The sequence below is a fragment of the Diabrotica undecimpunctata genome, chromosome 6 (genome assembly GCF_040954645.1).
Source record: "Diabrotica undecimpunctata isolate CICGRU chromosome 6, icDiaUnde3, whole genome shotgun sequence".
Lineage (NCBI taxonomy): Eukaryota > Metazoa > Arthropoda > Insecta > Coleoptera > Chrysomelidae > Diabrotica > Diabrotica undecimpunctata.
The window spans coordinates 111,431,370-111,492,317 of NC_092808.1; the positions used below are offsets into that span (position 1 = coordinate 111,431,370).

At 33.3% G+C, this 60,948-nt stretch overlaps 1 protein-coding gene across 1 annotated transcript; it reads right to left on the reverse strand.

Moving 5' to 3' along the window:
• Nucleotides 1-11,672: 11,672 nt before the first annotated feature.
• Nucleotides 11,673-60,081, reverse strand: LOC140443727 (uncharacterized). Its single transcript, XM_072535116.1, has 3 exons — nucleotides 60,060-60,081; nucleotides 53,187-53,480; nucleotides 11,673-14,167 (listed from the first exon to the last, which is right to left on the reverse strand). Exons 2-3 carry the CDS (start codon nucleotides 53,419-53,421, stop codon nucleotides 11,844-11,846), a joined length of 2,559 nt encoding a protein of 852 aa, XP_072391217.1. The 5' UTR covers nucleotides 53,422-53,480; nucleotides 60,060-60,081; the 3' UTR covers nucleotides 11,673-11,843.
• Between the last annotated feature and the right edge of the window lie 867 nt (nucleotides 60,082-60,948).

Below are 60,948 nucleotides of genomic sequence, written 5' to 3' on the forward strand. Positions count from 1 at the left end.
TTGTCTTCAAAGAAGGAATACAGATGCTGGTTGTCGTAGAGAAGCAAGAAATGTTCGCGTTGAACAGCAAATATTGGATGCTGTAATAAATGACCCCACAATAAGTACACGCAGGTTAGGATTAAGAACGAATATTTCCCTTCAAAGTGTTTTAAGAGTTCTGCATGAAGAGCAATTACATCCTTACCACTATCTACAAGTGCAGGAATTGTTACCTGACGATATGCCACTTAGAGTTGATTTTTGTGAAGTATTGCAAAATAAAGTTCAAACTGCACCAAATTTTTTAAGCAACATTCTGTTTACAGACGAGGCCACATTTACAAGACAAGATATGTTCAATTCTAGAAATATGCACTTCTGGACTGAAGAAAATCCAAGGGCTACAATGGAAATTCACTTCCAACACACGTTCAAGATAAACGATTGGGCAGCTACTTTAGGAAATAGTTTCATAGGATACCACATCTTTCCCGGAAATTTAAATGGTAACATGTATTACAATTTTCTAGACAATATTTTACATGATATTTTGGAAGATATTCCATTACAAATACGAAGAAACATGTTTTTCATGCATGATGGTGCTACACCACATTACACAAGAATTTGTAGAATTCTTCATGAATGGCCCGCACAGGATCTAGAGGGCCATTTAATTGTACCACGGGTACTTATCAGTCGATCAGGAAACGTTTAATTGAGGAACTCAATAGTTGTTCTAGAGTTGTGAGACGAACACCCATCCTGTTGGAAATAAACCTCCTGAAAATACCAGGAAGGCGTCGAACTACCGGAATGATCTCATTCTGTAAAAAATGTAAATATTTCGGCCAGTTTAGGTTTCCATCGATAAAAAATGGACCAACAATATGGTCGCCAACATCCCAGTCCAAACATTTAACTTAACAATTAACGGATGCTGCGTTCGCACTGCAACACTGAGGTGCTTATTTTTCCGAGAATAATACCTTGCACCGGATGGATTGTGTTTTTTATGTAATGAAAATGAAGATTCGTCAAAAAATAAAATATTTTTTAAAAAGTGTACATTTTCATTGTGTTTATGTAACATAAATTCACAAAACTTCATCCGCCTAAAGTTATCTTCTGGAAACAGTTCTTGTGTTGGTTGTATCTTAAAACAGTGGTATCCATTCCTTTCTAGAACTCGCTGGACAGTTCGAGCATTCACGTTAACTTCTCTAGCAATTTGTACACTATTGCGGGGTTCAGTAGCTTCCACAAAAGCACAAATATCAATATCCTTGTTTTGACGCACCTCATCGACACGTCTAACACGTGGTTCATTACCTTCATGACCCTTTTTACAACTGTTTACACATCCCGAAGTTTGAAAATGTTTAATGGTATTTTTAACTGTTGTAACACTTGGTGGGGGTCTATTTTCAAAAGCAACAATAAATAAATCAATTACTTCCCGTATCGAATAACCCTGACAGTATCATGTTACAAGTTGCACTTTTTCTTGGACGGTATACAAAGTAATAGGCATTTTATTAATTATTTGTTTATTCTTTCAGAACTAGGTTTGAAATTTTTTATGTCAATGTGACAATTACGACAATTCGTACCTACTGTGAAATAAATATAGAGGTGGATAACATCGACGTGTAACATGTCACAACGATTGCCATTGTGTTGTATGGTCGATAAAACAATGCCGTGTACTGTATAAACTTAATTAGAGGGGCCTATAAAAATATTCGAGATTTCAACATCAGCACTCTTCAAAGCTGATACTCGATGTGTGTCTGTTCGGAACTGTCATTAATCCGCAGGATCTCAATGAAGCTACTCACCAATGTGAGTTTTCATATGTCGTTTTAAACCAGAATTATGTGAAAATTTTCTGGAGCATATTTTGCATGTGAAAGGTTTTTCCCCAGTATGCACTCTCATATGCGATTCTAAATATAGTTTCATTAAAAACTGTTTGGTGCAAATTTGACATTCAAATGGTTTTTCACCAGTATGCACTCTCATATGCAATTTTAAAACTTGTTTCGTTGAAAACTGTTTGGTGCAAATTTCACATTCAAATGGTTTTTCACCAGTATGCCCTGTCATATGTACTTTTAAATTAACCTTCGTTGAAAATTGTTTGGAGCAAATTTCACATTCAAATGGTTTTTCATCTGTATGCAATTTCATATGTATTGTTAAATAGCGCTTTATTGAAAATTGTTTGGTGCAAATTTCACATTCGAATGGTTTTTCACCAGTATGTCCTGTCTTATGTACTTTTAAAGACCCTTTCGTTGAAAATTGTTTGAAGCAAATTTCACATTTCAAGAATTTTTCATCTGTATGCAATTTCATATGTATTTTTAAATAACCCTTTCTTGAAAACTGTTTGGTGCAAATTTCACATTCAAATGGTCTTTCACCAGTATGTACTGTCATATGCGATTCCAAAGTTAGTTTCCTTGAAAACTGTTTGGTGCAAATTTCACATTCAAATGGTTTTTCACCAGTATGCCCTGTCATATGTATTTTTAAATTACCCTTCGTTGTACATTGTTTGGAGCAAATTTCACATTTCAAGGATTTTTCATCTGTATGTAATTTCATATGTATTGTTAGATAACTCTTTCTTGAAAATTGTTTGGAGCAAACTTCACATTTAAAGGATTCTTCATCTGTATGCAATTTCATATGTATTGTTAAATACTTCTTTCTTAGAAATTGTTTGGTGCAAATTTTACATTCAAATGGTTTTTCACCAGTATGAACTCTCATATGCGATTCTAAATATAGTTTCGTTGAAAACTGTTTGGTGCAAATTTCACATGCAAAAGGTTTTTCCCCAGTGTGTATCCTCATATGTAGTTCTAAACGATCATTGTTTGAGAATGATTTCTTGCAAATAATACACATAAAACGTTGTCCTGCAGTGTTCACATTGGTAGTGGAAGTTATATATTGGTTGAAATTACTGGCACTTCTATCATGATTTGTTAATAGGCTGCTGGGATCAGCTTTCATAACTTTACAAGAGAAACCTAAAATTATAATGGTCTGTTAAATCAATAAAATGCAACCAAATGAGAAATAATGTTTAATTGGAGAAGTCAACTCTAGGCTAAGTTAAAGAAATATGTTTGTGTAAATCGTACAAATTGTAATAATAAAAAAATTTGGTATTCATGTTTTATATACTACTCCAAGAAATTAAAGCACTAATTATTATTTTTAGAAAATTATTGCCAAATCAACTGCACAGAATTTACTATATTTTGAAAGACCCATGTGTAACATTTCTTTTAACGATAAAAGATAATGGCACTGACGTGTTTGCTGTTCTAATTGTTTGTATGTTTTACTTAAAAGTATATTAACCCAAGATGGTAAAGGGACGCAAGTTCTGGATGCGCAGTGATAAAATTTGCCAGCTTTCTGGGTGGGAACTATTTTATGGGGAATACCATTACAGGTTAGAAAAAATAGGATAGGGTCTTGGAATCTTGAAAGTATTACAGGTAAGAGTGTGGAGTTAGTAGATATGCTAAAAAGAAGGAGAATACAAATTGCTTCCATTCGAGAGACGAAGTGGAAACTACAAAGGGCGAAAGAACTACGTGAAGGATACAAATTGTGGTATGTAGGGAAAAGAAACAATAGGAATGGAGTTGATATAATAGCTGATAATGAAATGAAAGATAACGTAATGTCAGTAAAAATTTGTACTTTTGAATGGTTCCATTAAAATGGAAATATTTGAATTTTATTTTAATTTAATTTTTTAAAGTCCCATAATTCGTTTCCTAACAAACTGTCACCTTTACTACTTGTACTAGATGTAGCTAATGTATCCTAACTTGTATATAAACAGATTTTATATGTATGTGATCGTAAACATATTATAACAAACTTTGTACCAGTGTCAATGGCATATAGTTGCCGAGACACTTTAATTTAAATAAATTTAAAAAAATATTTTGATTTTTCTTTGTGTTAATTTTATTTTATTTGTTAAATGTCATTTTATTTTTATAAGTTTTCATAAGTGTACATGTATGCATATTACCATATACCGCAAGATTATTGCTCGCGTCTCGATTTTCAAGTCACGCTAAATATTATTTCAGACCCGAGCAAAACATCATAGCGAGCGATAAGAAGTATTCACTAGTATTCAGAAGTAAAAAATTGCTGAAACGAAATGTCCATAATCATATCATTAAGTGCAATTAATGAGTTCTTATAATGTATCGAGACTATGACCAAAGCGGTTGAAAAATTGTGGTTCTTGGTGGATTAGGTACATACTATGTTTAATGTGATTTTTAACGATATTTAGATCAGAAAAGCAGTAGGTTAAAAAAAGATTTAAATAAAAGACAATTCGAATCAAGAACGAATTGCTGCATTTTCAATTGTCTTAAATTCCTTTTCTTCAACGTACTTTCTTAACTCGTTCGCTACCAAGTGTCCCATATAAGAGCCACTCACAATTTTCTGCTGGACTGCCGTCTCAAATATGAGCCATTAGCAATACATATTACTATTTTATTCGATTTCCGTTGTACCCGTCTACTGTAAAGGTTCATATTTTTCAGTGGTCTATAGTAAGGTCTGGCTCGTGATTGTGTCGAATGGTCTCTCAGTTACTAACCAATTTCATTTGTAACTGCCGACGAACGACACGTGTTTTGCTGCTCTGCTGTGTTTTGCTATTTTAACACATTTTATTGATTTAAATCGCTGTTTTGGTGTTTATATGCAAGTAAGTATTTTATTTTATTACTGACTCCTTATTGTCTTAATAGTAGTAAACGGCTAATTACCTACGTAAAATGTGTAAAAGTGAGGTTATATTTTAGAAAGTACTGTGTTGCGTTATAACTGTGTGTTGTATGTGTTTATATGTATTTGTAAGTCAAAACTGTTTCCTAAAATTTCAATATTGAAAATGGTTTATATTGTTTCTTTACAAATAATTGTATATACAGGTTATGTCATAACTAACTACATATAGACTCAATATACTACTTACATTATGTTAATAAATACCGGAAGCTTACTCGGATTCAGGAAGTAGTTATGCACCTTCATTACCAAATAGCTCAAGTGCTGAAGACCTCAACTCATCTGATAAAAGTGTAAATAATGAAGATGCTGCTGAAGATGTTGAGGAGGAAGTCGAGAGAAATCCTGATGGTGGTCCAAATGAAAACGATGACGAGTGGGTAGATATCGACAGTGAACCCACATTTGTTTAAATTTACAGAGCAAGCTGGTATACAAATTAATATCCCAACCACAAGTACTGCAGAAGAAATATTTGCATTAATATTTGACCAATCATTGAAGGAACAAATATGCGAGTGGATAAATTTACGTGCCGAAATATTCAGGCGTAATTTGACAATGAAACAATTTACACAAGTCGATACTAATGAGCTGTGTACATTTCTTGGTTTATGCATACTAATTATTGGTAACATAAGTATGCCCAGCATTAAAAATTATTGGAGTAAAAATGTTTTATACTTTCATCCACTTTTTGGAAATACAATGTCTAGAAATCGCTTCGAATCTATCCTTAGATGTATGTGTTTATACAAAGAAGCTGGTGACAAAACTTCTTCTTCTTCTTCTTCTCGTGCCACTCCTAGCGGAGATTGGAAATCATCATGGTCACTGCGACTTTGTTAGCAGCGCGCCTAAAAAGTTCAATCGAACTACACCCGAACCATTCACGTAGATTACGAAGCCATGATATTTTTCTTCTTCCCACACTTCTTTTGCCCTTAATTTTGCCCTGCATGATATTTCTTAAAAGTTCGTACTTTTCACCTCTCACAATGTGCCCCAAGTATTCCATCTTTCTAGTTTTTATCTCGTTTAGAATTTCGCATCTTTTGTCTAAAGTTTGGAGTACTTGCGTGTTAGTGACGCGGTCCATCCATGATATTCTGAGAATGCGCCTATAGCACCACATCTCGAAAGCTTCGATGTTTTTTGTGGTCAACTGTTTTAGTGTCCAAGCCTCTACTCCATACAACAGGGTAGAAAAGACATAACACCGCAGCATTCGTATTCGTAACTTTATATTGATATCACGATTGCAAAAGAGTTTGCGCATTCTATTAAAGACTGATCTAGCGATTTCTATTCTACATCTAATCTCTTTTGTTTGATCAGTATCGTCTGTGATCCAAGCACCTAGATATTTATAACAGGACACACGCTCAATCGTTGTATTGTCTATTACAAGATTAGCTCTGATGTTCTTTGATTTCGTGATTACCATAAATTTAGTTTTTTTCAAATTAATTTTCAAGCCGTAACTGTTACAGTATATATTGAGACTTTAAACGAGATGTTGTAGTTCTACTAGCGTTCCCGTTAGGAGAACCGTATCGTCAGCATACCTTATATTGTTGATCGTCTCACCATTTATTATCAGACCAAGATCTTCTTCCTCGAGTGCTTGTTCACAAATAGCTTCACTATACAGATTAAATAAAAGTGGCGACAAGATGCATCCCTGCCGGACTCCTCGACGGATTTGAATTTCTTCTGTTAGCCTACCCTCAACCTTCACATTTGCTGTTTGATTCCAATATAGGTTGCATATAATTCGAATATCTCGGCTGTCTATATTTTTCTTTATTAGAATTTGTCTTAGTGGTTCATGTTGTACTTTGTCAAAGGCCTTTTCGAAATCAATAAAGCAGGTGTAAATTTCTTGGTTCATGTCTAAGCATCTCTGTGAGAGAACGTTCATTGCAAACAGAGCCTCCCTTGTACCCAGCCCTTTTCTGAATCCCATCTGAGTGTTACTGATGTCTACGTCTAATTTCCTATAGATCCTATTATGGATTATTTTCAGGAACAGTTTTAGAGCATGACTCATCAAGGCTATCGTACGATATTCGCTGCATTCCCTTGTATTTGCCTTTTTTGGCAGTAGTATAAAGGTCGAACGGAGCCATTCCCTAGGTATTATTCCAGTTCTATATATTGTGTTAAATAGATCTAGGAGTATTTTAATAGATTCATCGTCCATAAGTTTGAGCAGTTCTACGGGAATTTCATCAGGACCGGGGGCCTTACCACTTTTCGCTTGTTTGATTGCATAATCTATTTCTTCTCTGATTATATCAGGCCCTGTATCATCTGTATATTCGTTTGAGATTTCTTGTCTATCTTTGTCATCAAAAAGTTGTGATATGTATTCTGTCCATCGATTCATTTTTTGTTGTAAATCTGTTATGAGTAAACCATATGTATCTTTGATCTGTCCTGTCTGTGTTGTTCTTCTCCTTCCTGTCATTTCTTTAATCTTTTTGTGTACATTAAAAAAGTCATATTTGCGCTCCAGTTGTTCCAACTCCTGGCATTGCTCACTTAGCCATCTTTCTCTAGCTTCTCTTATTTTCTTTTTTATCAGTTTATCTGTTTCTTTGTATCTTATCGGATTATTTGTTTTGTGTACCCTTCTTTCACACATCAACTGTAGTATTTCCTCATTCATCCATTCTTTATGTTTCCTTTCTTTCGGTGTTAAATTTTCTCTCCCTGCCAGCATTACGGCATGTTTAATATTCTCCCATTTTTGGTCTATGTTATCAGTATTTCTATTCAGTTTCTCTATATTTTGTAAATTTTCTTTGATGTTCACTATTGTTTTCTCTTTTATATGTTGTTCACTCAGTCTTCTCACGTCAATTTGTTTCTGTATGTGTTTTTGAATGATCTTTAGTTTTATTCTTAATGTGACTACTACAGGATTGTGATCCGAGCCTATATCTGCTCCTGGGTAGGTTTTAGCTGAGAGTATAGAGTTGCGGATCTAATCTCTCACTGGATGAAGCATTATTACTTTGGCGTGGGAGACTTCTATTTCGTTAGTATATTCCAAATAAAAGTGCCAAATACGGAATTAAATTATACGAACTCTGCACTCCAGATGGATTTGTGTTAGAAATTCTAATTTATTCGGGCAAAGGGACAGTTTCTCAAGAAACTAGTCACGCTCAATCGGTAGTAACGAAACTAGCAGCACGTTATCTAGGAAAAGGACATACGTTGTTCCTTGATAACTATTACAGCAGTGTAAGTCTGGCTGAATATTTATATCAACAAAACGCACATTGTTAGAACGTTACGGAAAGATCGTAAGGGGAATCCCAAATCAGTTAGAACTACTAAATTAAGAAAAGGACAAAGTGTGTTTCGAAAAAAGAAAAATGTACTTATGATAAATTAAAAAGATAAGCGTGACGTGTTACTAATATCGGCAAAACATAACACTGCTTTTGGTAAAATCACTAATAAGGGAGGTGTTGAACTAGAGAAACCCAATGTCATACTAAACTATAACAAAAATATGTCGGGCATAGATCGACGTGACCAAATAGGGCCGTACTACACAACGCCCCGGAAAACAGTCCGTTGGTACCTGAAAGTGTTTTTCCACTTATTGGATGTTTGCATTTGGAATAGCACGTACCTATATAATAAGTGCAAAGAAAAAAAATACTTAATTGAAGTTTAGAGAATTGCTTGTATTTCAATATTTAAAAGCAAACACAAACACCCGTGCTCCATCATTAAAAAACCGACATATATGGAAAAGCCACATTATCCAAAGAAGGTGGAGAAGAGGAAAATATGTGTTTGCTCTTCAAAAAAGAAGAGAACTCAAACGTACTTTGTTTGTGCAGACTTTAAGGACAAATATGGAGAAACTGTTGGACTTTGTGTAGACTCTTGTTTTTGTGAATATAACAAATAGAAGATCCAATTTATTTTTAACATTATGTATGCTCGTTTTGTAACAACAGAAATTAAAAATAAAAAAAAAATCAGTCGAAATTATTATTCTTGGAGTGAATTCTCGGACAAGACTTTTGGTTTTTTTAATTGTTTGAATAATAAATAAGACTTTTGCTTATGAACATTCATTCTGTGCGATGGGTATTATTTGTTGCTGGTGAATTTGTGAGGTAAGAATATCAAAGTATTGAGATATTTACTATGAATGTTCATATTTTAAGGTTATGTTATGGTATGATTAAAACTTTATTTTCTTAGTGTATAACAAGGTATTTTGTTGTTTTTATCAGGGCTATTTCAAAATAAATCAATAAATCATTGAATTCATTTACGAAGTTGAAAAATATTTAAATTAATGTTTCATTCTTTCTTCGTTGCCAGTGATTCTATCCTGTTAAATACTAAAGATATTATTTTTCTTGTAGTTTAAGTTGTAATATAACATTCTGTGGAAACCTTTTCTATCAAATATACCTACGAGGCGTGTTTTTTAAGTAAGTACCGTTTTGGAATTAAAAAAAGACGTGCAAAGATATGGCAATAATTTTATTTTTACATGAAAGCCTGTACCAATTTACTTTTCTACATAATTTCCGTGAATAGTGAGGCACTTGTCATAACGTGGCACCAGTTTTTGAATATCCTCCTAATAAAATTCTGCCGCCTGACTTGTTAACCACTGCATCACAAATGTTTTGACTTCGTTATCGTCTTGAAGACGCTGACCGCCCAGGTGTTTCTTCAAGTGCTGGAACAAATGGTAGTCGCTGGGCGCCAGATCAGGGCTGTATGGAGGATGATCTAGAGTTTCCCATTTAAATGATTTGATGAGATCTTTGGTCTGATTAGCCACATGTGGACGGGCATTGTCATGCAGCAAAACGATACCCTTACTCAACTTGCCACGTCTTTTGTTCTGGATTGCACGATGCAGATTTTTCAATGTCTCACAATAAAACGCTGCATTGATTGTCTCATTACGAGGCAGAAACTCCACTAGTAATACTCCTTTTCTGTCCCAAAAAACTGTGCACATGATTTTCCGGGCAGAAATTGTTTGCTTAAACTTCACTCTTTTGGGTGATGATGAATGTCGCCATTCCATGGATTGTTGTTTCGATTCTGGTGTGACGTAGGCCACCCACGTTTCGTCACCAGTAACAATTTGGTCTAAAAAATCTTCACCTTCACTGTGGTACCGCTCAAGGAAAGACAATGCACTGCCTAAACGTTGGGTTTTGTGCAAATCCGTCAACATTTTTGGAACCCAACGTGAACACAATTTCCGGTAATTCAAGTTCTCGGTAACAATGCGATACAAAACACTACAAGAATACTGATGAAAGCAGTCGGACAATGATGAAATTGTAAAGCGTCTGTTTTCTCTCACCGTTTCGTCCACTTTCTGCACCAAATTTTCATTAACGACCGAAGGACGCCCACTCCGTTCTTCATCATGCACATTTGTGCGGCCATCTTTAAATGCTCTTACCCATTTGCTTACCATTCCATCACTCATAATGTTTTGTCCGTAAACTTCAACGATCTCACGATGAATATCGATCGGTTTTACGCCTTTAGCACTAAGAAATCGTACAACAGCCCGTACTTCACAATCAGTATTGATATATCAGATGTATGATGACTCACGATTGCTGGAGGCATCTTAAACACTGGAGTAAACAAGTATACAATGAAGAATCAGACTGTAATGGCGTCAGTGCGTAGACAAGAGATGTGGGTAACCAGCGCTCATGCGCGGAACGCCGACCGTTTCGCTGCGGCGGCGGAATCGCAAAACGGTACTTACTTAAAAAACATGCCTCGTATTTAAACTACGAGCAAACAAAAATATTAAGTCTTTTAGGTGATAAAATCACCTAAAAAGATTAAAACATTAATATAACTATTTTTTAACTTCGTAAAAACAACAACAAAACATCTTGAAATACACTAAAAAATAATTCAAGTTTTAATCAAACCATAACATAACCTTAAAATATAAACAATTATAGTAAATATCTTAATCCTTTGATATTATTACCTCACAAATTCACGAACGACAAATAATACCAATCGCACAGAATGAATGTTCCTAAGCAAAAGTCTTATTTATTCTTCAAACAATTAAAAAACCAATATATCCAACTTCTTATGGGAGAAATACAGACAAATTGTGAAATGTTTGGAAAGGTTTTTAAAAACCTTACTCATTGTGACGTCAGAGCTTAGTTAGTCCATTTGCCAAATACGTGTATCTCTGTCTAGTACCTCCTTTTCTGCCATCTACGCACTTCGTTTCTCTTTGCTATCTTGGGCTAGTGTATAATGTAACGAAATAAAAATTAAAATGTAGTTATGAAATGTGATGTATGCTCGTACCTCTCCCGTATAGGGAATAAGTTTTAACTAATTCGTGTTATAAAATAATTTTCTGGGTAAATTATTTATCAGTCCACTTATGACACAAACACAAACTTACGTAATCGAAAACTGATATCGCAGCAAAATTATGTCTCTAAAACCCTGATTAATTTGGTAGATATCAATTTAACATTTTGCGTTTAAATGGAATCGGTGTTATATTTAGTCTTTATCGGTGCCAGATGTAATAAATGCCAAATCGTTGTAATAAGTAATAGAGTTAGAGTAGAAACAAACGTAGCCTTTAAAATGTGTTGAATTTGTCTTCGGAAGACTAAGTCAAAAGGAGTTCTACCATCAAGCCCGCCTGGATGTCTCCACACACTAGTTCCAACATCACGAGTCAAAGCTAGTCTGGGTGAATATGTTCTTTTAAGCCATGAAAATTTTTGTTTGCTACATATCAATATATTAATTGGATAAGTAAATTGGGTAAGTCACAAGCAATTTAAACTTTTATTATAAAGCCAACGGCAAGTAAATATAAACTTAATTAGAGGGACCTATGAAAAATATTTGAGAGAGTTCAACTATACGGCACTCTTCAAAGCTGATACTCGATGTGTGTCTATTGGGAACTGTCATTAATCCGGCTGATCTCAATGGAGCTACTCACTAGTGTGAGTTTGCATATGTGCATTTAAACCAGAATAATATGAAAATTTTCTGGAGCATATTTTGCATGTGAAAGGTTTTTCACCAGTATGCACTCTCATATGCGATTTTAAAAGTGGCTTCGTTGAAAACTGTTTGGTGCAATTTTCACATTTAAATGGTCTTTCTCCAGTATGCAGTGTCATATGCGATTTTAAAGCGTGTTTCGATGAAAGCTGTTTGGTGCAAATTTCACATCCAAATGGTTTTTCACCAGTATGTACTGTCATATTTTGTTTTAACTTACTCTTGGTTAAAAACAGTTTGGTGGAAATTTCACATTCAAACGGTTTGTTATCACTATGCACTGTCATATGTGATGTTAAATTATCCTTTTTTGAAAATTGTTTGTTGCAAATTTCACATTTAAACGCTTTTTCGCCAATATGCACTCTCATATGGGATTTTAAATATAGTTTCATTGAAAATTGTTTGGTGCAAATTTCACATTCAAATGGTTTTTCACCGGTATGCACTCTCATATGCGTTTTTAGAAGTCCTTTCGTTGAAAATTTTTTGGAGCAAATTTCACATTCAAATGGTTTTTCACCAGTATGCCATATCATATGACACTTTAAAAGTCGGTTCGTTGAAAATTGTTTGGTGCAAATGTCACATCCAAATGGTCTTTCATCGGTATGCACTGCCATATGTCTTTTTAAATATTCATTTATTATAAATTGTTTGGAGCAAATTCCACATTCAAATGTTTTTTCAGCAGTATGCAATTTCATATGCATTGTTAAATTACTCTTTGTTGAAAATTGTTTGTTACAAATTCCACATGTAAATGGTTTCTTATCAGTATGCAGTTTCATATGCATTGTTAAATAACTCTTTGTTGAACATTGTTTGTTGCAAATATCACATTCAAATGGTTTTTCACCAGTGTGCATTCTCACATGCGATTTTAAAACTTGTTTTGTTGAAAACTGTTTTCTGCAAATTTCACATTTAAATAGTTTTTGGCCAGTATGCACTCTCATATGCGATTTTAAATATATTTTCATTGAAAACTGTTTGGTGCAAATTTCACATTCAAATGGTTTTTCACCAGTATGGACTCTGATATGCGATTTTAAAAGTAATTTCGTTGAATATTGTTTGGTGCAAATTTCACATTCAAATGGTTTTTCACCAGTATGCACTCTCATATGCTCTGTTAAAACTTGTTTCGTTGAAAGCCGTTTGGTGCAAATTTCACATTCAAATGGTTTTTCATCAGCATGCACTCTCATATGTTTTTTTAAATATTTTTTTGTTGAAAAGTGTTTGGTGCAAATTTCACATTCAAATGGTTTTTCACCAGTATGCACTCTCATATGCGATTTTAAAAGTAATTTACTTGAATATTGTTTGGTGCAAATTTCACATTCAAATGGTTTTTCACCAGTATGCACTCTCATATGCGCTGTTAAAACTTGTTTCGTTGAAAGCCGTTTGGTGCAAATTTCACATTCAAATGGTTTTTCACCAGTATGCACTCTCATATGCGATTTTAAAGCTTGTTTCGTTGAAAACTGTTTGGTGCAAATTCCACATTCAAATGGGTTTTCATCAGTATGCAATGTCATATGTGCTTTTAAATTACTCTTCGTTGCAAATTGTTTGGTGCAAATTTCACATTTAAAGGGTTCTTCATCATTATGCAATTTCATATGTACTGCTAAATTACTCTTTGTTAAAAATTGTTTGTTGCAAATTTCGCATTTAAATGATTTTTCACCAGTATGCAATTTCATATGTATTGTTAAATAACTCTTTGTTGAAAAACGTTTGGTGCAAACTCCACATCTAAATGATTTTTCATCAGTAGGCAATGGTTTTCCATCAGTATGCAATTTCATATGTATTGGTAGATAATTCCTTGTTGAAAATTTTTTGGCGCAAATTTCACATTTAAATGGTTTTTCACCAGTATGCATTCTCATATGCGCTGTTAAAACTTGTTTCGTTGAAAGCCGTTTGGTGCAAATTTCACATTCAAATGGTTTTTCATCAGCATGCACTCTCATATGTTTTTTTAAATATTGTTTTGTTGAAAAGTGTTTGGTGCAAATTTCACATGCAAAAGGTTTTTCCCCAGTGTGTATCCTCATATGTAGTTCTAAACAAGAATTGTTTAAGAACGTTTTCTTGCAAATGATACATATAAAACGTTGTCCTCCAGCGTTCACATTGGTAGTGGAAGTTATATATTGGTTGAAATTACTGTCACTTCTATCATGATTTGTTAATAGGATACTGGCATCAGCTTTCATATCTTTACAACAGAAACCTAAAATTATAATCGTCTGTTAAATCAATAACATGCAACGAAATGAGAAATAATGTTTAATTGGAGAAGTCAAATCTAGGCTAAGTTAAAGCAATATGTTTGTGTAGGTCGTACAAATTGTAATAATAAAAAATTAGGTATTCATGTTTTATATACTGCTCCAAGAAATTAACGCACTAATTATTATTTTTAGAAAATTATTGCCAATTTAAATAAACTGTACAGTATTTTACTATATTTTGAAAAACCTCTATGTCTTCAATATTCCTATTAACGACAAATGACACTGGCACTGACAAGTTTTTGATCTTGAATTTTTAACTTACTATTATATTAACGATAAATCGATTTTAAGTCAGTTTAAGGTTTGATTTTTACACGTTTCGGAATTCTTTTCTTAAAGTCTTAAGATGCAATAAGAATCCTGAAATCTAACACCTGATGAATGTTCTCAAGCGGTTGTATTATACAAAGAAGGTTGGAGATATTGCTGAATAGATTCAGTTTGTTCCATAAATGAGTATCGAAACGTGGTTAAAAAATACAGGGTTGGAAAGTTTCGTACTTGGATTTGAGGTTCGAATCGGTTTGTAAATGCCCCTTTGTCCGCTTCTTGTCGGTCGACGATGATAGGTATAATAAAGTTGAAGTTGTGGAGTAAAAGTGTTGATTTATTGACAGCTACTGGTAATTACACAATATGATGTTCGTTAGGTAACTACTTATGATTGACTGTACTCAAATGAACTCAAATCCCCAATTTATAATCTCACAAATATTTCATACCTAAACATCGAGGTTAATGCTTCCTATCGTACCATACCAACAAACTTTGCTTACACTACAATTTAATCTACGCCTTAATTGCGACACTTAGGAAGTTCAATTAGAAAATATATTATTCAGCAATTTATTTAGTTGTAGGTAAATGAACTAATTATTCAAATATTATACGATATGGTTTTACAATGTCACTTATACACGGTGAAACTATAATAGATAAGATAAGATAAGAAGTTAAAAATAATGTGAGATTACAAATTAAGGGGTTAATTTGTGATTGAACAGGGTAACTGGTGAGAATACCAGAAGAGCTGGTCATGGCAGAAACTTGTCACAACCCCTGCTCACAGTCGTTTGCTAAGGCTTTCAGTCTTCTAAGACAACGATTTGTAAAAACCCATCAGTTGTAATCTGAGCTTCAACACATCAGTGTAAATTTGCATCCTCGTATTGCTGCTGGAAAATCAGCATTAAGCAGAGATAATCGTAAAGCACAGTTAACTTTTGGCAGAGATCCTGTGAAATGGGAAGAAGCAGATTGGGTACAAGTTCTGTGGATAGATAAGTTACAATTTTGATTGGATACGAGTGACCAACTCTATTTTAATTCATGGTTTTAGAAGACCAAATGATAATATGCATAATAAACATAACAAATACCATTTTATTTAGCGGAGGTTCGCTTGTAGTGTGGAAAGGCATGCCATCAACAGCTCGCATGGATTTGGTATTAAATAATGGCAATATTACTGCTGAGCGTTACATATTAGATATTTTTCAGGATCATGTAGTGCCTTTTGCACCTTGTAGTAGGCAAATTTTTTGTCAATGCACGATAATGCTAGATTGAATACATCACGAGTAGGTTGAGACTATCTCTTAGAAGTTGGCACTGAACCAATCGGCTAGCCAACACGTAGTCTTTACCTTAACCCCATAGAACATGTGTGAGTTATTCTTGAGAGGCAATTGAACTTAATTTTTTGGCAACAGAATGACAACATTTAAAACATGCTATGATAACAATATCAATGTTTTATCTTTTCTACTTTTTGTAAAAATAAAGTTTTACCTTTAAATTTTTTTGTAGATACCGATATGTAAAAACCGGTTTGTATAGAAATTTTTAGTTATTATTCCTCAGTCTAATTGTATTTAATGTAAGAAAATGTCTCGAGTTCGAAGACATCAAAATTACCACCATGTAAGCGATTTTGACAGGGGCAGAATTATTGCGTATAGAGATATGGGTTTGATGTATCGCGAAATAGGCCGTCGCGTTAATTGTACGGCAATGACGGTTATGCGTGTCTGTCGTGTGTGGACAAACGAAGGTAGAGGAACACGAAGAAGACCTACTGGTCAACCGAGGCGTACCACAGAGCGTCAAGATAGGCGCTTTAGATTACTTGCTCTGCGAGACCGTTTTGCTACTACGCGTCAAATTACTGACCAACGGTTTGGAGTCGTAGGTAGACCTGTTAGTATGCGTACACTATATCGTCGCATTCGAGCCTTTGAACTGGTTTCATTCCGCCCACGACTAGTGTTTCCTTTGACTGCGGATCACTGAATCAAGATCCTTTTTAGGAATGCATGATGGTCGTAGGATGTTAAGACGCCGCCGTGGAGAGCGACGAGATATCGGGTTTGCTGTTGAGAGACATGTACACAGGACAGTTGGAGTAATGGTTTGGGGGGCTATTGCCTATGGTAGCCGATCACCACTTGTGTTTATTTGAGGCAATATGACAGCTGCGCGTTATATTGATGACATCTTACAAACCACTTTACTGCCTTATCTCGACAGCCGTCGAGACGTCCTTTTTCAGCAAGACAACGCGCCTCCCCATATTGCTCGTCAAACTATGGACTTTCTCCAAGAAGCTGGCGTTAATGTTTAGCCGTTGCCACCCCGTGCTCTGGATTTAAATCCTATCGAACATGTATGGGATATGATGGGAAGGAGACTGTCCACTTTGCACCATCCTCCACAGACTCTGGCACAGTTAATACATGAAATTCAAGTTGCTTGGAACGAGGTGCCACAAGCAGACATCGATTATCTCATTTTGTCAATGCCTAGACTTATACAGGAGTATATTTAGCTACGGGGTCGCCAAACACGTTATTATTTTTTTTTTTTTTTATTATTTGTTAATAAAAATTCTTGACAACGTTATCGTTTCATTCTTGATGTAAATCTATCATTTTGCCAAAAAATTAAGTTCAAGAAATTACTTCTTCTGGGTGTAACACTTCTAATGTCACTGAGTATACAATATTAGGGTTAAAACGATCAGTAATTTTTTTTAAATAACGTTTCTAATTTTTAAAGATAAGCTTCTATCCTGGTGTTGTATTTTACTTTTTTCTCTATAGTGAAATGCTGAGGCGGGCGTCACAGAACTAGCGCCAAAAAACGGCGTCGTTACGGGTAGCGTCATAGAATAGCGGTTCTTGACATCGATTCACTACTCTCAATTAATTCGTATATAGTCATCATATATTTACTCTAAGCAGGTTTAATTTAAAACCTGGATGAAAAATTACTAACAAAACATAAACGTTAAATGAGAAGGTTCTGAAACTACTTTCTTGTGGCATGGTTAAGTTAAACATTATGTTTTTTATGGGATTAAGCCACAATTATTGGTTGTGATTGTGGTGAAAATCACATTTTTAATTAACTAATATTTGACGTTTGGATTTCTACTCCGAAAATCGTTCTCAAAAAAGGTTATTTGTACAAATTATGTAAAATTGTGTACAAGCAAAGATTTTGTTTATGGTTATTGGATTTTCGAAATTCGATTTCGATTTCCGAAGTGGAAATCGAAACGTCAAATATTAGTTAATTAAAAATGTGATTTTCACCACAATCACAACCAATACTTGTGGTTTAATCCCATAAAAAACATAATATTTAAATTAAATGAGAAGTAAAAAATTAAAAAAATATATTTCACTAAAAGATTCGATTCGTAACGATTGTCAAAATTTAAATTTCATAAATGTCATCAAATTAATAACAACATTGATGCATGTTTAAATTTTTATAATAATTCTCGTTTTAATATAATTACATTTACTATCAAATGGTATTTATTTATATTTCATTATTAATCATCATCATAATTGGGGCTACAGCCCTATAAAATAGACTCGACCTTCCCAAGTCTATTACGCCAGTCAGTTCTATCCATTGCCAACTCTTGCCAGTTTGCTGCGCCTATTTGTCTACCATCCTCATCTACACCATCCCTCCATCAGAGTTTTGGCCTACTCCTACTTCTACCTCCCACAGGTTGTGACATAAGGATTCTTCTAGGAGGGTTGTTCTGCTGTGATCTTGCCAGATGTCCTGCCCATCTTAGTCTTCCTATTTTTATAAAGGATGTCTTTACCATCAAATATATGTTTATATCTGAGATATATCTCGTAGTTGTACCTCCTTCTCCAAACACCATTTTCACAGATGCCACCGAATATTCTTCTCAGGATCCTTCGTTCAAATAGAAGCAAGAGATTTTCATCTGCCTTGGAATTGGTCCATGCCTCCGACCCATATGTCAACACTGGTTGTATAAGGGTTTTGTATATGGTTATTTTTGTTTTTTGGCTTAAGTTTCTGCTTCTCATATGTCTACTCAGTCCAAAATAGCATTTGTTTGCTAGGATTATTCTTCGCTTGATTTCTTCCGTCATGACGTTCTCCTTGGTGATCAGGGAGCCTAAGTATGTAAATTTGTCCACCACTTCAAAGGTAGAATTATCAACCGTGAATTGGTGGCCGATGTTTCTGGCTCTATTGTTGGGTGTTGATGCCATTATCTTAGTTTTATCTTCATTTACTTGCAGGCCCATATTTTTTGAGGCGTTTGACAAGGTGGTATACATTTCTTCTAGCTTGCGTGTTGTGCGAGCAACTAGGTCAACATCATCTGCATATGCCGAAATTTTGGGATGATTTATTAAAAATGTTTCCTCTGTTGTCTATTTGGGAATCTCTGACCGCCTTTTGCAAAGATATGTTGAAAAGGAGACACGCCAGCGCATCCCAACATGCGTTTAAAATGCCTGTGATTGTTCGCCCTGTATTTCGACTTTGCAAACAACTTTACGCATTGTAGCCTTAACCAATCGTATCAGTTTATCGGGGATGTGGAATTCATCATTCAAAATGGACACCTATGGCAACAGAATTTTTCTTTAGAATCAATGGTGATATTTTTAGACATTATCATACTCATATCTCACCCAGCACAAAGACGCTAGCTTTATTTATTTGGATTTCTTTTGTTACAGATCGTATACTATCACAAACCAATCAATCTCGAGGAGCTAGAATGGTAAAATCGTTCTGCAACCAAAGTCTCATTGCAAGAATATCGAGACAGAATCTCCTGTGGATCAAAAGCTACATACAAAACCGGTCTAATGTAGTGTAAATAGAAAACAAGATATTATCAATGCAGACGAAAACCCACATGAAAATACCTCAAATCTACCAGTTTCACCTCTAGAGCTAAGTGTACCTAATGATACGAGTATAATATTTACAATGAATAGTTTTCCTGTGGTTGAAAGTTCTCTAAATTTCTTAGTCCAAGAAGATGGTTCTTTGCAATTGGAAATGAATACCCCTGGACTTGTTGGTGACAAAAGTTATACTTCAGATTCAAGTAAACAAATTTTGGAAAACATCGATACCGATTTAAATAAAAGAACCAACACTGATGCAAATGTTGCAACTATACATCATGATCCGACCAATGCTAGTAGTTCGATTGTAATTTCTGCAGAAAATGATGACTGAGTGATGCTTCCAATTCAAGTGAACAAATCTTGAAAAACATTGGTACAGATGATCCTATTAATTCTGATAGTTCCATGGAAATTTCTTCAGAAAATATAAGAAAACGAGCAAGAAAAGGTAAACCAAGAAAGGGAGAGTGGATCCAAAAGTCAAAGATAAGAGAATGAGAGGACAAAATTACTTGGGAAGAGAAGGAAATTCGTTTACTATTGGGAGAGAAGCAAGAAAATCGAAAAGACAAAAAATATTTGCTCAGTTTTGGGGTATGAATTGGGATGAAAAAAAAAAGTTTGTTGCTCAGTCTGTCTATATTGTTAGCGTCAAGGAGAGAAAAGGTAAAAACAAGAAAAAATTCAGAAGACAGACTACTTATGAATACTACCTAAAACTTAGTACAGCTGAAGAAAAGTACAAAGTTTGTAAGAAACTTTTTTTAAATAAAAATAAAATTAAAAAGACAGTCAAGATTTCATTTCACGTACAAATCGTCTATGTATCTGTTGATACGTATTTCGCTTTAATAAAGCTCATCAGAACAGTTATTCATAGGCGTTCTCAACGTGAAAATTAATCTTTTCTGTCTTTGGGAAGCAACGATAAAATGGCTTCGAAACGGACGCAATAGCGACATCTGATATTAAATCCGTAAAATAGTTTCGAAACACAATTCAGACCATTTTTTTAAATACTTTGGCAATTGGAGAGAGATGTATATTTGACTGGGTAAGAAAGTACAAAAACTCTTTGAATAGTACAAGGGAGTCCGAAACAGAAGAGGAAGAAGCTTCTCCTTTGGATTCTTCACAAGCCAATGAAGAAAAAAAAATGTTCAGGCTCAACCTAAAGCTGGCTCAAATAAAGCTGAGGATTCTAGAAAATGTATTAATTTTTTGGATGCTCTTCCCAAAGTAGAGTCGCATTATTGTCGAAAATCCACAAAAAAGTTATATTTGGAACCAATGTGGTCTTCAAATGCAGTTCTTTATCGTGAATATAAAACATACTGCAATGAAATGAATCAAAAACCGGCTTCATCTTTCACTTTTGATGATGTTTTTGAGAGCAAAAATTTATCATTGTTAAGCCCTGGAAAAGATCAATGTGATCTTTGCTCCGCTTACAAATTAGGAAATGAAAGTGAAGAAAATTATATGATACACCAAAATAACAAGACACTAGCTGAGAATGAAAAAAATGCAGATAAATTATCTGACAAAAGTAAAATTTTATTAACAATGGACTTACAAGCAGTACTTTTATGTCTCGTATTAAAGGCATCAGCACTCTATTACAGAACCAAGCTAAAAGTCCACAATTTTACAATATTCGATATAAAATCGTCTGAAGGATATTGTTTTTTGTGTGAAGAAAGTGAAGGAGAACTAAATGCTGACGAATTCTGTTCTATAATATTTCATTTAATCTGTACAAAACTTGATTTGTCACCACCCGTGAACGAAATAATTATTTTTATTGACGGTTGTACTTACCAGAATATGAATTCAATTTTGGCAAATACATTCTTGCTTGCGTCTGTCAAAACAAGACTAAAAAAAATTTTAGAGTAGGGCCATACACAAATGGAATGTGATGCTATTCATGCTACTATTGAAAGAAAATTGTATCCTTCGTGGATTAGTGGTAAGAACTCGACACAGACGTCGCAGACGATTAGAGTTCAAAACCCACAATGTGGTTTTCTTTTAATTAATCGCCCGTGGTGTAGTGAGTCGTACGAAGGTATAGTAAATATTTGATCCGGGTTCAAATCCTACCTCTGGAAGACTTTTGTCGATCGGATAGCCAAGCGGGCTGGGCGGCTGGCTTCTCCTTCGCTTCAATGCGAGAGATGTCAGTTCAAATCCCCGGCTCGGTGAACAGAAAACAAAAAGGCTAACGCAGTAGTTTAAAATTCTAAAATGAATCTGCGGCTTAGTCTAGAATATGCTGGTATCTGATCGGCCTATGGTGGAGCAGTACGGCAAGAGATAAAGGCTTGCGGCTAGGTGATACTCCTCCATAGATCCCTACCGGAAGGGCGTGGAACGCCTAAATACCGGGTATATATATTGAAAGAAAATTACAGAACCGAGAAATTTATTCTCCAAGTAATTACATAGAAATATGTAGAACTGCCCGAATTAAACCGAAACCATATAATGTTGAATGACTTGAGTATACTTTTTTCAAGAAATTTAGTAGTTTGAACTATGTCTCGTCTCTGAGACCGGGTAACAAAGCAGGCGATCCTGTGGTGACAGACATAAAATGTATTCCATATTGCCCAAATGGGGAGCTAAAGGTAAAGACAAGCTATGAAGATGAGTATTCTAATATTCCACGCAAAATTAAAGTGCCTCTTGTAGAAGACTTGGAACGAATCACACCTTTATATCGAAACAAACCGAAGATTACAGCTATAAAATTTAGTCACGTGCAAGAAATAAAACATGTAACAATAAAACACTGAAAACTTTGTTTTCAAAACTTTAAGGCAATTAGCCGAAACAGCTGTAGTGATAAGAATTTAAAATAAATTTTGTGGAAGTTTTGAAAACAAAGTTTTCAGTGTTTTATTGTTACATAAAATGAATTTCCATCAAGTAACGGTCGAATCCATCAATTATTAATAAAACATGTCCTTCCAAAAGAGGTGCACAATTTCTATGATTCATTACCACACGAGAAAAATAAATTCTTTTCTAAAGCTATAGAACACAATCATTATATTTTATTAGTTTTATTTTGTACTGAAACTTTGTAATAATTTCTTAATAAATGTATTTAATGTGATGTTGAGGCTAGAGACCGACCGATTAATCTGCTTCGGCATCGGCTTCGGCCAATATTTAAACCTTCGGCCAAAATTCGGCTTCGGCCAAAACAAAGCCGAAGGTTTCGCCGAAGGTGGAATAATAAAATGCTCTGTCAGTATACTATACGATAGAAATGAAATAATCTCTGAACAATATGCTTCGGCGAGCCTTTGATAATTTGAATAGTATTTACACCCTATTTTATACCCTTAACTAAAATGTTTTACAAACTTTCAGGTCAGGTAGTAGGTAGGATATAAATTTTAACAATAGGCCAATATGTCTCAAAGATCATCATTTGAATATTTCTCACGTAGTAAAATTCTGATAATAATAATTTTATTGTATTTGTTAAAACTCATGATTCCTGGTGTTTTGACTAGATACCTAAATGGCAAAACATCGACCATCGACTATAAATGTTTCGACTTTGTTTTTTTATTTTTATTTATTTTTATTATCGCTTTTATTACCAAATAATGTATAAATGTTTGACTTTTTTATCTCATAATTTCATATTTTTGTTATCACATATCAGGTAATAAAAATATAATGCACATTATTTAAATTATTAACATATAATAGGAATAGGTATATTTTTAGTCACCTTCGGCTTCGGCCGAAGGTATCCTACAGGCCGAACTTCGGCATCGGCTTCGGCTTCGGCCAAAAAAATCACATTCGGTCGGTCTCTAGTTGAGGCTGGCTTCTTTAATTTTGATATATGAAAATATCGTAAGTCAGGTAACAATAACAATTTCATTGTATTAGTCTAAAAACTAATATGGTACCCAACAGATCAAAACCAATATTGGTCAAAATAACCAGTTTTTTGTTCCTTCTGTATAATTTGTAAAAACCTACTTACGACTTTTTCATTCTAGGCCATCGATATGCAGGGAAGACGAAGCCGCAGCAGTCAAAGTCAAACAATAACCCCCAAACCCAAATTTTAACAATGAAAACTAAAACTAACACAAATGCAAACAGAGGTGAGCAGAAAAATGCAGAAATGACGCCAACAGCGCAGTTTCCTGTGATTTCGGACCATGAAGTCAATGCAGCCGTTTTGCAGGCTAAGCAACAAAATATCATGCATAATATTCAAAATTTGGAAGGGAAAAATAATGAGAATGAATGGGTGTCTGTGGCCCCCCCCCCCGCTAATCGTTGTAGGATGTTTGTGGTTGGACTTGGATCTGAATATATCAACATTCAGACGGTTCCTAAATCAGCATCTCTGCATGTTTCAAGATTGGCTCCTAACATTAAACCCGAAGACTTAAGAAACAGTCTTAGAGATAAGTTTCCAGAAGTGACCTGCGAGTCTGTTGAGTCGAAATACCCAGACATTTATTCCTCAATGAAGGTCGCTGTTAACCAAGATAATTTCAGAAAGGTTTGGAATAGAGAAGTGTGGCCTAGTAGTGCAGTAGTTTCCCGTTTTTACTAAGAGGAGAGTGCCGACAGAAACATAAATGGACCCTCTCAATCAACACAAATAGTAAGTCATATAAACATTAATACACCAAAGAATCTGATGTCAATATACTATCAAAATGTATGTGGTTTAAGAACCAAAACCAATACAATATATGCTGAAGCTCTAACTGAAAACTATGACATAATTGCCCTTACTGAGTCATGGCTGAATGAAGGTATTTTTGACTCTGAACTTTTCGACAATAGTGTTTAGGAAAGATAGGTCAAACTATAGGCTGCGAGGTGGAGGAGTACTTTTAGCAATCAAAAATGAACTACTTTATGAAATGTTACCTGTGATAGTGATTGTATAATACTTTTAAGATACATTTAAAAAACTGTACCCCTTATGTTTCTTTTGTGTATTTTATACCTAAAGCTGATATTGAAATGTATGAAAATTATTTTAGTTTGTTTGAGAATATTTTATTATCAAAAAACTCAAATGTGATGTTACTAGGAGATTTCAATTTACCCCATTTTAATGATAACAGCAATTTCGTAATATTAACAACTTGAAACAAATAAATAATATTCCTAATTGTATGAATAGATTTTGCTTTGACTAATAATGTTTGTACTGTGGCAAGGTCTGACTGTCCATTAGTGGCTGAAGATTCTTATCACTACACTCTCATCTTCAGTATCAGAGTAAGTGAAATAGCTGATTTACCAGGCAACAAAAAAGTATCTACATACAACTATGCTCAAGGTAACTACTGGCATCGTTATCATTTAATTTTTCAGTTTAACTGGTCCTCATTATTCTTATATAAGGATATTAAAAATGCTTTTAATGTTTTTTATAGTCAAATGTACACCTTTTTAAATTGTTCTATTCCTAAAGCCAAAAATTGTTTCTGCATCGTTTGTGTTTAAATAAAACCCTGAGGGAGCCCAAAGAGTGTTGAATTTCTTTTAAGAACTGCTATTAAACACCAAACCAAATATGAACATAACTTATACAAATGTTCACTTGAAAACCATTCACTTGCTGACCCAAACAAATTCTGGACTTTCTTTAAGTCAAAATATAAGAATAGTGGAATTCCCATAGAAATGACATTAAACAGCTCCAAGTTTAATACACCTTTTGATATTGCGAGTGCCTTTGATAAAAATTTTGCATCAGTGTATGATACATCTGACTGCACACATTGTCCTTCTCAAAGCACTGAGTGGGGTTCTTTTATCTTTAAATATATCACAGAATTAGATGTTGTAAACAGTATTAAAAAACTTAAACCAAAAAAATCTACAGGCCCTGATGAAATACCACCCTATATCTATAAGGGAATGGCTGAACCCTTGGCTAAACCTCTGGCGTTTTTATTTAATATGTAGATTGAACAGGAATATTTTCCAGATATTTTAAGAGTGGCAACAATTTCTCCAATACAAAAAAAAGATAAAAAAATGAGATTGAAAACTACAGGCCTATCAGCCTGTTAAATAGTATGTTAACAGTAAAATCAGCAAATTCCAGCATGGTTTTGTAAGAGACAAATCAACAGTAACTAATTTCTGTGTTCTCTCTGAACATATTGCTAAGGCTATTGAGGCAGGGGAACAGTTGGACGTTCTGTATACTGATTGCGAAAAAGCATTTGATAAAGTAAATCACTGTATTCTTTTAAATAAACTGGTACAGTTTGGTTTCTCAAGAAAAGTTTTTAATTTATTAAAATCTTATTTGTCAGATAGAAAGAATACAGTAAAAGTAGGTAATTGCTTTTCTCACCAATATGTGTCATTCTCAGGAGTCCCACAGGGGAGCAAACTAGGACCATTGCTCTTATTTTAATTATTAACGACTTGCCAGATTGTATTAAATCTTGTAACAGCTTAATGTATGCTGATGATTTTAAACTTTTTAAAACAATCTCTAATAAGAAAGATGCAGTGAAATTGCAAGTTGTCTAAGATCAGTTACCCAATGGTTTAATGATTCAAAAATGACTCTTATTGTTAAAAAGTGTGCAGTAGTTTCATATATGCGAAAACTCAATAGTATTATTAAAGATTATTATATTAATGATGATCGAGTTGAAAGAGTGAGTGTTATGAAGGATCTTGGAGTTAAATTCCAAATCAACATGAAGTTCAATATACACTTTTATGAAATACAGAGCTTATCATGCTTTGGGTTTTGTCAGTAGAAATAGCAAAAATTTCAGAATAAGCCCAATTATAAAACTCTGTAATGCCCTGGTGAGACCACATCTGGAATATGCTTCAATCACCTGGTCTCCTACTGCATTTTCAAACTCAGAAATGATTGAAAAAGTGCAAAAACGATTTTTAAGATTTTTATATGTAAGGAAAAATAAGAAATATCCATATGTGGTCTCATACAGGGTAATGTTAGACTCATTTCAGTTGCATTCACTTGCCACCAGAAGAAACAGTCAGGCCATTATGTTCCTATACTTGATTATTAACAGTATTTTAACAGTTTAACTGTTAACAGTTTATTTAATTTAGAGTACCCAAGAGTAGGTTAAGGATAACTAACCTATATCTATTCTTTACAAATTACTATGGAAACATATCACCAATAAACAATATGTTGAAAATTTGTAATGAAGTATTTAATAGACTGACTCATGTGGATATATGTAATGTAAAAAGCTGTGAACTTAAGACATTGCTTGCTCATCAGCACTAGGTTTAAGGGGTTTACTGTATTTTTTTCTTATTGTATTATTAATTTTCGTGTCTTTCATTCATTTATTGTATTTTTTTGTCTTAAACACTTTACATGTAATTACTATTAGTCTATAGTGTTTGTAAGGTATCTAAATAAATAAATGAATAAATAAATGAAATAATTTTGAAAATAGTCTAATGAGTTTAATGAAAAGTCGTGAGAAAATGAAATTTTTGGTTGAATACACTTTGAAATTTTTTAAAAATGTTTCGTAAATTTTTGTGCAGGTAAACAGTATAATAAAAAGTTACATGACAGTTTTCGTAGTGTTAGAACAAAACTATTTTTATTTTAAAGTCAAATTTGAACAAAATTCAAATAAAATTTTATTTACATGTAATAAAAAAGATAAATACTTTGAATATTGTTCAATGTATGTAGAAAAAACAAAAAAAAAAGTCAGTTTGTAAATCAATGACGTCAAAATTTGATTAAGTGTGGATGCATAAGTTAAATAAATAGCTCAGTTCTTACTCCTTTCCCACGACTATGTCTTTCATGATGGTTTTAAGCCGACGGCCACATCTTAGTGTATGCAGTCGCCCTCTTAAGGAGTGTTTTGAGTGTATAGTGTAAAGCTTGTCTCGCTATATTTGACAGAGATTTCCATAACATGTGACCTATCCACCTCAATTTCCACTTTTTTGTTGTAATTTCTATTTTTTACTTGTTTGTTATTCGCCATAGTTCTTCGTTTGTGATTTTGTTTTACCAAAATACTCCAATATTATTCGTAGACATCTATTCACAAATGAATGCATTTTTTTAGGAGTATAGTTCCATGTTTCAGCTCCATATACAGGACTGATTTCATGTTTGTCTGGAAAAGGCGTCAAGGACAAAACTGGTTGAAAAATTGTGGAATTTAGCAGAAAACTTTGTTTAAGGTTAATTTTTTCATTTTTCAATTGTCTTTAACTCCTTATCTTTAAAATATTTAAATATTTTGTTAATTGAACGTTTATAACAAACAATAATAAGTAATCAAGTAATCAGAAATTGGTCTCATTGTAAATAAAGTTATAACAAACTGTAGGAAAAGACTTGGCAATAATGTTAAGAATTTTCTAAAGATGTGGATCTATGTCTTGTACTTCCTTTTTCTATCATCTACTCACCTCGGTTCTCTTCGCTATCTTGGACTACTTAGTGTATAATGTAATGAAACAAGGAGTTTTAATATGTATGATTATGAAAGTCAAAGCTAGGCTAGCTGAATGGAATATATGTTCTTTTAGGTCATGGAAATCATAACAATAAAAAATTAGGCAAGTGTTTAGTATAAACTAATTGTATAAGTCAAAGTATTCACAGGCATTTAATTTTAAATTTAAACTTTTATTATAGAGCCATCATCAAATAAATATAAACTGAATTACAGGAGTGTATGAAAAATATTCAAGAGGGTTCTTTTCAGCTAATAATTTAACAATTTAACAGAACATATGTTAATTTTAAGGCAAAGTTTGCCAGGTCAGTTAGTAATACCATAATAAAAAGTATTACAACATATGGGTGTTATTTGATTTTATTTTCAATTTAAATTTTCCTTATGCTACCTGAAAACGTAGAGAGTCAACCACCTTTAAGTAATGATGTAGGTATTTTTTTTTAGATGGAATGCCCTGTGTATTTTCATAGTAATAAAAAGAAAATGCCCTACTCTCTAATTTTTACTTGTAAATAAATTTACTCAACATATTTGATCTCATATTTTTTATCACAATTTCTAATTTAAGTTATATTTTTAAGATGATAAGTAGTAAGAGTATAAGTCAAATAATTGTGTTTTCCAGAAAGTATACTTATGATCTTTATACTTCATAATATAACCAGAGGGTGAAAAATCCTTAGAACCAACAAAAACTGACATACTCTTACTACATATCACATCACCTTAGATTTAAGATCTTTATCCCTGTCGAAAATGCCTAGTATTATTAGAGAATGAAAAGGAATATTTTTATTAGAGGGCAAGATAATAGGGATGCTTTATTTACTTACTATCATCTTGTTCTATTTCAGCTTTTATAGGACATTTCTTAACGTCTAAATAATCAACTGTATCATTACTACTTTCCATGGTAGGTTCTTCCTTAATTTCAATCTTAAAGGTATCCTGTAGAACTTCATTATCTATTTTTCCGTTGCAAGTAGTCTCACCAACTTCTTGTTTTACTTCAGTTTTATTAAACATGATTATGTATGTTTCAGTAATATCAAAGAATGGCAAAAGTATAGAGATTATGGGTTATGGTATTCTATTCTTTAAATGATAACCGATTTAACGTTTTATTTTTTGCGATGATCTTATAAACGAAACTTATTTTAATTTAGGTAACAAATACAACTTTATAGGTTACTTTTTATATTTACAAAAATATTTAATGTCATTTGTCAAAATAAAATGTTCCTGATTGATCTACTTTGACATAAGATAGTATGTCGTATGAATCAGTGAACTAAACGAACTACTCTTTTCTTATGGGTTGAATTTACCGAAAGTACAAGCTGATTATAGCCGCAAATGTCAAACATGGAACAAAAATATTCGGTATAGCAGTGTTGCATCGAGTTAGAATCTACAGTGTTGGCATGTTTTTATAATGTAGATGCTGTATACCTCAAATATAAAAAGATAAAGCTTTAGAAAAGTACATTTTGTTTATATTATATTATGAATTCTGCAATTTTTGATTTATATAAAACAAGAATGAGTAAATATTTGTTTATTTGAAGATTAATTGCAACTAATTAATAGAAATTTTTTTAAGCAATTACCCTTTGATAGATTAGGGGATAGATTTGGCAATCGTCAAATCAACAGTTGCCAGATTACAACAGATGTTTACAAATTAATCTCGAAAGAGACAAATATTTACTCGTTATTGCTTCATATAAATTAAAAATTGCAGAATTCATAAAATAGCATAATCAAAATGTACTTTTTAAAAGCTTTATCTCTTTATATTTGAAGCATACAACATATGCATTATAAAAACATGCCAACACTGCCAAACCGAAATATTTTTGACATTTGCGGCGAGATCGAAAAATCGAGATCTACATCCACGTACTGAACTAAACTTCCCAGCTCTACATCGGATATGCTGTGCTCATCGAGCAAAAAGACAAAAGAGGGAATCTAATCCTTATGAAAAGGCGACCAAAAAAGTGGCCTCTGATGGCGGACATATCCGGAAATGCGAATGCGCCAAATTTAAATTTTCCGACACTTATTAACAGTAGCTATAAAATAGTTTTCAGAATGTGTCTTAGACGAAAAAATTTTAATTAAATATTAACGATAACAGTCTAAAATGTGAAACAATTATTAAAAAACTTCAATATAAATAAGATTTCATGTGACAGTTGGGACACATAATAACATAACCCAACTAAATTTGATTTCTTAAACAAGGAAAGACTCTCTTTCCTTGTTTAATTTGGCCTCTCAAGATGGCACTTCCTGTCTAACAATATTTTTGCCCCCACTACCTTTACATTCCCTCTTTTGTCTTTTTGCTCGATGGCTGTGCTTTACAAAATAAGAGGTGGGAAGTGGCGCTCTAATTTAAATACATATTAGTATTTTTCATATAAAAATGCGCGCTGCATGTCATTCAAGATTTACGACGTCAGAACCCCACAGCGTTACCAAAACATCAGAATAGTTAGTAAGTGAGGAATTTTTAAAATGTCAACTATTTGTCAAACTATTATATTAACCACATATTAACAGTAAATACACTTAGTTTTAAGATTACTGCAACACACTAAAATTCATAAGAAAACATTTCAATACAATATTATACATTCTAAATTTTAAATTTACTACTTTTAGAGCATTAATAGTAAAAATGTCCCGCCATTATTTCTTGTTCAAAATAATCTATCTTATGAAAGCTTATCAGCTTTGTACAGACTATTTAGTTGTTTTGGCATAGCACAATCACAATACACAATAATAATTAGTTTTTAAAGCTATTAATCTAAATTTAATATGTATTTATAAATATAATCTATTAATGTATAATATAATATGATCAAATTGTGTAAGAAATCAAAACATAAACAAAATTCTAATTCTAAAACAGCGGCAACCCTTTAAAACAATTTTGCCACATGCTGAACTGTCAAAAAATTTTAGGTATTCCTGTATCAGTTGCGTACAATTGTCTAATATATTTAATTAAATTTATTATTTTGTGGAATAATAGATAAAGAGTTATTTCATAAAATTTATATTATTAATAATAGCAAATGTTTTTGGTTATTTAATCAATATAATTCTAAAATTCCCAATATAATGATGATTATATTTTACTGATTATTATACCATGTTGACGCCTATGAAGATCGAGCAGTTCCGTATGGGTTTCGTATTATTAGCTGTGTTAGGAAAATTTGAACGCTTAAGGTTGACGTTCTGGAAATTTTAAATACAAGTTACGTCACTTTATATAAATTGTGACGTGCACGAATTTTTATATGAAAAATACTATACACAATTTATCCATGCTGCCCACCTTGAAAGGGCAAGGTTTCAAACAAGTATTTTTTTTTACTAAATATTAAATAAGAACCCTTAAAAATATTGTCAATGTTTATTCACTTGAACATCACTTGGAAGGGGATATAGATTTACGACAGTTCGTTTCAAAGTCCCTTGACAGTTCGAACGGTAACCACTCGGACCACACCATCTGGGCCAGAATTAGACTCCAACTTCAACAAGTCCCATAGACCAGTTTAATGGAGGCAAACACAGAACTTTGATTAGAACGAGAACGCCAATTTGTATTGACTGATTCTGCTTCCACTTTTGTCGTTACTGCAGCTCAGAAACGTACTCCAGCGACTAGCGTTGCCAGAAGTGCTGCCAAAGTTGCTGAAGTCGTTGAAATGATGAGAGTCTATTTGGCGGTATACGAGTGACATCAATTTCTGGCACGGATTCCATCGATCTTCCAATTAAAAAGTGAGCAGGAGAGAAAGGCCAGAGGGATCAGAAGACATAGGACTTAGAGGCCGGGAGTTAAGGATTCCTTCAACCTGAGCAAGTATTGTAGGGAAGCCTTCATAAGTTAGTTTAGATTCTGACATTACACGTACTAGATGTGCCTTCATAGATTTTATTCCAGCCTCCCACAGGCCTCCGAAATGAGGCGAATGGGTAGGTATAAATCGCCAATGTATATCATTATTTGCACAAATATCAGATATATGAGCATGATTAGTTTTGAGAAATTTACCTAACTCTTGTAACTTATTTTTAGAACCAACAAAATTTGTACCATTATCAGACATAATTTGTGCGGATTTTTCTCGCCTAGCAATAAATCGCTTTAATGCGTCTAAAAATGACAGCTCTTAAGTCCGTAACAAGCTCCAAATGAATGGCCTTTACAGCTAGACATACAAATAGACAAACATATGCCTTGTATGAGGATGAGTTTCGCCCTCGTTTAATTTTAAGGACAAATGGGCAAGCATAGTCAACTACTGTCACAGGGAAGGGAAGCGTTGGAGTAACACGTGCGGCTGGAAGATCTCCCATTATTGGAGATATTTAAGTAGGCTCCATACGAAAACACCGTACGCATTGACGAACTGTTTGTTTTGCAGTACTTTTACCGTTAATGGGCCTAAAGGTTTCTCTAACCACAGAGAGCAGATGCTGAGGGCCAGCATGAAAAAGTAGAAACTGAGTTGACCGGAACACCAAAGTCGTAAACGGATGATGCGCAGGTATTAACCTAAGATGTTTCTTATCGAACTCAAAATGAGAATGACGCAATCTGCCTCCTACTCTTATTACACCAGCTTCATCTAAGAAAGGATTAAGGCTGATAAGCTTGCTTTTCGAAGAAATCAATTTTCCTTCCTTTACACGAGAAATTTCATCAGAGAAACTTTCTAATTTAACTAATTTGGCCAAATACTGAATGGATGAACGTAATTCTTCTCAAGTAAGGGAACCAGTCCATCTGAGAGAGTTGTCACCAACTAGAGCATTGTGCCTAAATCTTAACCAATAGGCCACCAACCTAATAAGCTTGATTAAACTTGAGAATCTCTCAAATTGGAATTAAAAAGGGTTAACTAAAACTAGAGATTTAGTTTCAGAAAGAACTTTAGGAAAATCAAACTGACGAGCAGGCCAACCATCTTCAGCACCCACTAAGAATGTTGGTCCATGCCACCAGAGATCACATGAACTAAGAAGACCAGGGTTGATACCCCGAGACAGAAGATCAGCTGGATTGTCAGTTGTACCGACGTGTCTCCAATTTGCAATGTTGGTTTTAGACTGTATTTCGGAAACACGATTACCCACAATCGTTTTAAGCAAGTGAGAGGGAGTTTTGATCCAATCTAAGACAATGGTTGAATCTGTCCAGAAAAATCTCTCATGAAAATCAATGTTAAGGGATTGGTTTACTTTATCCAGAAGCTGTGATAATGCTGTGATAGACGCGGAACAGATTTTCTTTAGAGATGCTACCTTGGATTAAGCACACAATAGATTGACTGATGTATTACCGTGATTATCGACACAATATATATTGAAGCACCATACGCTGATTCGCTAGCATCAGAGAACCCGTGAATCCCTCGATGAATAGAATTCTTTAGAATAGTATGTCTGGGAATACTTAAGTCATTTAAATGAAATAAATTATCTCGAAAATGTAACCACTTAGTTTGAATATCGAGAGGAACAGATTGGTCCCAATCTAATTTTTCAAGACATAATTGCTGCATTAAAATGTTGACGATAATGACAACTGGACTGAGAAGTCCTAGAGGGTCAAAAATTTGAGCAATTCTAGAAAGGATGGATCTTTAAGACACAGTATTCAGCAAAGATGTACAATCCACTTGGTAAGATAAGAGATCAGACTTTGGACACCACTGAATTCCTAAAGTCTTTGTATTTTCATTAGAACCTAAGGAAAATAATATGTCTGGGGAATTTAAGTTATGCAGATTTTGAAGAACATTCGGTTTATTAGAGACTCATTTACGTAATGGAAAGCATCCAGATTTTAAAATAGAGGAAACTTCAAGGCAGATTCTGGATAAACTATCTGCAAACTCCGAACCTGTTAATAGGTCATCGACGTAAAAGTCATGGCCAATAACCTTGGAAGCTTCTGGATATGCATCCACGGAATCAAGGGATAATTGATGAAGACAACTAGTTGACAGAAAAGAAGCAGCAGCTGTGCCATAGCGTGTAGTATTTTCTGCAAGCAACGTTGCGATGGGTTCACTAAAACTTGTCGGTACATTTTAGCAATATATGCAGTGACAACATAAGAATGTTGACGAAATGTTCATAATATAGATACAAGATCATCTTGAAGTGAAGGTCCTACCATTTGTAGGTCATTGATGGAGACTCCGGATGAAGAGGAAAAGAACCATTGAAAACTACCCTGAGTTTAGTAGTCAGGCTCTCCTCTTTAATTACTCCATGGTGAGGAAGATAAAAATCTGGTTCAGCAGTATCAGCCGAAGTACATTGTGACATTATGTCCTAAAGACAAATATTCGTTCATAAAATTAACATATCTTTCTTTGAGAAGAACATTAGCTTGAAGTTTGCGCTCTAGACTATAGAAACGTCTAGTAGCGGCTTGAATAGAATTTCCAAGTTTGGAAGGAGAATCCTTTAAAGATAGTGATACAACGAATCTACCTTCTTCGTTTCTTTGAAAACTGTTTTTGAAATGTATTTCACAATTGATTTCTTCTCCTGAAAGAAGTTTAGAAGTATGACACTCTTCAATTTCCCAAAACCGAGTTGGATCAGGGCATTCCTTATTGTGTGAAAAGTTAAAAAAAAAAGTTTAAACAAAAGTTCCCAGTTTTGTTTTCTGGAGTATTGGATTGTTCGGACCTAATTTTACTTGACCAACACATAGCAGATTCCAAAAGTGACTTGCACCGATAAGAATATCAATATCAGATGGGATGCCATAGTTTGGATCCGACAACTGAATATTAGAAGGAATATGAAAGGCTGAAGTATCAAGACGGTAACTTGGAATCCTATCACATATGTTGTCAACGACTAAACATGACATTGAAGATTCATAAGAAGAGTGAAGCGACTTTATATGGATATTGGTTTTGAATTAAACATTAGAAGACACTTGACCAATACCGATAACAGAGATTTTTCCTTTATTTCTGGGCAGACCTAATTTATTTAGAAGCCTGTCTGTTACAAAATTTGACTGACTGCGACGAACGACCATGTAGAGGGGATGAAACACTTCAGTAAATGTGCATTGAATGATGAAAAACTATGCTTTTAAATGAACTTTATTCACACACAAGTTACACGCTATTGAACGAATTCGCCATCTTTTCTTTCTCTCTTCAGCACAGCACACATCCGCGTATCGGATATGCTGTGCTTTACAAAATAAGAGGTGAGAAGTGGCGCGCTAATTTAAATACATATACAATTTATATAACCAAAGCATTCCTGAATTATGTTTGAAATATTTACCAGTAATTTTTCATGAATAGTCTATGTGAAAGTTTTTACGCTGTATGGGTACTATTTAATCTTGTTTTAAAATAACAACTACTAGTAAAACATAATTTTCACAAAGAGAGTTTTAATTATATTATTTGTAGATTTGTACATAAGTATTTAAATTAAAAATTTGAATCACAATATTTTTTATAAAAGATTCAGTTATTAAAAGTTAAAATATTTTATTTTCTTCAAAAAATTTTATAAAATGCAAAAATTTAATGCTATTCTACGACCACGTGACATCTACATATGAAAATATCTAAAGTTGCATTTTTTGCCCCACTCTTTCATATGTTAGAAGCAGTAATAGCGCTGACATGACCGCTCCCTAGTGGTGCAAATAAGGAACTAAAATCTTGATCAACTTCTGCTTCTTTTCTATAACATATGTATAACCTTTGTCGGCTAAAAAATGACAGTGAAATATCCTTGTATATGCGACTATATTCTTTGATATTATAATGGCGTAAATAATTTCAAAAATAACATTTTTACACTAACCTTTATTGTTAGCAAAATGATCAAAAATTCATGTGCATTAACACTTTCACTGCTAACTTTAAATTGTGACATTTGCCAGGAGCGGTAATGTTTTTTGTTGGTTGTGATTAGGGGTTAACGTCAGAATTCCATTTTTGTGTGTGATACAAAAAACATGATGACGCTTATGTGTTTTTGACTCGTGACTCCGATCGGAGTCATGCGCACCTTGTTAAAAATCCCTTGCTCAATGCTCAGCGAAGCCGATCGGCGTCACATATATTTTAAATTTATATAAGGTTGAATACAAACCGTATTTTCTCCCTTTTTCTTTTTCTCCCAGGCCATCTAATGCCCATGTATAAACCAACGATTTCAAAACGAGCAGTTAAGTTCCGTCAACATACACAGTTTTATACCGTATTTGTGCCGTTTGTTCTTTATATATTGACGAAAAACTAACCGTCCACGAAATAAAACCATTGATTCATCCAGAGATTGTTCCTTTCCTGGATAATAAATGGATTCCATAATATTATACCATTGGCCTAATTTTCATTAGTCTATCTTTTGCCTTTTCTCCGTGGGATGGGTTTTTCGAAAAATGCAAGCATCTCATTATCAGTAAGAAACGATCTCTTCCCATAAATGCCGAAAAACAAGTCAAATTGAACAAAGGGTGCTTCTTCTAATAGTCTTGTATTCTGTTGAGTCTGATAGTGCCCATATGCAGTACTAGACCTACAAAGGTTAGTAACTCATCTTTGTCAAGTGCTTTCCATCTGGAAATTCGCTGTAATAAAACGTCGTAAAGTCATAAAAGTAAAAGCATCGGTAAGCTTTGAAAGAATCACCAGATGTATTTAGATTATATTGCATTTCCAATAATTTGTTGTATTATCATAATCCAATCCCATCGGTTTATTTTGCTATGCATTCAGTAATATTTTCTACGCCTTCGGTGTTGGATGTCTTTTGATTTTACTGTAAGCCATTGCACGTGTTTTGCCAAATACTTCAATTTTAAATTATTTTTAAAATTAGTGATGAATATTGCCAACCTTCGACTTCTAAACTAGATAGGTGGGAAATTTCTCAGCCAATCTCAGACGATGGATTATTACACATATTAGAAGATTCACATGACGACAGTGATGCAAGCGATGAAGATGATCGGACAGACAATCCTAATTTACAAGAAGAATCTGAAGATGATGATGAGTCTCAAAATATTATTGAATGGTCTTCTACCAGGATTGAAAATTAATGTGGGTGGCAGCAATCCTATTGATTACTTCAATTTATTGTCATGTGAATTATTCTATGACCTCATTATTCAAAATAGTAATTTATTAGCCGTTGATATTCTTTATCAAGGTAAATCTGTATGTATAAATGATTATTGGAAGAAACATAATTTATTTAGTATTCCAGTGTTTGGACAATATATGAGCCGAAATCGCTTTATGTTAATTTTGCTTGCTTTACATATTAGCAATAATAGTGACAATAACCAGTCCAGACTTGCCAAAATATCTCCATTGTTAGATTTTTTTAATAATAAAATGAAGAATCTTTATTATCCAGAAAGAAAATTAGCCCCGGACGAATCTATGATTTTATAGAGAGGAAGACTTAGTTTTCGTCAATTTCTCAAGGGCAAACAACTCAAATATGGTGTCAAACTGTATACTTTGGCAGAATGTACCGGGATGATTCAATGCATGTTAGTTTATAGTGGAGCTAGTGACCCCGTAGTTGGAGGACGTAATCATACGGAAAAAGTAGTGCTAAATTTGATGGATTCGAAACTAAATGTTGGTCACTCCTTATATATCTATAATTTTTATAATAGTGTTCCATTGTGTAAAAAATTAGTTTTGGTTAAAACTTATCTTATAGGAACATTGAGAATAAGAAGAGCGGAAAATCCACACCGTTGTTTCTCGAAAATTAAAACAAAATAAACTGGTGAGTGCTTACAATAATAAAGGGATATGTGTATGTAAATGAAAAGATCAGCAAGATATTTTAATGATTTCTTCCGAATTTGGTCATGAAATGGTTCCAACAATAGGAAAGGAATTTCCTTTCCTAGGAAAGGAATTGATAAAGAAAATCCCCGTTTAGTCGCTGGATATAACAAAAACAGGTGGCATTGACTTAGGCGACCAGATGTTAAATTATTATAGTTGCGAACACAAAACTATGAGGTGGTACAAAAAAATAGGCATACATATTTTTTAAATTATGCTAATCAACGCATACTATTTCTATAATAATTCTAATACAAAAATGTCATTGTACGACTTTCGATTGTCGGTGATTGATAGTCTTTTGGAACCAAACCCAAAAATCTCTCAAGTCAAAAAAAATTTGACGTTCCATTTGCCATCCCATTGCCCTAAATCAGCTAATGGTATTACAAAACAACGACGGTGTAAATATTGCTGGCAAACTAAAAAAGAAAGGACTCATTGTTTTATTGTGCGGAGTGCCCTGAATATCCGGGATTGTGCTTAGAAAATTGTTTTAGACGTTTTCATGAAGAAATTGAAAATTAGGTAATTAGTTTGTTTTCTTGATGTTGTTGCCATTTAATAATTACTTGTGTTAGTTATCTAGGTTCATAATTATATTTTTTCTCAATCAGAGTATTATTTTTTTTAGTTCAACCGACACATTTTCTGTCCTGTGGCCACCAACGCGACGTGTTTGTTTGTGACCAAATTAATTTTTTTGTGCCCATATTTATTATAAATGACTTTTTAAAGTGTACTTTAAAAATTAATTAGTTTACACGAATACATCTCAGTGACCCACTGTTTTCCTTTAAAAAAAGGAACGGAGCTGAACGTGTTAAAACAAATTTCACACTTGTAAGATTTTTTCCTCAGAGTGTACTCTTAAATGTATTCTCAAAGAACTTGCCTGAGAAAACTGCTTAAAACAAATTTCACACTTGTAAGGTTTTTCTCCAGTGTGCACTCTCAAATGTATTTTCAAATAAACTTCCCGAGAAAACCGCTTACAACAAATTTCACACTCGTAACATTTTTCTCCAGTGTGTACTCTCAAATGTGTTTTCAAAGAACCTGCATAAGAAAATTGCTTAAAACAAATTTCACACTTGTAGCATTTTTCTCCAGTGTGCACCCTCAAATGTCTTTTCAAAGAATCTGCCCGAGAAAACCCCCTACAACAAATTTCACACTTATAAAATTTCTCGTTAGCATGTACTCTTAAATGTGTTTTCAAATTACTTGCTTGACTAAATTGCTTAAAACAAATTTCACACTTATAACATTTTTCTCCAGTGTGCACTGTCAAATGTGTTTTCAAAGAACCTGCCTGAGAAAATTGCTTGAAACAAATTTCACACTTGTAACATTTTTCTCCAGTGTGCACTCTCAAATGTGTTTTCAAAGAACCTGCCTGAGAAAATTGCTTCAAACAAATTTCACACTTATAAGATTTCCCCTCAGCGTGTCCTCTCAAATGTGTTTTCCAATTACTTGCTTGACTAAATTGCTTAAAACAAATTTCACACTTATAACATTTTTCTCCAGTGTGCACTGTCAAATGTGTTTTCAAAGAACCTGCCTGAGAAAATTGCTTGAAACAAATTTCACACTTATAACATTTTTCTCCAGTGTGCACTCTCAAATGTTTTTTTAAATTACTTGCTTGACTAAATTGCTTAAAACAAATTTCACACTTGTAACATTTTTCTCCAGTGTGCACTCTCAAATGTTTTTTCAAATAACTTGCTCGACTAAATTGCTTAAAACAAATTTCACACTTGTAACATTTTTCTCCAGTGTGCACTCTCGAATGTGTTTTCAAATAACCTGCCTGAGAAAACTGCTTAAAACAAATTTGACATTTGTAAGGTCTTTGTCCAGTGGCAACTTTCATATTTTTATGTAATGTTTTTCCTTCAGGGTATTGACTCGTATAATTTTCTTTGTAAGATGAATCTTCAATTGCGGTCTCCATAATTTCCATTTTGTGTTCGTCTTGTAGATAACCTAAAATACAAACCAACTAAAATATCAGTATCAGTATCAGGGAAAATGAATTGAATAATCAAATTAAAGCATAATAAAATTTAAGATAACAGAAGTCATCATCATCATTGGCTCCACAACCCATGATGGGACTTGGCCTGCTAAAGGATAAGTTTCCATTCTCTCCTATTCTTCGCCTTGGCTTTCCAGTTTCGTACTCCCAACATTCTCAAGTCTTCTTCCACCTGATTCTTAAATCGTGCTTTGGGTCTGCCTCTCCTTCTCACTCCATCTATTCTTTGGTTATAAATATGTTTTGGCGGCTCCATCTCATTCATTCTCTCTATGTGACCTAACCACCGCAACCGGTTTATTTTGATCGACCTAATAATACCAGGTTTGTCATACAGGCAGTTCGAAATTACAGCGTTTACGCCACAATCCGCCCTCCTGTACTCCTCCGACATATCTATGGAAGATAACAGAAGTAGTAAATGAATAAATATGTTTTAGAAACCTGATTCTATCAGAATCTTAGGCAACTTTTACATTAACAGGCCATGTTGGCCCTATGGAACGAACATTTATTCTGATATGTACCGAACCGTTGGTGTTTATTTAGTATTAAATAACCATGGGAATGGACCAACGAGGCCTACAAACTATGTGCTGTATACAGAATTTGTGCGATTTATGGAATGTGACAAATGTGGTCCCATATAAGTCAAAAACGTTATTTAAAACTTTGGGATAATATTTATTGATATAAACATGTTTTCAACAACAGAAAAATCAAATAATGTAAAACAATCAATAAAAAAAGTTATTTAAGTTCTATGTAATTCATTAAAAAAATCTATACACAGAAAAGGTTCCTTGTCACAGTTTTTGCAAAAGGTGTCTATCTTTTTAGTTTTGTTCATTGAGTACTGACGGCCGTGTTGCTCACTATTTTTTTTGTAGCAGTTCTTGCAAATCTTGCTTCGTTGATGTTTACTTCCGTCAGCCTTCTGTTCAAGCTGATGGTGATTATTTGACACTCTTCGTGGTACCGTGGTGGTTTCATTATAAGTAACTAGATGTTTCACTATTTGTTTTTGTTTAAATCTGTCACCGACATGTTTTTATTTGTTCATCAATCATCATCAATCAGCCCTGAGTTGTCCATTGTTGAACATAGGCCTCCTCTAGACTTTTCCATCTGCTTCTGTTCTGCGCCTCTGCTATCCAATTGGTCACCGCGTTGGGGGTCTTCCTCGGCTTCGCTTGTCAGCCCGTGGTCTCCACTCAAGCAATTTTTTTGTTAAGCTGTCGTCTTTCATTCTTGCAACATGTCCTGCCCATCTCCATTTTTGCCTTGTAATATGTTCGATAATGTCTTCCACTCCGGTTCGTCTACGAACTCCTCGTTTCTTATTCTATTGCTTAAGTTTATTTCAAGCATTGATCTCTCCATCTTTCGTTGTATCCTTCTCAATTTTTTGGCTGATGTTTTTGTGAGAGTTAAGGTTTCTGCTCCGTATGTGAGGACTGGTAGAACGCTCTGGTTAAAAGCTTTTCTTTTTTAAATGGATCGGTATATTTGTTTTAAATACGTCTCTCATTTTTCCGAATGCTGCCCAACCCAGACTTATTCTTCTGAGTAGCTCGCATGTTTGGTTATCTCGCGTTAACCTTATTTCGTGACCCAAATACACATATTTTTCCACAAGTTCTATGGGCGACTTTTCGATTTCTATTAGCTCATTGGGGACGAGATTGGTCATCATTTTTATTATTCCATAGTTTATTTTTAAACCGACTTTCTGGGTTACTTGCTGTAGTTGTTGTAGCATAACTCTGGCTTCTCCTAAGTTGTCTGTTATGAGAACAATATCATCGGCATATCTGAGATGATTGAATATCTTTCCATCGATGCTTTGATTCCCACTCTAGCCGTTTAAATGCGTACTCCATAACTGTTATAAATAGTTTTGGCGACAAGGTATCTCCCTGCCGCACCCCTCTGCCAATTTTTATCTTCTCAGTCATGCAATGGAGGTTAACGGTTGTTGTCGCATTTTCGTATATATTTCGAATAATATTTGCATACCTGTGATCTATTCTGCATTCTGATAGTGCTTTTAAGATAGCAACTGTTTCGACTGTGTCAAATGATTTGTGGAAGTCGACAAAGATAAGAGCAAGGGGTCTGTTATATTCGATAGACTTTTCAACTAGAGTTTTAAGGCATTGCAAATGGTCGTTTGTTCCGTGTCCCGCTCGAAATCCTGCCTGTTCTTCTGATTAATAGAAATCGAGTTTTGCTTCTAATCTGTTTGTCAGTATTCGAGTAAAGAGCTTGTATAGGTGGTTAAGCAAACTAATTGGCCTATAGTTTTCGAGATCTGATTTATCCCCTTTTTTGTGGAGGAGGATTGTAACCGAATTCTTCCATTTACTTGGAATGTTTTCACTATGCAGACATAGATTAAAACGTGTTTGGATTCGGGACATCAAAAGTGGACCTCCTAGTATTTGTTACAAGCTTATATATATATATATATATATATATATATATATATATATATATATATATATATATATATAAAAGAATTTATAACTGATGTAGTTAATAATAATTCAAACCCCACTTTTTTAAACCATTTTACGCTTTTCCTAAGGGGGTTGGAATACGCTCCCATTTGGTCAGATAAGTCTATTGCCGCTTTGCCTTTATTGTAATCTATTACCACCTTGGGGTTCACTTTAGTCTGTCGATTATAAGATACTTCAACCATTTCATTGCCGTGTTTAGTAGAAAGCATGTAAATATTACTTTTGTCTTTCCAGGTCTTAATGGTCACTCCATCACCATTTTCCATAGAAGCAATCTGCCCTTTATTTAATTTTGCAGCTATTACTTTTTGGGGTAAATATTTTCGATTTTTTCGAACAGTTCCTATCAGGTAAGTATCGACGGACATTTTTTTGCTAGCGGTAAACTTGTATACCAATTTTCGGTTATCAGCGTTCTTCCTTGATGTACTAAATCCTCGATAAGATACCGTAAGATACAGTACAACGATTTCTGGAGTGACGATAGAACTATTTTCTTTCCCTGCATATACTTTGAAATTGTAATTATTTCCAGATCCAAAAAATACTTTAAAAATTTTTACACCATATTTGTCTTTTTGACTTAATGTACTGTTTAAACCCCAAGCGTCCCCTAAAGGGTAATAGGGTTTCATCGATGCAGACATATTCTTCCGGCACGTATAAAGACTTAAAATTTGCAGTCAGAATGTCGACAAGTGGCTTTAACTTATACAGTTTTCACTTGTATCTGCCAATAAATTATCATTAAAGTGAAACATCCTTAATAGCATCTCGAATCGATTTCTAGACATTACATTCTTTGCAAAATTATTAAGGAACGGGTTATCGTCACACCAATAGTCTGCGATTTTCGGCATCACTAAATCCATCTAGGCAACCAGTCCTAAAAATTTTATAATTTCAATATTTGTCGTTGGAATCCAGTCATGTAAGCGCAAGCATTGTGTTGTGACTGCAGCCAGTACAGACTGAGTTGCATATATATTTGTTTGGTTACAAATCAGACTAATTACTCTGTCATCGACCACAGCATCAAAAAAGTCTCCAGGCGCACCATTTCCAATATTGCAGCTACTTCATCATTTACTCCTTACGGAATAGAAAAAGGTGCTATTAGCTTATAATTACCTACTACTGAACCCCAATTTGATTCTATATTCGGTACTGGATCTTCACTACGTTGTAGATCTCAGTTCGGTTCTGGATCGAGTATTGAATTTAAGTTCGGTCCTGGAACGATATTACCTTGAAGATTACGATTAGGTTGTTCTGGATCATGCATTGAATTCAAGTTCGGTCCTGGATTGATAATATTGTGAACATGACGAGTAGGTTGTGAATCTAATTTTATTTTTTTTTCTCTGTAAAAACTTTCATACATTTTCCATCGTTTCTTCTGAATCTGACGAATCTGATTCTTCTTCTGAACTATACAGGTACTCAATATCAGAAGCTTCGAATGGTTCATCATCGTCATCGGAAAGTTTTCCAAAATTTATTGCAATGTTTTGCAATTCACGCTCTGTCAGAGGTTTAGAACGTTGAGACACCTAAAATTACACAATATGTTGTAAAAATATTGTATTTTAAACATTGTTTAATACTTACAGCAATTTATTCTTTCAATTTATTGAAATGAAAAACAATTAACAGGAACAATACACAATGCGCATTCGTTTATTTATGTTAGGTTATGTTTACTGCGATGGACCAACGGCGCACAGAAGCATTAGTACGCTTCACTGGGCCGCGTTGTCCCGATGGAACCAACACATTTGTTATATGGTGGCTCAGATGCGCACTTAAAAAAAAAGGAATGGTTGGCTCACGGAGGCACTGATTTAGAAAATACAGTCGGCAGCGAACGTGTTAAGCGTAAATATCCTAGTGCACATAGATAAATTACACCTGCCGGAGTGCGCTGTGTGTTAGGTTAGGGCAGTGGCGCACACAGGGGAGTTTTGGGGGTTAAACCCCCCACCCAGAGCACTATTCCGACACTGTTACTCACAAATTTTAAAGACTCAAAATAGAGGTAGCATAAAAAAAATTTCAGTGCCAAACCAAAACCCCCCCACAGGAAAATTCTAAGTGCGCCACTGGGTTAGGGTCTAGACCTGATATTAGCTATGCAGTAAATTATTTAAGCAGATTTCAAGATAAAACGGAAGGGATGTATGGTTAGGTTACTTAATTAAACTTTTTGAAAATACAATAATTGCATGGGTCACTCGAAAACAAAATTGTGTCAGTCAAGATCAGAAACAGAATTAGTAGCTTAATGTGTAGGAGTGCAAGAGTGTTTACGGATTAAAAAATTGCCTATTGATATTAAGACAAAATTTCACTGTGTACGAACACAATCAAGGGTGTATATCTCATACTAAAAACCCAGAAAATAAGAAAAGAATCAAATGTATAGACTTTAAATTTAATTTTGCCTGATACGTTAAATTTAAATATTATGGAAAGTTCATTATCATGTCTTTTTATTTATTTGTTTATAAATGAATAATAAGAGTTTTCTGTACAGATTTAAGGAAAGTATTACGAGAGGGTATAAAGTGTAACACTTCCCTTAATCCTTTTCATGGTGTTCTGTGGAATTAAACGTGAAGCAACATGACATGATAGATATAGATTATTTAGGGGCTACAAGAACATGGTTGTATAATGAGAATATGTAATTTCTCAGTAGCATTTAGGTATAGTATATTTGAAAAATAAGCTGTAGTAAATTCTCAGAATACTAATCTTCGAACCTATATACATATGCGTGCACATCTTCTAACTAAAACATAATCTTAAAATTAAAGTTTTCGTTAAATTTATTTGGATATTTAGAACAAAGAAATTAATTCAATCTAATAACGGTTTAAAATAAAAAGATACACATAAAAAGAATAAAAATTTTATTAATTGTGAAACACAGTTAAACACAAAATAATAAAATACAATAAATTATACTGAAACGTAAAATACATACACAAAAACTATAAGTTTTTATACATTCCTATTAATAATTAATATTATTCTTAATAATAATAATATTGGAAATAAGAATGAAAATTATATTAGCAATAAAAAAATAAATAAATAAAAAATAAACAATTAAGTTGGCGGTAATTAGTTCAAATGTAAAATAAACTTCTGAGCTACAGTTTAAAGTTAAGCTTCATCATATTCTGTTTCAGACGAAGTGTTATCCGATCTGAGATGAATTATAGGTTCTATACTGCTATCTATTATATGATCAAGCTCCCACGTATTTTTCTCAATATGAATAACGTGATTAATACAGTTTGCTAACGTTCAGTCATTACTTCGTTTATTGATTATGAAAAAGATTAGTAACATCTGACAATTTAAAAGTTGTATTATTTCGAGCAACGTGACCTTTAACTTCGGCCCATACTAATTCAATCGGATTTAGCTCGCAATGATACGATGGTAGGCGAAGTATTTCAATTCCTCGTTTTTTTTGGCTATCTCCTCAGTGAGATATTTTTTATAATTTTGTTTATTAATTTTAGCAAGCTCTAATAATTCTGCTTTTGTCATTGTATCGTCAAAGATTAAATTCTTAGAAGTTAGCCACATTGCAATTTCATGTTTCCTCCTTTGAGTAGTTGGTAAACTATACTAAAGTTTCTAATTTGTAAGCAGTAAATTCTTAGAAGTAATATTTACCGTTCATCGCTATTGTAGGTCTTCCAATGGTGTACGAAAAATGTCATAATGTCTATTTATAATTATGTTAATTTTAATATGATTATTATTTACATTTGGATTATATATACATATATATATATATATATATATATATATATATATATATATATATATATATATATATATATATATATATATATATATATATTAATACAATATACACGGTGTTTGGTAACGAATGGTCATAACTTAATCTTAGATTCCTGAGAATAAAATAGGCCGATTTAAACTAACTTATTTTAGTACGAAAGTTGATAATAACCAAAATAGAGGGTATCAAAGTTAAACTTTTATTTTTGAATATTTCGTGACAGGAATGGGATAACAACACGAAATTTGGTAAGCTCAGAAAAGATAAAAGATATACTACATCGCCGTACAACCCAATACTTTCTATTATTGATTTATAAATTTGAGTTAATTACAATAAATAATAATTTTAGGTTAGAAGGTAATAGGTATGGGTTTCAGTTGTTTTGCTATCGAACTAAATAGTGGTGGGATGACGATGAGTAGAATACTATTTTGCTGACGTCACGTTGCCTAGCAACCGTCGATTCTATTCGTCGTTGCTATGCAACGAGACGTCAGCAAAATAGTATTCTACTCATCGTGGCCCCACCGCAGGACATGACTCACATATCGATTAGATTATCTAAGCAGTGAACACGTTTTTTAGTGTTGTGAGTAATATGGAAAGTGAAAGCAGTAAAAGTAAACGATGTCCAAATTTTTCGATGGGAGAAAAAATTATTATATTCAATGTGTATTGTGGACTCCGTGAAAGGAATGAAAGGATGTTGGTTAACCCAATGTATGTAGTTACCCTGTGTAGTGATGTGACTAAAGTGTCGACGAGAAGTGTATACATAATTGTAAACAATTTTAAACAAAGTGAAGGAAAAAACCAAGTGGCAAGAGAAAACTTGAGTTTTAAAATGGAGAAGGTGAAGTGCTTGTTAGCTTCTTCTATAACCTTGAAAATCACCGATATGTCATTTTTAATGAGCTTTATCGTAAATAATTAAATAATAATAACACAAATACAAACTAATGCATGTTTCTGGGAATTGTTGTCGACTTAGCGGTTTCCTTTGCAACAAAGAATTTCAATAGTGCTGATTTCGCGGGAAAGCGCACACTTCCCAAAATGAATGGTACCTGTAACTGCCGCTTGGTTTAAATGTCTCATTTGTGCTTCGACTTTCTGTTCAAACGCAACGAACAAACGTTTATTATTGCCACCATTAGTGTTTATTAGTACCATTATTAGTGTTAATTATTGTTTATTTTTTGCCAAAATACCCTTGACTGTCGTTGAAACGACACAAATTGTTGTGCTTGTGAAAGACGGTCACAGTCAACGGCAAGTCGCAAGAACTGTTGGCGTAAGCCTTTCTTCGGTTCAACGAGTGCTTCAACGCTTTCAGGAGAAGGGTTTGCTATCCAGACGACCTGGCTCTGGACGAAGAAGAATGACCACGGTACGAGATGACCGTTTTCTTGTGTTTCAGGCTTTACGAAACCGAACCTCAACTGCGATTATGCATCGAAATCGTCTACAGGAAGTACGAAATCGCAATTTTAGCGCTGCAACAGTCAGGAGAAGACATCGTTCTTTTGGACTATCATCTCGGGTAACGGCTACAGGACCACCACTTCGCCTGGCGCATCGAGTTGCACGACAAGCTTTTGCTCGACAATACGCGCATTGGGGAATTAACGATTGGAGCAAAGAGTTATTCTCAGATGAATCCCGTTTCGGCCTAACTGGATCCGATGGACGTGTAAGAGTTTGGAGGAGAACCGGTAAATGATTTTCACAAGCTTGCATTGCTCCAAGAATGCCATTTGTTGGAGGCTCGGTCATGGCTTGGGGAGGTGTATCTTCCGGCTTCCGCACAGAATTACCCTTCATCGAAAATGAGTCCTTAACTGCACGAAGGGACATTACGGAGATTCTGGAAGAACAAGTTATGCATACCATGACAAGGCTTGGAGAAAACACACGGTTTTTATGCAGAACAACGCTCGAACTCACGTTGCCACGATCAGTATGCAATACTTGGACGAAGTTGGAATTACGAGGTTACCTTGACCAGCTAGGTCTCCGGACCTGATCCTATCGAACATATCTGGGACGATTTGAAAAAACGTATTCAACCCCTAACATCTCCTCCTAACAACGGACAAGAGCTTAAGGATCTGTTAGTGAGAGAGTGGAATAACATACCACAACATGGAATCCAGAGAAAAATTGAGAGTATGCCCCGTCGTCTGCAAGAGGTCATTAGAGCAAGTGGAGGCAATACACAATATTAGTCATTGAAATTTCACTGACATTTTACCACGTTCTGTATTTTCCATTTTTTTCATATGCCTGTTTTATCAACAATTTGGTTTGTTTTCTGCTTTTTCAACCAATAAATAAAAACAATAAAAAACCGTTTTTTTTTCTTTCAAAACAAACATTGATGACAAATAAAAAATATGTTAGCCTAAAAAAAAGGTTATTACTGCACCAGAGGCAAAAATATTCCAGAAACTTGAAATTTTCAAGGTGACCCGGATTTTATGATCGCAAGTGTATTTTCATGCCCAAAAAAACTCTCGATTTTTTGGATCAAAATTGAGTTCAGGAAAAACATTTGAATTTTTCAAAGATTTTTAGGTTATTTAGGTAATAATTATTTTGCGTTTTTTTTTTGTTCATTGCATCCTTAAAAATTAGAAAAAAAACCCATTTTTTGGTATTTTCCTCATGTTTAATGATTTTGATTATAATGATTTTGAATATTTTTTATTATTTTGTAATTTTATAACATTTTATTATTAATAGAAAATGAAAAAAGATCAAATATGAAATTAAATATGAGGTTATGTGCTTAAAATATATAAAAAAAATCACTGAAAAATGCAATTTTTTTGAATTCAGAGTATGTCTCAGTGTGGAAATGGCCAATATAACTTAAAAATTCTTGGAAACATTCCAATATTTTTCCGAGCTCAATTTTGATCCAAGAAACGGAAAAAAAAGTGTTTTGAGGCATGAAAATATTTAAATAATAATCACCACTCGAATAAAGGGGGGAGAGAAACAAAAAACGTTATTTGTCACATTTAAAAGAGGTTATGTGCTTAAAACATGGGAAACATATCAAAAAATGGCATTTTTCAAGTTTTGACGTTTTTCTCGAGAGAAAATGGAAAATCTAACCCAGCCATTCAAAATAACGGAAACAAATACACGAAAAATAATTATTTAGAATTTTGCCAAAAATTACCTAAATAACCTAAAAATTTTTTGAATTAAAATATTTTTTCTGAGCTAAATTTTGATCCAAAAAGTCTAAAAACATCAGAGGGTTTTTAGTCATTAAAATATATATTCGTGAATTTTTTCCGATTTTTTTGGAGCAAAAGATAGATCTGGAAAAATTTTTTCTTTCTAAAAAACACATTTTTGCTATAGGCGACCCCAGAGGCCACCTAGTGGCACAAGTTTGGCTTAAGGGGTTTCTAAATATATACTTTCAAGTGCCGAGCTCAAGCTTTTTCTCCTGAGTGCCTCTTCAAATGTGTTTTTAAATTACAGTATACTTCCTCTATAACGAACACGGTTATTACGAGGTTTCGCTTATAACGAGATACATTATATATCCCGTGAAATTTCTATTGAACTATAACTGTCTATAGCGAGGCAAATTCGGTTATAACGAGAGAAAATAAGATTCAAAAACGTGTTTTTTACGTTTTTAGTCCGGTCGTGGCTATAAATAAATACCTTTTCAAACAGCCCTTCAATAAACTTAACTGCAGCCCGCAATAAACTTCTTTACAATGAATAAATACAACTGTTTCACATCTTTAGAAAATATATGATAGAATGATACTGGACCATTTAAAGCAGTTAAAAATAACAGAGTTCTTAAAATTTACATAGACATTTACACAATTTACAAAAACAGAAGCAATAGTTTATGTTATCCTTAAAAATACGATTTATACATTATGTAGTTGGAAAAAAATATAAGTAAGGTTTTTTGTTTTAACGTATATCATTGATAATAAAAGTAAACAACTCTTTTATGTTTTAATATATTTCATAGACAATAAAAGTAAATAACTTTTTTTCAAAAATGCCATTCAAACAATATTTATTAGCATCTTATATTGCTCCGAATGGCTTCACTATAGGAAGTTAATGGTTTAGAACACTACAGATTCATATGTTTGCACAGTATTATGATTGTCTGATATAACGAGATTGGCTTATAACGAGGTAATTAGTCTGTCATTCAGTTCTCGTTATAGAGGGTGTCTACTGTACTTGCTTGACTAAATTGCTTAAAACAAATTTCACACTTATAATCTTTTTCTCCAGTGTGCACTCTCAAATGTTTTTTCAAATGACATGACTGAGAAAACTGCTTAAAACAAATTTCACACTTATAAATCCTTTTCTCCAGTGTGCACTCTCAAATGTCTTTTCAAATTACTTGATTGACTAAATTGCTTAAAACAAAATTCACACTTGTAACATTTTTCTCCAGTATGCACTCTCAAATGTGTTTTCAAATTACTTGATTGACTAAATTGCTTAAAACAAATTTCACACTTGTAACATATTCCTCCAGAGTGCACTCTCTTAAAACAAACTTCGCACTTATAACATTTTTCTCCAGTGTGCACTCTCAAATGTTTTTTCAAATTACTTGCTTGACTAAATTGCTTAAAACAAATTTCACACTTATAATCCTTTTCTCCAGTGTGCACTCTCAAATGTTTTTTCAAATTACTTGCTTGACTAAATTGCTTAAAACAAATTTCACACTTATAATCCTTTTCTCCAGTGTGCACTCTCAAATGTTTTTTCAAATTACTTGATTGACTAAATTGCTTAAAACAAAATTCACACTTGTAACATTTTTCTCCAGTATGCACTCTCAAATGAATTTTCAAATTATTTGAGTGACTAAATTGCTTAAAACAAATTTCACACTTAACATTTTTCTCCAGTGTGCATTCTCAAATGTTTTTTCGAAGAACATGCCTGAGAAAACTGCTTAAAACAAATTTCACACTTATAATCTTTTTCTCCAGTGTGCACTCTCAAATGTTTTTTCAAATGACATGACAGAAAACTGCTTAAAACAAATTTCACACTTATAAATCCTTTTCTCCAGTGTGCACTCTCAAATGTCTTTTCAAATTACTTGATTGACTAAATTGCTTAAAACAAAATTCACACTTGTAACATTTTTCTCCAGTATGCACTCTCAAATGTGTTTTCAAATTACTTGATTGACTAAATTGCTTAAAACAAATTTCACACTTGTAACATTTTCCTCCAGAGTGCACTCTCTTAAAACAAACTTCGCACTTATAACATTTTTCTCCAGTGTGCACTCTCAAATGTTTTTTCAAATTACTTGATTGACTAAATTGCTTAAAACAAAATTCACACTTGTAACATTTTTCTCCAGTATGCACTCTCAAATGTGTTTTCAAATTACTTGCTTGACTAAATTGCTTAAAACAAATTTCACACTTATAATCCTTTTCTCCAGTGTGCACTCTCAAATGTTTTTTCAAATTACTTGATTGACTAAATTGCTTAAAACAAAATTCACACTTGTAACATTTTTCTCCAGTATGCACTCTCAAATGAATTTTCAAATTATTTGAGTGACTAAATTGCTTAAAACAAATTTCACACTTATAACATTTTTCTCCAGTGTGCACTCTCAAATGTGATTTCAAATGCCATGACTGAGAAAACTGCTTAAAACAAATTTCACACTTATAACATTTTTCTCCAGTGTGCACTCTCAAATGTGATTTCAAATCACATGACTGAAAAAACTGCTTAAAACAAATTTCACACTTATAACATTTTTCTCCAGTGTGCACTCTCAAATGTTTTTTCAAATTATTTGAGTGACTAAATTGCTTAAAACAAATTTCACACTTATAACATTTTTCTCCAGTGTGCACTCTCAAATGTTTTTTCAAATTACTTGCTTGAGAAAACTGCTTAAAACAAATTTCACACTTATAACATTTTTCTCCAGTGTGCACTTTCAAATGTTTTTTCAAATTACTTGCTTGACTAAATTGCTTAAAACAAATTTCACACATGTAACATTTTTCTCCAGTGTGCATTCTAAAATGTCTTTTTAAATAACTTTTGTAAGAAAACTGTTTAAAACAAATTTCACATTTGTAAGGTCTTTGTCCAGTAGCAACTTTCATATTTTTATTTAAAGTTTTTTCTTCAGAGTGATGACTTGTATAATTTCCTTTGTAAGATGAATCTTCAATTAGAGTCTCCATAATTTCCATTTTGTGTTCGTCTTGTAGATAACCTAAAATACCAATCAACTATAAATGCTTGGTAAATATCATGGTACAGCTTTAACATTAGTTGTTAGTGAATGATGTGTATCCTAGTCATCAAATTGCATAAACCATAAAATCAATTGGAATTGTCATCATACCACTCATGTATGTTTGTTTCAAAGATCTCGCAGGTATAAAAAAACAGAGCACCTTCTTTCTACTGTACCTAATTAAAAAGAAACAAATTTACCAAACAGGCAGCAGGCCTTTGGTATTTTATGACTTAGATTATGAAGGCTATTCATAATATCTTCTTTAAGCATAAATAAATCAGTATACAAGGCAAAGATAATTTTAAGTTAAATCGGAATTTTACATAAAAGTTGGTAGTTATATGGGTACTTACCCATTAAGGCAATAGTGTAAATTTATTTGGTTGGTAACACAAGGGTTAAAGAAATGTTAAAAGTGGGACAATACTGTAACTAAAGTTGTCTACGTTTGACACAAATACTATAAATTAATACTTTATTAATAAAATATCATTTAACTTAATTTTGTAATTGTCTCTTATAGGGCCTTAAATTTTATTTAAGATCAAAATTATATTAGCTGGTAAAAAAGTTATTCCAATTTATACTTCTAAACAATTAATATGGAGGACTTAAATATATTGTCACTAACCTTTTTCAGTTTTTTGGTATTCTCCAAATTGGTTAATTTTATTTCCATGTTGTTCTTTTTCAGCATTTATGGGAAATTTCTGTAAGTCTAAAGAATCACATGTGTCAAGTGTACTTTGCCTATTGGATTCTTTCTGAATTTCACATTTAAAGCCATCCAAAAGTGCATCTTCCAATTCGTTATACTCGATTTCTACTTTACACGTTTCCTCGCTAATTTCTTGTTTTATTTCCATTTGATTACACTTGATTTTATGTATCCCAATAATAATTTTACATCCAAAAAGCGAAATCACTATAAAAATTCGGGTAATGAAAATGATTAGTTTACAGTTTACGTTACAGGTTACAGGGTACAGACAGCCAGACAGGTACAGCTAGTGGTGGGTTGCGATTTCACGAACTGCTACTTTGTCACTGCTACAACGCTGTCACAGTCACAGTCCGCTTCAGCTGGAATAATATAGCAGTGACATTCAGTCACGTTTTATTCTACTGTGACTGCATCACTTCGGTCCGGTGTACGCTACACAAGACGTTGCGCTGGTCCATAGATCGTATTTGCGACAGTGACAACGTTTACTTACTCCCACCCAGAATTCCCACCGCGCGGCACGGTTTAACCGTGTGTGTATGTAGCAGTGGTAGTGGTAGCAATAGTAGCAGGGTAGCAGTTAAGATTAAACTGCTCCAAAAAATCACTGCTTTTTGTCACCGTGACAATACTGGAGCAGTCACGTTTTGTCACAGCTACACAAAAATCGCAGGTTGGCCCACCACTAGGTACAGCCAGAGAATGAGAGAATAACCGAACACAGAGAAAGAGAAGCGACACTCCTTTGAAGTTTCGTGGCCAAGCCGCCAATGACAGCTAGCTAACAACAACCTTACCAGAAAATTAATAGTCAGTGGGCATATCACACAATATAAATTCTTAAGAGATTAGGCGCAAAATTTCGGACCAATGCTTTTTAAATGCATTCATTTTTTTTTCGAATCCTGAAAAAACTAATAAGTATTTTTTTGAATATACAGTAATAAACAAAAAGTTTTTTTGAATGAGATATTTGAAATTGAAAATCACACTAAATTTTCTCTTTTTTTTTTCACCCCTGTAACTTATTAAAATAAATATTATAGAAGTTTTCAGGGATTTTCGGCCCTCAGTAATAATGTAGTCTTTCATTCTGCGTTGAAATTTTTCAAAAATACTTATTAGTTTTTTCTGGATTCGAAAAAAATTAATGCATTTAAAAAGCATTGTCCCGAAATTTTGCGCCTACGCTCTTAAATCAAATATTCTTGTGTATAAAACCCTCTATATATTTTTATTTCCTAAAAATACTATATTCGTATTGTTGTCTTCGAGCCCTACCACCATCTGTTGATTTTTTGACCTGAGCTTTCGGAGACTTGCGTCTTTCAGTAAAAGAAAAAGCAAAGTTTATTTTTTTATAGCTCGGACAGACACGTCGGCGTCGGCTTACTGTTCGAAAGTCAAACCAATACTATTATGTAATAACTAATAATAATTACAAAGCAATAGTAATTACCTGTTATTATTCTTGGGAAATCTAAATAAACTTATTTCTTTTCCTGTCACAGATGAACATCCGCGAATCGCACAAATATATAGACATTTTAAATATAAATTAAACTTTTAACTATAAACTATAACTATAAACTTATATATTTAACTATAACTATAAACTATAACTATAAACTTTTAACTATAAATAAATTATATAAATGGTCAAATGCACTTGTTGTGTTGAGTATTTACCATAGACGCCTAGAGACTATGGAAAACAACCAGGGCCCTGATTCTATTTCATTTCGATGTCGAAATTTAAAAGCGACTACGCCATGACAGTCGCAATCGCTAGCGATTCTCATTCATTTCGATTGTAGTTAAAACTGGGGATATTTACTTTATCATTTTGACACTGCTGAAAATTTGGGTTGGCCCTGTTGTTTATTGGCTGCACTACGCTTGTTGAATGTTTGTTTTATTTACGTTACGTGAACGTCTTTTTTTTCTTGTTTGAGTTGTTAAATCATAAATATTGGCCATTCTCAATTATATTTTGAATTGAAAGAAAAGATGGCAAGAAAAAAAAAGGCGATGTGGGAGATCCTTAAGTTATAACCACTAAGATTTGACTTAGTGGTTATATTCTAATATATTTTTAAATTTACTGCAGCTTAGTAATACTAACCCTAAACATTTTGGGTATCCTAGAGGCATAAACACCTTCTTCCAAATATGGTTCTAATACCCTTATTAAATAATTTGCAGCTTGTTTATTAAGCCGGAATTGCTGCCTAAATTGAGCATCACTTAGTGAAAAAGAATTTTGAGTATCCCGTAACATTCTTCTTATCTTCCGTTATGAGCGTCGGATATCTATCCTCTCTAATTCCTCCAAAACTAGCAAATGTCCGTAAAACACAGCCATATTAATACTTTTTGTCTCAGTTTTCCTTGCAAGGATCAAAACACCGCCTACCTAAACTGAACCTAAGTTCACTTCTCCCAGTCCAGTCAGTCATGTCAGATTAATTTCGACTCGAAATGAAATTTCAACCACTCTTGAAGTTGAAATTAATTTCGATAAGTCGAAAATTAGTGACGTCGTTTGGTTAGTTCAGCTGAAATCCACAAGGTTCGCAAAGTCGCATTTCGACGTCGCCATATTAATTTCGACATGTTTTGAGTCGAAATCTCAATTAGAATCAGGGCCCAGAATTAAAGAATAAGCACGTGTTTTTGACAGTTAAACAACCAGAATCGGGCATGCGTATACAAAAATGGTACACACTTTTGGACCGTTGTGTCGCTTCTCTGTGTTCGGTTATTCTCTGATATGGTATCAAATGGTATGTTCGGTGGTATAAGGTTCAAAGGGCAAAAGTATAGAGAAAGTGCCGATGAAGTTAGCTATAAATGAGGGACAGATTGTTATTTGGCAGTGTTACCATATCACAAATAAATCACGAAAGAGCATGTAATATATTATTAATTAATGTTACTAAACATTCTTTTTAAGTTTTTAAAAGAAGTTTGATTAATTTAAATTTAATTTATTATAATTTAAATTACCTTTAACTTTTATTCAGGTACCATTTCATCTCAAAATTCTAAGAAAATAGTCATAAAATTGAAATCTGCTGAACATCTGTTGCAATCTGGCAACTAGCGTTTTCAAAGTTTTGACAGTATTGCCAAATTTATTTGCTAATCTACCAAAGGCCAATTATATTTTTTTTTTCTAATAAGTAACTGGAACTAATATCAAAAGAAACAAATATTCATTCGTTCGTGTTTTATATAAATTTAAAAGATATTTTAAAAAATACCCGATTTCATAAAATAATATAATAAAAATGTACTGTTCAAGCATATTTGAGGCATAAAACATATACTTAATAAGGGCATGGCCAAGGTTAGTAGATGTTAAGTTAACATCTACTAACCTTGGGGCATGGCAATACCGCAAACACAAATTTGACCGATCAATTGTAGCTAACTTCATCGGCACTTTCTCTATGATTTTGCCGGTTCAGAGTATTTTTTAAGAAGGTTCAGAGTATTACAGAGTATTTTTTTATGGGTTGAGTTTACCGAAAGTACAAGCTGAATATAGACGCAAATGTGAACCAAGAATTAAAATATTTCGGTTTGGCAGTGTTGGGATGTACTTACCAATCCAAAATAATATAATAAAAATGTACATTTTAAAAGCTTTATCTCTTTGTATTTGAAGCATATACCATACATTATAAGGACATGGCAACACTGCCAACGCAGTATTTTGTTCTATGAAATTAAATTGACTGGTAACTTGAGGCTATCTTCATTGGGCCTAAATGTGAAAAATATCCGAGAAGTCTTTTAAAAAGTACATATCGATTATACTATTTTATGAATTCTGCAATTTTTATTTTATATGAAACAATAACGAGTAAATATTTGTCTCTCTCCAGATTAATTGCAAACATCTGTTGCAATCTGGCAACTGCTGATTTGATGATTGCCAAATCTATTCCCTAATCTATCAAAGGGTAATTGCCAAACAAAATTTCTAATAAATAACTGCAATTAATCTTCAAATAAGCAAATATTTACTCATTCTTGTTTTATATAAATAAAAAATTGCAGAATTCATAACATAATATAAACAAAATGTACTTTTCTAAAGCTTTATCTTTTTGTATTTGAAGCATTCAGCATCTACATTATAAAAACATGCTAAAAACACTGTTAAACCGAACATTTTTGTTCCATGTTTGACATTTGCGGCTATATTCAGCTTGTACTTTAGGTAACTCTTTCCTTGTCTAACCGGTTGAGTTTACCTACGGTTCGTAGACTTACTACGGTTGCCTCTTCCGACTAACGAATGAACATTAAGCCCGAAATTACGTCACGAGAGTACAGTAATTTGTATCGTAACATTATTAATCCAGAGAACTACGAACACAGTGTGTGTTCGTAGTTCTCTGGTTAATTGTCGTTTTTATGTCTTTGATGTGTGGAAAATAGTAAAGAGAGTTATGAAATAAAGATGTCTAGTTGATTATAATACCCAATTATGGAAAACTGTTGATATGTAGGCAGTTTGGTACTTAAAATTAATCAGAGCCGGTTGTTAACGTTTATCCAATGTTGTGTGTGTGTGTCTGTTTGTGCTTTGAGTCTCTGTCCATTCGCCATCTTACCTTTATGGGATTATTTTGTATTTTTTATTCGGAAGCTCTAAAGGAGTGCGCCTTGCTTTCTTCTCGTTTGCTATACAATCATAGTCCTGTTCTAATTTTACAAAGAAATATTTCCTATATATATATATATATATATATATATATATATATATATATATATATATATATATATCTAATTTTACAATTATACCTTAGATTTTTATTTCTCTTATAACATATTCAGCTTGTTTTGAATTATTTCCTTTTGTTGTGTGTGTTTTTTTTATTTTTTCTTTTTTTATATATACATATATAATATACATATATATACATATATATATATATATATATATATATATATATATATATATATATATATATATATATATATATATATATATATATATATATATATATATATACAGTAAAACCTCCGTTAACCGAAATAATTGGGAGGGAGGCCGTTTCGGATAACAAGAATTTCGGTTAAAAATAACATTGTTTTTTATAATATTCTTGATCAAAGTATTGGTATTAAAAAATACTATGAGTTGATTTCGTAATGTTTTCTAATAAGTAATTCCAAAATAAAGTAATAAAATTAAGGAAAATGAACAAGTTTAACATGCCTTTTTAAAGACATCTGCTATTTTTTTTGCGTTTTCGTTTGACAACGATGTTTCTCTCTCCATCCATCGTTAATTTGCAGAACGTCATGAGTTTGCCTCATTCGATTGTTCGACGAAACGTAAAGCAATCTGAAAAGGACAAAACTTTATGTAATGACAACAAAAATTAAGAATCTAGTCGTGTCCCTAACTAATTAGACCTACTGTATAAAATTCTTTCCTCTAAAGCATTGAAAATCTCGTCGACGGTCTTGTCTCTTGGGTCGTCATCTGATATGCTCAGGTTGTCTTGATAAAGAACCATATCAATGATGTCCTGGTCGATGAATTCACGTTCTGAGTCATCAGCTGCTAACCAGTCAAGTATCTCTTGTTAGTTAATTTCGTCAGGTACCGGCAAATGTTTAATGAAAGGTTTAATTTCTTCTGTCGTTTTCTTACCATTTTCTTCTTCAGGATCGTCAATCAAAATCTTATCAAAAAGTTTGTTCCAGCATTTTTCCAAAGTTTAAGATTTGATCTTGGCCCACGACTCAGCTCACCAATAAAAATGTTTTATTGTTAAAGATTTGAGAATTTCGGGAACACTTTTGGATTAATTCGTCTCCTGTAATAACAGATGTCTTAAGAATGCTTCTCTATAATGTCTCTTGAATGTCTCTATGACTCCCTGGTCTAACGGCTGGATTAAGCTTGTGACATTCGGTGGCAAAAATCTGACAATTGTCACCATTTTGTAGATTTTGAGGGTGAGGGCGCATTGTCAACAAGCAACAATGCTTTGATGGGAAGGTTTTTTGATTTTAAAAAGGATTTTACACATGAGACGAATTCATTTTCAAACCATTCTAAAAATAAAGTGGTCGACATCCATGAACTTTTTTGGCTTCTATACCTTAAAATGCCTTTTCGGAAATATCTTTTAGAGCTCTTGGTTTTTGTGATTTCCCAACACACATAGACATCAATTGGTGAGTGAAATTAACGGAATTGTTTATGTTTTGCGACAAACATTTACTTTTTATTGATGAAATTATTAAAACAGTCAGCCGTTTCGGTTAAACGATGTTTCGGTTAAAAAGGTTTCGGTTAAGGGAGGTTTTACTGTATATATATATATATATATATATATATATATATATATATATATATATATATATATATATATATATATATATATATATATATATATATATATATATATATCTGGATGTTTTTTGGATTTCAGTTAAGAATGAATATCCAGAATTAGCAAAGAAAGCAGTATCCCTTTTACTGCCGTTTTCGATCTCGTACTTATGTAAATCTGCATTTTCTGCGATGAAAAATATAAAATCTAGTTACCAGTCTCGACTACTTGATGTGGATAGCAAGATGAGAGTATGTCTGTCTACAATTCGTCCTCGGATAGATATATTTTGCAAAAGTCATCAGGGTCAAATTTCACACTAATTTTATGTATTCTTTCTGTTTTGTTTTTTGCTTGTTATGTTCTTACGAAATAAAAAATAATATGTTTAATATATTCATCTGTACTTACTTACCACTAGCAAAAATTTGTACATATAAGGGCACAGATCACCTAATTAGTGGTCTGTGTATAAGGGTGTCGCGAGTCTGTAAGGAGTATGGTGTATACTCGGTTCGCTATTCCCAGTCCGAACTGTCGAGTGAATTTAGTAATTATTTTTTTGCGAAATTAGTTAATTTTTGACAGACTAAAAGTGGCTGGAAATTACTATACAACCAAGCACACGTACTCATAGCCAATATTAATAGTAAACAAACTAAATAGTAAATAAAATATAACTTATAACTATAACTAATACCGACAATCAATATTTATTTATCTGCACCATATAATAAATAGTTATGTTAAATTATAACAACTAAAATATATTTTTTAAATATATACTACACAAAATTTGATGGGTTTAGTATACACTTCCACTATTTAGAATAATTCTTCATTTTTTTAAGAAAGAAGTCTGCAATAGTAGGATATTTGAGCAATTAATACTGAGAAGTAGGAATTGTTGTGTTGTAGGTTTCCGACAATGAATCTGTCAAAATATGCCCGAGCTAAGCGAATGGAGTATAAACAGTTTATTAAAAGGTATAGTTTTGTACGACCTGTCGATGCTTGCATTGAGTGATCATGCGACCTTGGATTCCATCTTTTAAACGGCCAGAGTATAGACAGTTCGGACTGCGATTAGCGAACCGACTATATGAAGTTTTACAGCAAATGTCAACAGTCGCAAGTTATTGTAGAACTACGCTAATATTAAGTATTTAAAGTAAATATGTTTGTAGATTACTGTAATACCCTAAAGGAATCGATAATATCCAGTAATATCTTAACTGATTTAGAAGAACGACCTTAACAGAAAATTATGAATCTATTTAATCTTCGAGTTGTTTTACCTAAAA

What these genes read in the sequence shown, in the direction of transcription:
- LOC140443727 (XM_072535116.1), bottom strand. Translation starts at nt 53,421, where the DNA reads ATGGAAATAAAACAAGAAATTAGCGAGGAAACGTGTAAAGTAGAAATC. An exon ending in ATACCAAAAAACTGAAAAAG is followed by an intron (nt 14,168 to 53,186) that starts GTTAGTGACAAT and finishes TTATAATTTTAG; the next exon opens with GTTTCTGTTGTAAAGATATG.